We start from the raw sequence: 72089 nt of genomic DNA, 5'->3' as shown, positions 1-72089 counted from the left end.
AATCTTTTTAATTTAATGTTATTTATAATGTTTAATCTTAATTTAATTGATTTAACGCTATAATAATTAAGTCACAACCATTTTAAAGTTTAGTGTAATTTAGTTAAAAATTAATTTTAAAATTTTAATTTAATATCGATATGATCAATGAAAAAGACTGTATGTAATTTGCAGTATATTTTTTATGAGATCACATACAAGTATATTTTTCTCCTGCTTTCATGCATGCTGGTTCAACTTTATGGGTTCATTATTTCTTTGCTCTGCTACATGCAAACAAAACACTACATTTTCCTGCTTTCATGCATGCTGCCACAAGTTCTGTATTTATATTATTTGCATATAATTCATGTAATGTAATATTATGCATAGCCATTATTTCTTACATTTGTATTTATCTTTTTTGTTTTTGCTTTGTTTTATTGCAGAAACAAGCTATTGAGGCAGAAAAACAGCAGGCCCAGACAGGTTGCTATCACTTAGAGGTTGTTATCACACCCTTTCCTTTGAAACAATCAACCTTAGTGACTTTTTGTAAATGATGTGTGTTTTTTTAGTATTACTTAAAGACATGTGACAAGTTTGATCTTGCATCTAGCATAGTTAAATAACTAGTTTATTATATCGTGCAATATAACTAGTTTATTATCTTGTATCTAGTATAGTTAAAATATAATATATTTATTTTCTCAAAACTGTTATAAAATTTATAACTTTTTGAAAAAGTAAAATAATATAAATCCAAATAATATAAAATAATATATTTATTGTCATGTGCTGCAATTTTAGATCCTCGTTACAAGTTAAATTATGTGCAGTATTGCTTTAATACAATCTATGGTGTTCATGCTTCAGATTTTGTTGAGACCATTCTTAGCAATCTTAGACTCTTGTTTGATGAGTATGTTAAGAAATCCAAATCCATGTCTTCCTCTTTGGCTGGGAGTTCTAATGTTTCGGATAAAAATCTTGTTGATTCTGGTTTGGATGAACACAATGATAATAGTGCTGATTTTGGGGGATATTTTGATGAGAGTGATGATTATAAACGGTATTTAAATGAATCTAGCACTAGGAGTGAGAAGTCACAGTTGGACATTTATTTGGAAGAACCGGAGCTTGAGTTGAATAGTCAAATAGATGTTTTAGATTATTGGAGCAAAAGTTCAGTTCGATACAATGAGCTTTCGTTATTGGCTCGAGATCTTTTGGCAATTCCAATATAGACTGTAGCTTCCGAATCGGCTTTTAGCATGGGTAAGAAAGTTATCACACCTTTGAGGAGTTCACTTAAGCCAAAAACGGTTCAAGCCGTTGTTTGCTTGGATGATTGGATGCGAGCTAAGGGATTTTCAGCAGGTAATTGTTATTCTCATTTTATTGTTCGAATTTTATATTATTTTTTCATCAATTTGATTATATAATTATTTATTCTTATTTAATGTTAGAAATTGGTTGCAAAAAGGACGATGAGGACGATGACGGCGATGAGGACGATGATGTTTCTTCAGTAGCTTTTTAAGATACTTTCTTTCTAAATGTTTAAAATTTAATTTAGCTTACAATTTATATTTTGTTATGAAATTAAATATGTCGATGGATTAATGTATGAATATTATGGTTTGTTGCTTAATTTTCCGAAGTCATTTTGGACTTTGAAGGTATGTGTACTTGTGGGGTTTAACTTATGTTCTTATCTCAAAGATGGTTTGAAGCAAAATTAGAGATTGGGATTTATATAATGACTAGAATTAGTGAATGATAAAGTTCAAATTGATTTAATATGATTTAATATGCTTATGGATGTGCTATCTATATGTATATGTGATTTGAAGGGAAAGTTTTGAGTTCGCTATCTAATTCAAAGAGAAAAAAGTTTGTTGAGCAAATATTTGTATGCTTTGCTTCTCCATTCAATTCTGAACTTTTTACAGCATAAAAGCAATAACAATATTTAATTAATTTAATTATGTTATTATGCATAGATAATATGCTACTTATTGCCCAATGATAATATGTTGCTAGTCCTAATTACTTGTATAATCATTTTTGTTTTATTCTCTTTTTTAAGAATTGATTGTTACCTAAATGTCACAAATGTGTAATTATATACAATTAAATAACATTTAAATTCAATTAGTTGGTAATTTTTAAACAACTTTAGTGGACATGAGGTTCATTATTTATTAAGAATCAAAACTTAAAATATAATACTACATCAATTCTAACATAAAATTTATAGATAACATGAAAGCTATGCATTTTGTTCTTTAAATAAGTAATTTTATTTTAATTTTTTTTCATTATATACAAAAAAAATATTATTTGATATTTGATATAATTTTAATAACAATTAATTTTAATATTAGTTTTAAGCAAAAAAAAGGGCCGGACCGGGCCCGGGCTTCATATTCTTTCCACGGGCCGGGCTTGGGAAACATATTAAGCCCATATTTCGGGCTGGGTCGGGCCCGGGCCTAGTAAGCGGGCCGAAAATTTTTTTGGGCCCAGCCCGGCCCATGCACACCTCTAGAACACATACACTTGTAAACGTATTTAACCGAGTTATAAAATTTCATCTAAATTAAAACTTTCAAAATTATTAACATGCTTTTATAGCTCTTCACAATATATCCTCAAAATATTATAATTTTAATAAATAGGGCCTACGACACCCGATACATACTTATGCAATTCAATGCTTCATTTCCATTTTATTCAATTCGCAATTTCTCATGTTCACAATTTAGATCATATCACTAGCAATTTCCATTAAGTTCACATACAATTCAATCTCATTAAGTTTAACACTAATACGTATTTACCATTTAACTCAACGTTTATCTATTATACCATTCATTAACACATTTATGAAATTCTCAATTTTGCAATGAAAATATCACTTTAGCTTAAATAACAACATCATCCTGATATAAATGCACTACCACTTATCCATTTACTTTAATTCTTTTGGGCCCATTTGTCACTTACCATCCTTAATCAAATTAGGGAACGGTTAGGGAAAATTGAGTACTTCACTTCCACTTTGCCATAGTATAACTATGGTCTTACGTATGATCACTTATCACTTATCCCTGATTAGATAAGTGTAGCTAAGCTACCACTTATCACTTGTCACTTGCCACTGATCAGATAAGTGTAGCTAAAGCTACCACTTATCACTTGTCACTGATCAGATAAGTGTAGCTAAACTACCACTTATCACTTATCACTGATCAGATAAGTGTAGCTGAAGCTATCACTTATCACTTATCACTTGTCACTGATCAAATAAGTGTAGCCAAGCTACCGCTTATCACTTATCACTTGTCACTGATCAGATAAGTGTAGCTAAAGCTACCACTTATCACTTATCGCTGATCAGAAGTACTCAAATCCGACGTTCCGCTCAATTTGATCATTTATTCTATTTTTTCAATTTTATTTTATTCTCATTTCAAAAATAAATATATTTCATCATACATTATATAATTCATAAAATTATCATTTAATCATTAAATTTCAGCCATATGAACTTACTATTTCAATGCATAACTTATAAAGTTAACGTGGCATAATCTAGCCACTACTTGGCCAAAGCCTAAGCATGTACACCAAATATGTTAGCCAAATACACATATAGCATAAGCATTATAAGCATGGATGAGCACAACATTTATTCATGTATCACGCTTACCAACATGTGTTAATCCATAAACCATTCATGACATTATTTCATGCCAAATCATATACCGAATATACCATACACACATGCTATGAAACTTTATTTTCACACATGAGCTTAAACCATGACCAATAATGCACAAATACAAACATCATTTCTATTTCATCGTTTATCAATTATAATCAAGCTTATGACCAATTATACACAAATCATTCATATATTTCCCAATTTTCCTCCTCCTCCTTTCCTTAAGGTATATAACACACTTAAACAACATTAGCTATAATTTCACTATTCACTCACATGTATATTCAAAGTTGTTTATCCGAGTCTGAGTCACTAAATTATTTTTATCTTGAGCTACAGAGCTCCAAATTAAGATCCGTTAATTTTCCCTGAAACTAGACTCACATATCTTCTTATCATAAAATTTTTAGAATTTTTGGTTCAGCCAAATAGTACAGTTTATTCTTTAAAGTTTCCTCTATTTCGCTGTCTGATAGTTCCGCTCACTCTTTACTAAAAATGAATCATCTAATTGTAAAGAATTCGGATGATGTTTCTGTTTATTTCCTTTGAAAATAGACTCATTGAGGATTCTAAGCATATAAATTATAACTCATAATTATTTTTCTTCAATTTTTGATGATTTTCCAAATTCAGAACAGGGGAACCCGAAATCATTCTAACATTGCCTCACAAAATTTATTATAACTCATAATTTATAATTCCATTATTTACACCGTTTCTTCTATAAGAAACTAGACTCAATAAGCTTTCATATTTTATTCACCCTCTAATTCAATTCCCACAATTTTTGGTGATTTTTAAAATTTAAACCACTGCTGCTGTCCAAAGCTGTTTTAGTGTAAAATGTTGATTTTCATTTTGCCCCAAATTTCACAGTTCATACAATTCAGTCCTTGCTCAATTAACCCCTCAATTAATCTAAATTTTCTCAATTAGCACTTTACCTAGACATTATAAACTATTTCACAACTATTGAAATTCAGAATTTCCACTAACTTCAAACTCTTTTACTATTAGGTCCCAAACATTCACTTTCTATTCAATTCTTTCAATAAAATCAGCATATGAACAATTTAAAGCTCTAATTCCATGTTAAATCATCATATACTTCGAGCATGTATTCATAGCAACTTTCAACTTCTTTCATAGAATCAAAAACTAATGAATACAATAAGTGGCCCTAGTTGTAAAAGTCACAAAAACAAAAAATTTTCAAGAAATAATCAAGAATTTAACTTACCTGCAGTAAAAATATGAAGAACCAGCTTAAGGAAACCCTTATATGGTGTTTTTTCTGATGAGAATGCAAAAAAATAAAGAGAAATTTAGATAATTCCACTTTTGTCCTAACTTTATTAAGTAAATTTTGCAATATTTCAATTTTGCCCTTAATTCTCCTTACTTTGTTGCTGATTTCATGCCTTTACCGTCCAGCCCAAATAGACCTTGGGTCTATTTACCTTTTAAGTCATCTTCCTTTTATCATTTAAGCTATTTAATCATTTCCCATAATTTTGCATTTGTTACAATTTAGTCATTTTTGTTCAATTAATTATCGGAACTTTAAAATTTCTTAACGAAACTTTAATACTAACTTTTTAACACTCCATAAATATTTACAAAAATATTTATGGCTCGGTTTAAAATCCCCGAGGTCTCGATACCTCATTTTCGATTCTAATTATTTTAATATTTATTTCTAGTGCACTATTCACTATTTCAAAAATTTTCCTAACTTCACATTTAATTTATACTCACTAAATTAATAATATTTTCTACCCATTTTTTGAATTTAGTGATCTCGAATCACCGTTCCGACACCTCTGAAAATTCAAGCCATTACATTTTTCCTCGTCGGATTTGTGGTCCCAAAACCACTGTTCCGACTAGACCCAAAATCGGGCTGTTACAGTGCCGTTTTAGATTAGGGACCCAGTCGCCAAAATGACGTCGTTTAGGGCTACCCGTGCGCGACCCGACCAGCTCCAGGGAGGATTCGCATGTTTTCTAGCCCATGGGGTATTTACGCAATTAGCCCTTCCTCTTTTGCGATGCGCTTCAATTTAGTCCTTTGTTACCTTTTTAAATTCCACCACTGATTTTTTTTTTGCTTCAATCTAATCCCCGATTCATTGATCTACAGAGGAAAGGATACGTGTCCTGGGGATGGGGCTATTTTCTTATTTAGTACCTGCTTGTTTTTGCGCTTTTAGTTTTAGTCCCTTACTTTATTTCATTACTTAATCCATTTATTTTATTATGATTTTCACTTTAAATTTTGCTTAAATTCTGATTTAGTCTCTTACTCTCAATCTTTTGTTTTTCTTTGTATTCATTTATTTATGTTTATACATTTTATTTTCATTTTTTTACGTTTTTATTCTCTGTTTTTTTCTTCAACTATTTTTATTATTATTGTATCTATTATTACTATTATCATTATTTACCTATTTACTTTTTAAATTTTAAACTTTGTTACGTAGATATGTACATACGCATGCTTAGTTTCTTTATACATATTTTATAATTACGTATATATCTATGTATATTTACATGCATATTTTATTTTCATAAATAAACATAGATATCTACATACTCATATACTCTGTATATTTTAAAGTACCTTTTTTATATATTTTATAATTCATGTATACATATATATGTATGCATACCTTTTATACTTTTATATTTCGTAACTTTAAATACATACATATGTATACATATACATATTTACATATATTTTACATTTAATAATTTTAAGATATGTATACGTGCATAGATTTCCCATAATTTCACAATTTTATATATACACATACATATATTTTACAACTTATTTATATATATATATATATACACTTGTATTTTTATGTATATTTTTATTTACATGCATATCTATGTACATATCTTTTAATTTTCATAAATAAATGTATACATGCTTCTTTATATTTTTATTTATGTCATATAATTTATGTATATACATATGAACATCCATTCATTTTACATTTTTTATAATTGTATAATTTTATTTATTTATTTATTCATTTTCATTTTCATTATTATTAAGAAAATGTTTTAATTTTATTTGCTTACATACTTGTTATTTTGTGTGTTATCGATTTGTCATTTTATTTATCTATTTTTGTACTCATCGCTCATATTATTTTTTATATATAACCATATTCAATATTGTTTCATACGCATATTAACACGAGTTTCATTTCTATCACTTGAGTTAGATTAATTTATTCGATGCATAAATCATGATTTAAAATAAGTAAAACCTTATATTTTGATTCGATAAGATCGTGTCCTAACTTACGGGGTTTCAATTTTCTCAATAAATCCAAATACACAAATCTTTCCAAACAAAAATTTTAAACGATTTCGAGAATTAGCAAAGGATCATGTTCTAACTTACGAGACATGATCCCTTTTCTAAAACTCGGGATAATCTAATATCGTTTTAAAATAATATTTTCGGCATTCATTCTCGTATCGAAAATTTTAGACATTGCGTCCTAACTTACGAGACATAATTCTATTTCTCGATTAACGTGAAAATATGCCTCTATCTCAGAAATTTTCAATGTTTTAGTACAAGGATCGTGTTTCTTTAATACTCTTCAAAGTTTTCAATCTTCGACATTAAGATATTAAATAATCAACTAGGTACCAATTTTGGGCGTTACGAGGGTGTTAATCCTTCCTCGTACGTAACCGACTCCCGAACCCTTTTTTAACTTCATGGACCAAAATCGTTGTTTTAATAAAATTAAATCGTTTATTAAAAACGACCTCTTTTCAAGGTAATCCGATCATACCTCATCAAAAAGGATTGGTGGTGACTCATGTTTTTGTTTTCGTTTTCAAAATCCAAGTCGACCCCGTTTTCTCCAAAAAAATAGTGTCAATAGTGTGTTTTTTCATAACACTAAAACAATCTAAGCTTGTCTTTCTGTATCGCAAAATATCAAAACAGTATGAAAGCTGCTGGTGGCCCATCGGGTCACCCAGATCAAGACACCCACAACTGGAGCGCCTCAAATTTCACCTTTGCAATTTCATGGTTAGGAATTCATGTTCTTTGCTGGTTCTCATCTATGCCTTGCTTGATTTATCTCGATTAAATGTTGTTTAAAATTATAGCAGATTTCATTTTGAACTTTGTCCTTTACTAGTTTCCATCATCGCTGTTGCTCTGATCCATTTTTCTTCATATACCCTATGTGTATTCGGACATTATAATGGAATGTCATCCCTCTAAATAAATGAATTTTTTTTAGAAAAATGAGTATACATGTATTACTATTTAACGATAAATTAAGTTTAAATAGAAAGAAAGAAGAAAAGGAATTTTGTTTTTAGAGAATCGGAGTTGGAGGTAACTATGGTAGTCGTGGTGGAGGGAGATAAATTTTGAGAATAAAAATTATAATTAAATCGATATAATATGTAAAATTTTAGGGCTAAATTTATTATTATATCGATTTTTTAATTGTCTAATCTCCCTCCCATAAGAGATTTAAAATAGAAAAGTGGCAATAATTAGGTGACCTGTGGTGTAATTTACCCTTTCAACTTTTATATTGTGAAGTTAAAATTGTGCATCGGAGACATTAGGTGCTTTCTTTTTGAGTGAGCAGCATCGAATAAAGTTAGCGTAACTATCTCGACCTACAACTTGTGAGAGCAAACCTAAATGATACAGACTAGATACTGGTTAGGGATTTAGTTATTGATGGTTGAGATCTGGCAGTTATTGCGGATTCTGGATGACTTGAGTGAGCAGCATTGAATAACACTTATGTTTGATGAATTGGTAAGCCATTTTAATTATGTTTCTTGTAATTTTTATGTTTTTTAGGTCCCGAGAGCTTAATTTAGCTAACCTGTTGGATCAATTTGTAAAATTGTTAAAATTTATAAAAGTTTCCATTGATGAATGCTTGATGAAATTGATGTTAACTTGTTAAAATTTGAGCTTAGATTTGAAAGGGGACTAGTTTGTAAAGTTAATTGTTAGTTTTGTCAAAAAGGACTAAACTATAAAAATTGAAAATAGTGGTACAAACTTTCTATGATAATAGGTAGTGGAGTGCCATGGAAGGATTTAATTGGAATTGGATTGTAAAACGATGCTTAAATTTGAAATATATGACTATTACAATTTTAGGGACTAAATTGAATAAAATGTAAAACTTTAGGAGAAATTTGAAAAATAAAATCGAATTGATATATGTTTATAATAGGTTGTTAAAATATGTTTGGAATTGATAATTTAATTGAATTATGATATGGATCGGGATTTAAACTAATTAGAGGATAATCGCAAAAGAGAAAAAAATTATGAATTAGTCCCTGACACCTTATCGATTACTGTTTTTGCCAGGTAAGTTCATATGGTGTTATTATGCTTTGATCCTTATGTATTTTATATTGTGAATATTTATATGTAAATTCTAGTGAATCTTGAATTGTTTGCAATTTATGTAACAACCTGATTTCGACCCTAATCGGACAGAGTGGTTTTGGGACCACAAATTCGAGTCAAAAAATATTTTAATATTATTTTGTGTATTTGTTATGTGTAAATTTGATTGTGTGAAATTTTCGTGTTTAAATTTTATCATTTAAATGACCTATTAAAGAAAATGACTTAATCGCGTAAAATGAAAATTTAGGGGTCAAATCTAAAAGCACTCAATTGTTGTTGTCTTTTAAAAATGGGGGTTTTAAATGGAAATTAAGCCATTTAGATGATAGTGGGTGGCAATGGTCAACATTGCCCTTATATTATATGTTTTATAATTTATTTATTTAATGTTAAATTAGTAAACTAAAATTTATGATAATATATGTTATATTAAAACATAAAAAAATGGTCATTTTTCATCTTTCTTGGCCGAATATGGCAAATAAAGAAATCATCCATGCTTGTTAAGGTTTTGGTACAAAAATAGCTTGATTAAAGATCGAGAAACGAAGAAAACGGAATTAGATCGGGGGAAGTCGAAAGTAGTCGAGTAGTCAACTGTGTCCGTCGATATCCGAGGTAAGTCAATAAGCATTTGAATTTTGTGTAATTCATGAATATATAATAGATAGATGATAAATTGTGTTATTGAAAATATTAATATCCTTAGCCGAATTTGAATATTGAAATAGGGAGGTATTTGAGTTTGATTCAATTTATAAATAATGTCTGTAAACCCGTACGAACCTTGGGAATTTCATAGGATTTGCTGATACGTTCGTGTAAGACCACGTCTGGGACGTTGGCATCGACTTGTATTTTCATGTAAGACCACGTCTGGGGCGTTGGCGTCGACTTGTATTTTTGTGTAAGACCCTGTTTAGGACAATGGCATTGATTTGTGATTACATGTAAGACCACGTCTGGGACATTGGCGTTGTACGAGCTTTCCGATTATATGCGTATCCTATTTAATTCCAAACGGTTCGACGGGCAATTTTAAAAGCAGACGGATGTAGAAATGAGTTTTATTTGCAGGTACGTATTTGTTAAATGAATATATAGAAATAAGGTAAGTTGGTTATTTGAGATTATATATTATAAGTGATTATAAGTTTGAAAATTTTCATGTTTATTATTAGATTTAATTCGGTTTTAGTTGATAACTAAGTTGCCAAGGTGAAGGTTTTATACACATATATGTTAAGATATTTTCGGGTTAATAAAAGATATATGTGTTCAAAGTGTAATTATGTAATGTCTATTACGTTTATAAAATAAGTTAATTGCCTTTTATTTTATTAGTTAAATTATTTCTATGTTGTTGACTTACTAAGCTTCGAATAGCTTACTGTTTGTTATTATTTGTTTACCCTGTTTTATAGATTCTTGAAGTTGTTACGAGCTCGGGGATTCGTCAGTAAAGCTCATCACACTATCAAATAACTACGGTATTTTATAAGTTGAAATTTATTATGGGATTATGGCATGTATAGACTAGCTTTGAAGCTTACTTAATTTGAAAGTATATATGTATTTAAGCCATGCGAATATGGCTTATTTAGCTTGTTTTGTTCGGTTTTGGTTTGAATCATAGGTTATGCTTATTTTGATTATGGTTTAGTATTTTATGAATAATATTATATGAATGAATGTTAGGTGTGGCTTGTTTGAATTAGTTATAAGGTGAATATATAACATACTTTATAAATGGAAGTGTACTTGTGGATGTTGGAGATGGTTTACTTTTTGTATTATAGATAGAATAAATGAATGTTTAAATGTTTAAGTGTGCATTATTTTGGATTTGTGTTTGGACATGAATATGCAGATGGTATGTTTAATTAGTGGGGTTTGATGGAAATAAAATGCTTAGTTTATATAGTAATGAAATAAAGACCTTTGGAAGTGATTTAAGTATGAGCAATTATATGTATGCAAATTCAATTTAGTATGGATTTAAGATAGGTAAGTACATGTGATATTTAAAACTTATATACACATAGTTGAACATATGAACTTGGTTGAATGATTAGTATGTATTTTTTTATGCATTCGGGTGATGGATTGATTTGGTTACAAGATGGATTAATTACGAAAACTTATTTATATATTTTTGGTTGATGCTAAATGAAATATATGTGTGAATCGGCATTAGTAATTATAATGTACTCATATTATGTAATTTGGTGCTGGCAAATTATAGATTCGGTTATGGTATAAAAGTATTAAGTTATGTTAGTCTCTTAAATCTTTATTCAGTTGTATGTGTTTGGTTAATTTGTGCATAAATGTTATTCAAGGTTTTGATATGAGTTAATTTGGTATTTGGAAATATGGTATTTATTAATGGAGTAAATTTGAACATATTTGTTTCGAAGATGCATGTGATTTTGAGTTTTAGATTGATGTTTATATTTTATTAGAGAGCTGTAGTGTTTTGTTATAAAAAGAAAAGAATGGTCTATAATAAGAGACATGATTTCTATGTACTAGCATAATGCAATTATATCATAGAATGAATGGGGTATATACATTTATTTATAATCGAAAATGTCAAGTCCAATTAGTTATGGTATTGAAATGTGGTAATTTAGAAATGGATGATATGCAAGTTTAAATGTATATTATTTATAATATTGATTGTTAGGTCCCATAGTAGATTTCGTTTAAGTTGAAATAAAGGATAAATTTATTTAGGTATAATATTAAGCATAAGGATTCATGGAAAATATATTTATTCTTTGATTATCTTAGTAGTTTATTATATTACTATGATAACATATGTGATTTAATATGGTATAAATTGTATTCGGATTTTATATATTATTGTTAATGCCGATATATATATATATATAAAAGAACAAATAAAATTTAGTTAATGTAATATGGTTAATGTGTGTGATATTGTGCATATTTAGAAATTAAAAAAAAAAGACTTGAAAATAGACGTTATGTCTGGTAATGTCTCGTAACCCAAATCCAGCGATGGCTATGGGTTAAGGGTGTTACAATTTAGTACTAAAAGGTGAGATTGAGATTAAATTGAAAAGGAATAAACATGAACTTACATGATGGAAACCACACTGATAAAGCCTCGTAAGTGTTATCATACACATGGTTCCAGGTTGATTTTTGATGATTCTGAGATCCGAAAATTGTTGTGGATTCGAAGGTACATGTGACGTAGGTTTAACTCAAACGAGTAATCTTATGTCCTTTAATAGGTTTTGCCTGAACGAGTAACCTTACATGTATATACAACCCATACCAAGCTATTTGATGTGTTGATATAAAGGTTTAGCCCAGATGGGTAACCTGACACGAATATATGTTCAGCTTGGACGAGAAACAGATGTGGTTAATTACCGATGATTATTGAGATCCAATATTTGTTGCAGACTCGAAGATACATGTGACATAGGTTTAGCTCGGACGGGTAACCTGAAATGTATATTTATAGCTTTGGCCAGGCTATTTGATGTGTCTATAAAAGGTTTAACCCAGACGGGTAACTTGATACAAACGAATATATTTAGCTCGGACGAGCATCAGATGTGATTAGTATCAGTGTATTAGAGTTCTTTTACGGTGTTTCATTGGGTAACTTACAAGATGTGAAATGTGGAATTGAATAGCCTATTTATAGGCTAAAAATCGACTACTTCTCCTCGTAGTTTTGATAAAATAGAACTCTTAATTATAATATTGATTCATCTCTTGAATTATCTCATAATAAATTCTTATTAGCCAAGATAAATAAACAACTTAATCACCAAATAAATAACTTAGAGAGTAAGGATAAACCTTACTTGATATAAGGCATGTAGATCTCTAGGTTTCTTCAATTGGTTTAGCATGAGGTCAAATATATTTTGAGAATCATTTCATGGATGTCAAAATAATATCCAAAGATTTATTGTACAGCTTACTATTCAAAGATGTATCTAAATATTTGTTTGAACATGAATTGAAACATTAACAATGAAACTGTTGAAATTCTAATACTTGTTTTGCATTTTACATAAACTTCAATCTTGTCCATCTCCTCCCCAATATTATTATAAGTGATATCAAGATTATATGGAGGGATACAGACACAGTAGTCCATCATCATCACCAGAAATAGATTTTACGGTGAAAGAAACCATTAAATATAGGGGGAAACCATTGGTTCTGCTAACCCTATTTGTTCTTGCCGTGGTTTTAATCATATGCGTCTGCAGGTGTATCAGACGTCGTATGCATGGTAGTAACGTCGATGGCCATGGCAATGGAAACGCTCCGGGTATCGAGCTGTCTGTTCCTGTCTAACTTCTCCGTAAGGTTTTTTTTTTCTCTCTCAAGTTAAAAACATGTAGTTTAATTATTTAAAAGCACTGTTAACCTTTGACATGGTGAAGGGGTGGTAAGACTGATAATAAGGAGGAGGAGGTGATGAAGGTGATGGTGAAAGTGGAGACATGTAGTCTGCGTAAAATGGGGTGAAGGTGGTGAGGATACTAGGGTGGGCATGAGGAGGGTGGTGTGAAGTCACATGTTGCCCGAAGGACGGTGAAAGTGAATGAGATGGAAGAGATGGTGAGGGAGAGCGCGAGGGCTGGTGTGAGAAGGGTTGAGACCGGGTGAGCGAATTAGGACTATATCTACACCCATACGGCTGTACTGGATACTTGTTTAACATGGTGAAAGGGTGGTAATTACTGACAATAAGGAGGAGGAGGTGATGAGGGAAATGGTGAAAGTAGAGACTTGTAGTAGGGGTAAAATGGGGTGGAGGTGGTGAGAGAGAGCGTAAGGGTGTTAACGGTATTTATCAGATAATATATATATTACTCACTATGATGTCTGCTCTCATTTGTTAAACAGGTTGTCATTCAGGAAGCGTTATATTCTGGGCTATGAATTGTTGAATTATATCAACTAGACTCGTATAATAATAAAGATTTGAAGTGAATTACAATGTATTATTTATGTCACCGCCTTTGTATTTGGGGTTTTTTTTATAAAATAAATTGAATTGATGGGATGTTACTCAAATTAGCATTAATAGTTCCATTGTTGTGTGTTTAAAAGCAAACCCAGATCTTTTGAATTTTTGGTTAGCAAAGAAGAATAAATAAATAACCTTTTTAATGGGTGTCGTCGCCGGTATACAACGACACCGGCCAAAATTTGTAGTTGTACGGCCTCTCATACAGTTACAGATATGTTTCACTTGTAGTGGCTGGAAACTGGACACCAAAGAATGAATTCTAAAATATATTTTAAAATTTCAACTTAGATTTGTTGAATATATTGATATGTACATAAATTTATTATTGTTTTATATGTAATATGTATTGTTATATTATATGTTTATCAATTTTATTTTTTGAATTATTATCTCCAATATAAATATAAAAATACTTTTACATTATAGCAAAAATATAATTTTAACATTTTAATAGTCTATATATTTATAATTTTAAAGAATTAAATCAAATTTTATTATTTTTAAGAGGTTAAAGTGTAATTTTAGCTTTATTAATTTATAATTTAAAAATTTAGAAGATATAAATAAAATATTTTCCATTTTAATGGGACACCACCCCACAGTTACATTTTGACACAACTTACAAGTTGAAAATTTACAAGTTAAAAATATTTTGCTGGAACTTTTAGACGTATAAATCTGTATCATACATTTTGACCATAACATTTTGCTCAAAAATATGGAATGTTTTGAAAACTATATATATATGATATATAACAATTATAGAGCTTAATTATTATTAGAAATACAAAGAATAATTTCCACTTTAATGTTCCCATTTTAAAATTAATTTAATTTTGTTCAACTTTTAATCATTTTTAGAATATATTTAATTGACATGATTTTTCTTTTCAAATTAAAATTATTTTTAAAAATAGATAAAACAATTTATTTAATGTTATCATATAAATTTAATTTTTAGAATTGAACTAAAATGACAAATTTTGTAAATATTGAAGATTAATTTTGTTGAATATTTTATATTTAGGATCAAATTGATATAATGTGTAAATACTAAAAGGCTAAATTTGTTATTAGACCAATAAAAAGTAAAAATCAGCTTTGACTAAATAAAATATTTGATTTCGAAAAGTTTGAGGACTAAATCAAATTAATTAATAGTTCAATGACCAAAACAGATCAAATGCAATAGTGTAGTGACCATTTGTCCACCTTTTAATAATTTTTAAAAAGAGCTAAAACAATTTACTTACCGTATAAATATTGAAGGGGATTACAAACAAGAAACAAGTACGTGAGCGGCAGGATTCGAACCTGCGCGGGCAGAGCCCACATGATTTCTAGTCATGCCCGATAACCACTCCGGCACGCCCACATTGACGATTATAATGGAATGTCATCCCTCTAAATGTTTGGAAAAATGAGTATACATGTTAACAATAAATTAAGTTTAAATAGAAAGAAAGAAGAAAAGGAATTTTGTTTTTGGGCAAAATACCAAAAAAAGCCCTATTTTTTTAAAATTTACCGAAATGAGCCCAGTATTTTATTATTTACCGGAATGGGCCATTTTCATGAAATCAGCGTCCGCGTCGTAGCGATGTCGAGTGCAGCGCCGAAATCGCGTCCACATCGGTAGCGAGTTCGACGTGGAACCAATCGCTCCCTCTAGGACGTGATTTGTTGACGTGGCATGAACAATTTATGTTTTTTAGCTTGGAAAACTTTGAAAGGCCATAACTTTTGGCTCGATTGTCCGATTGAGACGATTTTTTTTATTTCGAATAACTTTTTGAGATCTACGGGCTGACAAACTGCCTGCCTTTGGCAGTTTGCCCCAGTTTTCATCGAAAAAGATTCTTTTTTGCCCCTAAATTTTGATTTTTTCGGTTTAAAATTGAATTTTGAAACATTCAAATCATTATTTTCCTTATTTATTTGAAGTAAACACGGTTTTTTTCGAAATTGTTGTATTATTTTTTACGATTTGACACGTGTATGGAATAGGTCCGATAAATCGTTAGAACGTAAGTAATATAATTAAGATAATAACAGTATTTTTATAATATGTCAATTAATTAGTTTGACTTAGTTGGTTAAGATGCTTGTTCTTTTCCTTTAGTACCTTGGTTCAAATTTTGTTGGCAACAATTTTGAATCAAACTAATTAATTAACATATTATAAAAATACTGTTATTATCTTAATTATATTACTTACGTTCTAACGATTTATCGGACATATTCCATACACGTGTCAAATCAAAAAAATAATACAACAATTCTGTAAAAAAATCCGGTGTTTACTTCAAATAAATAAGGAAAATAATGATTTGAATGTTTTAAAATTCAATTTTAAACCGAAAAAATCAAAATTTAGGGGCAAAAAAGGATCTTTTTCGACGAAACGCGTAGATCTCGAAAAGTTAGTCGAAATAAAAAAAATCATCTCAATCGGACAACCGAGCCAAAAGTTATGGCCTTTCAAAGTTTTCCAAGTTAAAAAACATAAACTGTTCATGCCACGTCAGCAAATCGCGTCCTAGAGGGAGCGATTTGCTTCCACGTCAGCAACTCGCGCTGATGTGGACGCGATTTCCTGGCGTGTTCCCTGACATCGCGCTGACGTGGATGCGATTTCGCGGAAAATGGCCCATTTCGGTAAATAATAAAATACTGGGCCCATTTCGGTAAATTTTAAAAAAATAGGGTTTTTTTTGGTATTTTGTCCTTTTGTTTTTAGAGTTGGAGGTAACTATGGTAGTCGCGGTGGAGGAAGATAAATTTTGAAAATAAAAATTATAATTAAATCGATATAATATGTAAAATTTGAGGGCTAAATTTATTATTATATCGATTTTTTAATTGTCTAATCTCCCCCATAAAAGATTTAAAATAGAAAAGTGGCAATAATTAGATGACCTGTGGTGTAATTTACCCTTTCAACTTTTATATTGTGAAGTTAAAATTGTGCATCGGATATATTAGGTGTTTTCTTTTTGGGTAACCTGCACTGGAGGTCACCCAATTATGGTCAAATATTTTTTAGTCACGAAACTATAAAAATTTTAAATTGGTCACCCAACTTATCAAATTTATTTATTTTGTTCTTTTCCGTTTATTGCTGTTAAGACCTGGAAGGAAAGATGATGTGGTAGTTTTAAAATTGGTAAATAACATATTTAGTTCTCAATAATTACACATTTTATCAACTTGATCATGATTATAAAGAAATTAACCCTCAACATTTCTAAATGATCTCAATTTGCTCCTAACTCTAATAAAATTATATATTATATCGATTTAGTCATAATCGGATATTAATGTATTTAAAAAATATTTTATATTAATATTAAATAAAAATAATTATATTAATATTGAAAACGCCTCTCCTTTTAACGATTGACAAAATATGAAGTTTTATATTAATATTAGTTTTGCTATTTTACTTTTTACCAATTTATTTTCATTAAATGTATATGATTGAATCGTAATTAAAGTTTCAGATATACATTTGAATCACAATCAATGTTTCATGTGTATAATTGCACAAAATCAAAGTTCATGTATCAAACAACAAATTGAATCAATATGTTAGTGCACATTTGTTGGGTTATTCCTTTTAGCATTTAACATACACTCTTTATCATCATATGTTGGTCATTGACCGAGTTTATCATCTAAATTTGAATATGCATTATTAAAACTATTAAAATCTCCATCTTCCGTATACTCTCTAAGTATAAATTATCTCAAGTCTACCAATGATAGAAGTTATAAAATATGCAAAATGTTAGTACGATCCGACATTTTTTATACTATACTAATGTGATGTTGTTAATATGAGAAATACATTTTAGAGTAATAAATGTCTTCTCAACCATATTTCAAGCTTTGAATATCTTAAATCAAAGAGTTTGCTAGTTGTCTATGGTGCTTGTGTTTAACACAATATGGTGCAAGAAAATTTTTCTATTTGTATAATTAGTATATTGACCTTATAATATTTTGGTTCACAATCCAAATAGTTTGTAGTTTTAATTATAAAAACTTATATAAAATTAATTTGGAGAAAGACATATGCTTAGTTATATCTCTTTTATAATACATAAATTAAGTCAAAATAATATAAATTTTACGATATATAACATTTATAAAAAAGTTCTATAAATTATCTAAATTTTTATAAATAATATAATATTTTGGCATAACACTTACTTAAATTTTTAATATTAATTTTACTTAATTAATCAACACTAATTAAGGTTAAAATATTATTAAGGAGAATTGATCTAGGAAGTATATGATATTAATTAAAATTTAAAAATGAAGTGTCATTTTATTAGATGCCTAAAAGATAAAATCTATTATTTTATTTAAATTTAATCATAATATATTGTTTTTTAAATAAAATAAATTATGAAATTCCTATGGACTAGACTTAATTCAAATTAAAAAAAGTTTTAAAATTTATACAATCAAATGATATGCAGTATTTAATATTTAACATTATATGCAATTTTATCTACTTTTTAGTGTATATTTGTTGGATTATCCCTATTTAGCATTTAACATGCACTCATTATCATCATATTTGGTCATTGACTGAGTTTATCATTTGAATTTGATTGTAAATTTCTATTTTTCAATTCAATCTTCTTTTCCATCATAAAATGCAAAGTGCGATGCATGGTCTTTTTTTTTTTTTTATGATGAAAGAAGGCAATCGACTACCTATAAATCAAATACTTCTTACATGTGATTTACCAAAATTATCTTTTAACAAAAATTTTCTAACAGGAAAGCTAGGGAACTCAAGAAGAGTGAGTTCAACCTCATTATTTGAGTTTGATTTAACTGATCAAGCTGCCACCTTATTACTCTCCCTGAAATAAACTGGAATTTAACTTCTTGTAACTGCTTCTTAGCATCCATAATCTATCGTATAAGTGTCATCAGTAGAGTATTCACAGAATTTCCCAATATAATCTCAATAACATCCATTTAAATTTATTTTTTTATTTTAGGTTGAAAAACTCTAAATTTTAAATATATTGCACAAATACTGTACAACCGAAATTTGCGCAGCAATTAAAGAGAGGAACTTCATTGTGATTCATTCAATTGATTGTATAAACATTTATTTGATATATTAATCTATTTTAATGTATCTTTTAAAAATATTTGATATATAAATATTTATAAATAATGAATTCTTTCTAGTGGGCAGCTTGAGGCATGCTATGTGCACCTAAAAAGTTTAGGGGTATGAGATTCCGTCATCCCTATTGTTTTAATTTGATGATTGGGTAAATAAGCATCTCGATTTATGAATATGCATCATTAAAACTATTAAAATCTCCTTCTTCCATATATTCTACGAAGAATGAATCATCTCAATTTCATCATCAACTGAAGTTATAAAGTATGCAACATACTAGTACGATCCGATATTTTTTTATACTATACTAAGGTGATGTTAATATGAGAAATTTTTTTCGGCAATAAATGTCTTTTCAACTAAATTAAAGAGGTTGCTAGTTGTCTATGGTACATATGTCTAGCACAATTCTCTCAAATTGTATCATACTCCCATGATATGGTGCAAGAAAATCTTTTCTATTTGTATAATTAGCATCGACCTTATAATATTTTAGTTCACAGTCCAACTAGTTTGTAGTTTTAATTATAAAACTTAATTTAGAGAAAGACTTATGCTTTTGGTTATATCCTTTTATAATACGTAAATTAAGTAAAAATAATATAAAATTTACAATATATAAGATTTATAAAAGTGTTTTATAAATTGTCCAAAACTTTCATAACACTTTTATAGATAATATAATTTTTTGGCATAACTTTATAAATTTACTTTTTATAAATAAGTTATGATAAAAAAACTATAACATTTCTTATAAATAAATATATTATAATACTTTTATAACATATTGTAAGTTGTTTTTTATAATAAAAATTTTGACCATATCTTTAGTCATTTTTAAGATTTAAATAATATTATTTTTGTTGTAACTTTATAAAATACATAAATTATTTTTATAATATAATTTTAAGACTTTATAAATTACGAAATAAAAGTAATTATGAAATTCCTATGGACTCGACCTAATTCAAACTTGTTTACGTCCCAAACATATCATTTTTTTAAATAAAAGTAATTATGAATATTTTTAGGAATATTTTAAACTCAAGGCAAGTGTTGTTGGAATCAGTGTAACGCCCCAAAATTTTAATTTTGGGTATTGTGAATGTGTGATATAAACATCTGTCAACTTTAGTGGTTATGTGTTCTGGAAGTGTTTGGGAGGTTCCAAGTTCAAGTCAGGACTTGGGCAAATTTTGGTATTTTTATGAATAAGCTTTGGTCAGTAGGCTTTTAAGTAAAAGTTGGCAAATAATTAACAAAATGGGCCTGTTGGTCTAGTGGATAAGTGAAGTGTTGGTGTGAGCGAGACCATGGGTTTGAATCTTTGGGATGGCAAAAATTGCATTTTTGCTCCTAATTTCGGCAAGAGTTGTGTTGAACTGGGTTTCTGAGTGGTGGATGTGTAATGGGAAGTGAGGGAGCGATTTTAGGAGTGAATTAGGGGATTATAGGGGAGAATATCCAAAATCTGATCACTTTTTCCTTTTTCGAAAAAAAGAGAGAGCCGTTTTTCTCTCCATCTTTCTGACGTTTTCTCTCCCCCATCTCTACAGAATTTTTTTTCTTCTTTGCTTCTTACTCAATTATCTTTTCTTTTCTTTTCTTTCCTCTACTGCCGAAATTCCGTTGTTCCCCCTAAACCATTCTTTCCTCTTAATTTCGTAGCGTTAAGCAACACTTGTGCAAATTCAGTAAGATGTTGGATATCATTTTAAGAGATTATTTTGTGTTCAATAGTCTAATTCCGGGATGTTGGCACAGCATTTCACGAGGATTAAGGCTCTCATCGTGATTTTCGTAAACGTACCGATTTGAATTTTTTGCAGTAAGTGTTCATCATTTTATGAGAATGTATTTTGGTTTCAGGATTTTGATTAATCGCAAGGTAAGACTGATTATGGTGTTATTTGTTCAATTATAGGTTTTGGAGTACTCGGGGACTGTTTTAGTATCAAACAAAACTAGGTGCGTACCTGAAACACAAAAATAAGAGATTCGGCGAAAAGCTGAAATTGATTGCTATTTGGACAGTAGCAGTAGGCTAATTTTGAAAAATCACCATAAATTGTGAAAATCGAATTAGAGGATGAAAAATATATGGGATTAAATATATTTGAGTCTAGTTTCTCATAGAAGAAACGAAGTAAGCAAAAGAATTTCATATTATGAGATATTTGAATTTTAGTGAGACAGGGTCAGAATGATTTTGGAATCCCCTGTCTTGACTTTGGAAAATTATTAAAAATTGTATAAAAATAATTATGGGTTAGAATTTATATGTTTAAAATCCTGAATGAGTATACTTTCAAGAAAAACAAACGAGAACATCATCTGAATTCTATATGAGAAGATAATTAATTTTTAGTGCAGAAAGGTCGAAACTATCAAATAGCAAAAAAGGGGAAACTTTAAAGAATAAATTGTACTTATTGGCTAAACCAATAATTCTGAAAATTTTATGGTAAGAAGATATGTGAGTTTGGTTTCAATGAAAATTTGCGGATCTTAATTCAGAATTTTGTAGCTTAAGATAAAAATAATTTAGTAACAGTGACTCAAGTAGATAGCTTTGAAGGATTATATGAGTAAATAGTGGAAACACATATAATGAATTAACTAGCACGGGTTACATTAAAATGGATCATGAGGCCAAGTGGGCTACACGGGTGTGTGGGCCCACACGAGCGAACATTATGGGCTTGTAGGCCCATTTTCACTGTTTGACTGATAAGGTTGCACGGGTTGCCCAAGTCAACTGTGAACCTACTGTAGGGTCGGTAAGTTTACCTAGACCCCTAATTGACTGAAATGATTGTATGATTGATATAATTAAACCTGATGATGTCCCACTGATTTGGTACTGTATGCCCTGTTTACATGCATGATATTATGTTATAGCATGTCATATCTGCATATTGCATTGCACTGGGTTGAGGGAGTATAATGTTCGGAGGACATGTACTGAAAGGCCTCGAGCCTAATTTACTGGCAGTTCAGGTGCAAACTACTGTCTAGTGCCGCATTCGATACTACTTGGAGTGTAGGGATGGGTGGGTTGATTATATCCCCACATGGAGTGTAGGGTTGGATGGAGATGGTGTGTAGAGGCTGGATGGGTAGGGTTTTTGTGACTCTATATCTATTACTGCTACTGATATTGTGATGGGCTAAAGCCCTACTGCATGATTGTTTTTGTATTGAGATGGGCTAAGGCCCAAACTGGACTGATACTGATACTGAAAAAGGGCTTAAGCCCAAACTGTGATTATTTGTTTACTGTCTGTTCATTTGTATGGGGATTACACACTGAGTTTATGTAAACTCACCCCTTTTGTTTAATCTGTACAGGTAATCCCCAGATTTAGGCGGATCGATGCGGTGGAGGACTCAGTGGTGGCGACATGACTTCTTTTACACTGTTTATTACCTTTATTTGAGAGTATTTTGCTGTAATTATGACCTTTACGAATTTTGGTTTAAATTTGGTTTTTATACGATTTTATGATTTAAATCTGCTAGTGTTAGGTAAAACTCGGGTTTTCAAATGAAATTAATGTTTTATAAAAAAATACCACGAATACGCAAATTGTTTAAAAGCTTCCGCAATAAGAAAACGTTTTGAAATTGAATAACGATTTGTAAATGAATAATGTTTTGGAAACGAACGACACGATTTGAAATTAATATAAGATAATGAAAAAATGGTTAAATAGAAAAGGGGATTTAGCGACGACATATTTTTCGAAAAGCACTACCTTGTGACATCGTCAGATTCGGCCACAACGTCTAGGCTGGGTCTGGGGTGTTACAATCAGACCATATCATTCGATCAAATTGGTTGGATCAAAAATTGATTGATGTATATATCCGAATAAAGGGATTGAAATAGCCTTTAAATGAACCACTTGAAACTTATTATATATAATTGTTGATATAGTATACAATAAGGGTGGAGAAAGGATAAAGGCAAGGAGGAGTATACCATGGTTTTAAGAAGATCGGTTTACCTAAAGAGGCGGAGAGGCGAAAATGGGCAAAAGGATAGGGTGGAAAGAGGATGATTGCTCAAAGTAGAGGGTGAGGCTTAAAAAGTCAGTTCTTTCTTTATCATTGAAGGAGTATTTATAGGAGGGATCCTCTTATCTTGAAGTAGATGTAGCAGGTCGTTACTATGGATATTGGATGTACTGGCGTAGTGTACGTGAGTTGCGAACGTAATGGTCCCAAATAGTACGAGGTTGTTGTTATTCTATAGTGGGGCTCATTTGACGTTTGAGGTGTGTTCACACTTAGAGAAATGTTTGTACTTGAAAAGCGGGTGCTTGATGAAAGTAACTTGTGAAGTGGGTGGCCTTGTTAAGGAAGCGAATGGTCAACAGGGGTTAGAAAGGCTGATTTCAATGGCTTATTACGTTGGCCTGTGTCTAAGTACTGGGGGATATAATAATAATATATAGATAAAGGGATTGAATTAGCCTCTACGCGATCTACTTGAAACTTGTTGTATAATATAAATAGAGAGAGAGAGATAAAGTATTTTCAAATAAAATATATATTATTAAAATTTGGTTTGTAGATTAAAAAATCCTTAAGAAAAAATAATTAATTGAACCATTGTGCTAAATTTGTACCCAATTAAGCCCTTATTGTTAACTTAAAAAATCAATTAAGCCCTCTCCATTAATAATTTTGTCTTTAAACACGTTGACCATTAAAATAAATTGGTGAGCCAATCAAATGATGACATGTGGCAACTTTTGGTTTAATCTTATATTTTCTTATAAAAATCATAAAAATTATAAAATTATTTAAATTTAACAAATATTAACATTAATATAAACTTATAAAAATAATAAAAAGTTATAAATATTATAAAAAATCTAATAAGTTATAATATATTATAAAAGATTTTATAAATTTAATAAAAACATACTTAAAATATATAAAAACTTATAAAAAGTCATAAAAGCTTATAAAAATATAAAAATATCAAAACTATTAAAAATTATAAAAACTATAAATTATAAAAAAATCATTTAAACTCCTAAAATCATAATCAACACATAATGTCGTACCAACCGTTGGATAATGGAATAGTTGTCAAATCGAAATTATTTTTATGTTGAATAAAATATTCTTGATATTTTACAAATAAAATGATAATTGTGAGACCCTCTATTTGTTATTGATAAATTATTATTTTTAAAATTTTATTTCCAATTTTTAAGTACAATAGTTTAGACTTTAAAAGGTTGAAAATTATTTGCTAAGTATTGTATAATATAAAGTATTTTTGATACGCTTAGATACTATCAAACCAAAAATTCGTTATCCAGCTATTCGTATATTTCAGAATGAAATATTCTGACCAAGACTTTCTAAATCGGATTGATGGTCAAACTAGTTAAGCCATTGCTTTGCCTATTCGCTTTGCCTATTCGACCAGTTCGATTGGTCTGTCTGATTCAATTAAATAAATCATTAAAAAATAAAAAAAATCCAGTTCAACTGCCCAGTGCCCGAGTCAACCAGTCTATTGGCTTTTCCAGACCAATACCCTTGTTGGTTCCTATCCAATCTATCCAATCGACCGATTCGGTCTCATTCAAACAAATATTGATTTTGGTGATTATTCTCATTATCTAACAGTTGGTCTAATCCATGTGTTCATTTTAATTTTAGGGGTTTAAATTCCAATAAATGAGTATTTATATATTTTAATATTTTATAATTTTATTAAAAGATATACTTTTTATAATTTATTAGAACTTATTAGATTTTTTTATAATTTTTATCATGTTTATAAGTTTTATGTTTTTTTATAATTTATTAACTTTTTATAATATTTATTAATTTTAATAATTTTATATATTTTAATGAGTTTTATGAGAATATATAAGATTAAACTAGAAGCTACTATGGGTGACCATTTGATTAGTTCGTTAATTAATTTTAACGATCACCATAATCAAAGATAAAACCGTTAATGACAAAACTTAATTGAGTGCGAATTTAATGTAGAAACTCAATTGAATTTTTTAAAGGCTTTTTAAGACATAAAAGATAAAATATTACTTTATAAAATAATAAAAGCCTTACACATTATTCACAGAAAAGAAAAAAGAAATATTAGGTTTCCCAAAAGAGATTTATCATCTAGTCACTGACATTGGAAAAGAAGGAACACTCAATGGAAAGAGAAGAAATATAGAAAAGGAAAGGGCAGAGACACCCTTGTCAACATCATTATTTTAACTTATTTAATATAAAATTTAGGTATAATTATTAATATTATTAAATTTTTTGAGTTAAATTTATTGCTGTGACATTTTAAAATAAAAATTTACTCACTTAATAATCATGTAATTAAAAAATATGTTGTAATTAACCTAAATTTAACAAAATTTTAAAAGTATTAACAATTGCACTTGAATTTTAAATTCTGAAAATACAAGGACTAAATTCCTAATTTTAAAAATATAGGACTGTAGTCATATTTTAACCTAAGAACAAATAACTTCATTGATGATTTTAGGTTAACCCTATACTCTTTATAAAATTTAGAATTTAGTTTTTGTACTTTTATTTTTCGATTTCAAAATTCAAATCTAGTTGTTAACATTTATTAAATTTGTTGGTGTGACATTTTGGTAGCTATATAACTAAAAAATGACGTTGTAATGAACCTAGATTTAACAAAATAATTTCAACAATGTTAATAGTTGGACTGAATTCTAAAATTTGGAAAGTAAATGGACTAAATTCTTAAAAATAAAATAAAAATAAAAGACAAAGTTTCAAATTTATGAAGAATACATGGACTTATGACATAGTTTAACATAACTTTTATTATATTTGACAAAGATATTCTTGTATAAATTAAAATATGTTCCAAATCTCTATACTTTTTGCACATTTAAATTTAGTTATTCTATTTTTAGTTTCAGAAATTTAATCATTTACTTTTAAATTTTCATAATTCGAGTCAGTTCTTAATACTATTAAATTTTTGTTAGTGCGATATTTTGATTAAAAAATTCAATTGGTAACCATATAACAAAAAATAACGTTGCAACATAAGAATTTTAATGATTTTAATGAATGTGATTATATTTTTAAATACAAATAAAATAGCTGAATTTCAAATATACGAAAAAACCCTTAAATGCATATTTAGAACACTAGTTAACAATTTTAAATTTATTAAATTAATTATAAAAGCTATCCTCAATCAAAAAGTATTCAATTGAGGGCCCATTTTTGTTATTTTGAATATAGCAACCAATTTTGAATGAATACTACATTTTAGAAAGAAAAAAGGAATTTTCAAATTTGAGTGGACTCCACCTTAACTTATAATTAATGATAAAATATATTATATTATTTAAATTTAATTATAATATATTATTTTTAAAACAATATAATAAATATCAAATTATGTGTACTCAGCTTAAAAGCTTTAAACAGAAAAAGTTTTAAAATTATCGTAATTATACTAATAAGTGGTTGGGTACAATGGTAAGACATATTGCACGTTTATGAGGAAGACTTAAGTTTAAATTTTGAAAACGATATTATTAAGAGAAGAAATTACGAACCCCAATATAAATTGTAAAACTGACCTGAAGTATAATAAAAATATTCTCCTTTTCATTGGCGAAAGCCTTCAAATTACAGTAACATCACGTGGGAAGAAGAGTAAGGAATAGTTTTTAGGAATATTTTATACTAAGGCTATTTTTATTTTTTCGATATCTAATAAGTGATGTCAAAAAATTACATTAAAGGGTTAAAAATTAATAATAAATTTTTGAAAAGGTTAAAGTGAAAATTCTTTTGTCATATTAATTTGTAATTTCATTAATTTGGAAGAATTGTATAGTAAATTTATCATTTTTGGTGGGTCAAAATCACTGTATACCCTTTTCTATCTTCACTCCTGCCAATTATGATTCCATTTTAGACCTTTTACACAAGGGGCAAAGGAAAATCAAACTCGAAACCCTTGAAGGAAAATCAAACTTCTCATCACTTGATCCAATATCGAAACTAGATAGGCTCAATCCTGGGGGTCGTCTGAATGTGCAGCTACCTAGGGCCTAAGGCTAAAAGGGGTTTAACATATTATTTTTTAATTTTTAAGTTTTTATCAACTTTTAAGGGGTCCCAAAATTTTTTTTACCAAGTTTTAAGTAGGGGTGTGCAAAATTCGGGTAAAACCGAAAAAATTCGATTAACCGATCGAATTCAATTAATGGGTCGATTAATCGAATTTTTTCAGTCGGGGGTCGGTTAATTATTTTTTAATTTTTCGGTTAACGGTTAATTCAGTTCAGAACCGGTCGGTTAACCGAATCTTTTTAGTTAAACCGAAAAAATTAATAAATAAAATTATAATATATAAATAGGCCCAGTATTCACCTAAACCTAATCCAAACTAAAGTACCCAACCCAACCCAATTACCCAACCCAACCCAATCATAAAAATTACAAATAATTTGATAAATAAAAATAATTTAGTTTCAAGACTTATGTAATGTTAGTGATTCAAAGACTTATGTAATGTTTTTAATTATGTAGTGATTTAATTCGGGTAATCCGGTTAATTTTTAACCAAAAATAAAAAACATATAATTTTCGGTTAATTCAGTTAACCGACCGAATTAACCAAAAAAATTTCGGTTCGGTTAACGGTTAAAAGTTTTGAAAGGTCGGTTAATTCGGTTAATGTTATTTCGGGTCAGTTAACTAGTCGATTAACCAACTGAGCACCCCTAGTTTTAAGGGACCTAAAAGAAATTTTCTCTAACTTTTAAGGAATCTAAAATCTCATTTTATTATTTTGCCTATAACGACAAAAATATCAAGCTAGAGGAAGGAAATTACTTTAAATTTTTTAAAAAATTATAAAAATAATATAGTGAAAAATTATAGTCCTACCATTCACATCATCCCAAAGTTACTCCTTTTCTTCATATCAACCACTCAATGAAAAATTAAAAAGTTTTTGTTGTTTTTTGTGTTTAGGCAAATTGTGAACTCTTTTATCATCCATTCAATGAAATTTCTTAGATTGAATAAAACCAAAAAAAGGGTGACCTTTGTAGATAAAAGCCACAAAAGGTTCACTCTCAAGTGTTTAGTATTCTACTTGTGGAATTTGAAGTGTGAATGCTATTTTATTTTTCCTTTTATTAGCTAAGCCCACTTCCATGTGACAAAAATGTTAATTAGTTTTACTTTTTCTTCACTTGGGGATTTGTTTAAAATTTCTATAATATAATAAAAAATAAAAGGAATATATATATATATATATGTATATATATATATTGGGTCAACGAAAGACTTCCAACCCTTAAAACAAAAACAAAAACCATTGATGACATTGATGTGCACTAAAGCCACTTACTTGTCTGCTTTTGCTTTAGTTGCAAGCCTCAACTTTTGACCACCAAGCCTTAAATGCAACCATTTACCATTCAATTTCCCATTAATTAAAGAAAATAATATTGGTTATCAGATTAATTCGAGCTCGAATAGTTTGATTTTGAATATTAAAAAATTAACTAAATTTGAACTATTTTTAAAAGTTAAGTTTGCAATATGTTTCGATTATATTGATGAGGACAAATAGAAAAATCGACCTATTTGAGTCAATTTCAAATTCAACTTCAAGGCTTCTTAGTAGATACATAGTAAGAGAGAGTATTATGCAAAAATAATAAACTAACATGGTTCTACCGCATCATAATATGTTTTTCATATAAAATTCTAAAGATGATATAAGTTAATTTAACGAAAGAATTAAAATTTTAAAATTAGAAAAAAATAAAAATAAAAATATATAATTTAATAAATTTATAGCAATTCATTATTTATACATGTATGACAATCTAAACCCATGTCTCATATACATATCTTAGCTGTCTCATTTGAAAACAAAAATCCTCGACTTTATGCCCAAACTAAATTGTGTTCCAGTTGTTTGTCTCTCTGCGAATGTGAAACAGCAACTAGCTTCACTATGAATTGATAGGATAACGAGTGGTCTTCAATGTATTCACTAATATATATTTTTGTATCATAATTTTATTTAAAAGTTAAATAAAAATTTGTTTTTTAGGGTTTTTGGGTTTTGTAAGATGTAAATTAGGAAATAAATGAAATTAATTAGCCCTAATTATGAAGGGATTGCTCAGTTTTCTCATCCATAGATTTCCAATCCAATTTTTTTCCCATGTGATAAGAAAAAATAAAGAAAAGAACCAAACAAATAAAATGTCATTGAAAAAGGGTCCACTTGCTCCAAGATTCTAGGTCAATGTTATCACAATTAACAAGATTGCTTAGGTTTGAATGCGATAAATATTGTATCAAATATAATAATAATTTATAATAAAATTAATATAAGATAAGTTCAAAAATAAATTTTTTTTATCACATGAATCCTATGGAAATTCAGTGAAATCACATTTTTTTTCCACTGAAGATAAAAAAGTGTTTTGGAAAGTAAAAACAAAAAGAAGAGTGGATTCAACAAGGTTCTTCACCACCAAAGCTAACATCAATATTCTAATTAAGAACAAGTCCCATTTTTCAAGCTTACATAGAAAAATAACATGAAACTCACCCACCCACCTACCCAGTAAGATTAATTATCTCACACAAATCTCAAGGAATTCATATACATATATAAAAATATAATCTACCCAATATGATAAAATATTCTTAACAAGTTTGGATTTGATAAAAAAAACAAAATTTAGACTGAAGGAGGAGTTGGGAAGCTTTCAATTTTCCTCATTTGGATGCCATTTTTTTGGGATTCATCTTCATCATGATAAACATAAGCAAGTCCACCATGCCTGGTTAAGTCCATGCCAGCCATTTCATCTTCGACTGAGATTCTTAAAAGCCCGAATTTGTGAAGGAAATAGAACAGGGTTCCCATTGTGGCACTCACCCACCCGACGATAACCAGAATCTGGATGATCTGCGCCGCGAACAGCTTCCCTCCGCCGCCCATGAACAGCCCGTACTTGGCTGGCCTGCTGGGGTAAACTTGTTTCACGAGCTTTTCAGACGCGAACAAACCTGTGAAAATGACACCCCAAGCGCCGCATCCACCGTGCAATTGGGCAGCCTCCAAGGGGTCGTCATACTTGACTTTCTCGGCTAGTTTGTTGCATCCTATTAAGACTAGAGCGGCGACGAAGCCGCAGATGATAGCGGCCCATGGTTCAACCACCGAGCAGCCTGATGTGATGGCGGCGAAGCCACCGAGTAAGCCGTTGCAAACATCGGTGACGTTCCAATGGCCAGTCAAAATCCTTTTACCAAAAAGGGTAGTCAACGCCGCTGTACATCCGGCTAAAGTGGTGGTCACCGCCGTTCTTCCCACCGCACTCCACTGACCATAATAGTTACCGGAAGTGTAAAAACTCGAGATTTTGTTAAACGAACCGGGGTTGAATCCATACCAACCGAACCAAAGCATGAAAGTACCAAGAACAACAAGCGTCGCACTATGACCACGCAAAGCCACCGATCTACCCGAATGATCAAACCTTCCGATTCTTGGTCCTTCAATAAGCGCACCCCATAAACCGGCGACACCACCGACGATATGAACAACACCAGAGCCGGCGAAATCAATAACACCGGAGCCAAAAAGGAAATCATCTGTTCTTAAAGCACTAGCCCAACCATCAGCCGCCCAAAACCAATGCGAAACAACGGGGTAAACAAATCCAGTCAAGAAAGACGAGTAAATAAGATAAGCAACGAATTGGGTTCTTTCAGCAATGGAGCCACTGGTAATACCAGCAGCTGCAATAGCAAAAGCCCATTGATATAGGAAATTGCTATAATCAAACAAAGAAGAAGGGATGGATTCTAAAGCAAAGTTATGGCGGCCGATGAAGCCATTGGAAGGGGACCCAAAGGCAAAGGCGAACCCAAAAAGGTAATAAAAAAGACCACCGGTGGCAGCGTCGAGGACGTTGGTTAACATGATGTTCATGGTGTTTTTGGCTCGGACTGAGCCAGCACAGAGCATAGCAAAGCCGAGTTGCATGGAGAAGACGAGGTAGGCTGAGAAGAGAAGGTAAGTGTTGTCGACGGCATAAGAAGCATCACTGAACTTGCCGCATATGTAGTCGGCGGCGCCGGTGCCGTTGACGCCGAGGAGCGGAGCTAAGTCCTGTGAACAAGTAGACATTGGCCTAGGTTGAAAGAAGGAAGATGAGCGGAAATGAGAGGGAAAGAGAGTTATAGGCAGAGCATGGAATAGTGGTTGATGTTTATATAGAAAGACTTTGTGCAAAAGTAAGACTTTTCCATTCACATTTTGTGTGCTTTTATATAAATAATATGTATACATATGGAATATTCTTCCTTTTCCTCTTTTATTGAAAATTTTGTTTGCATTTGTGTAAAATTGGTAAATTTTATTATAATACATGATTGAATAAATCTTCATAAATATATTTCGAGATGGAATAAAAAAATTATTTCATTGTTGGTGGAAATTTTAATAATTTTGAAATAAAATGTAATTAACATTTAATTATTTATGTTAATTAAAACTTTGTATAATAGTATTTTAGGAAAAATTCTAGACATAGTGTCCTTAAATTGTGAAATTGCTACCTAGCTACTAATTTTGTTTATTCGTTAATTTTGATTTTGGGTTTTCATTTTAAGGTTTAGTATGTAATCTGATAATTAAGTTCGATTAATATTTTTTTGTCTAATGTGATATTTATATTTAACAAAATTATATGTTTTATTAGGGTAACATTGTTGTTAGAGTTGATTTAATGAAAATTTATAGATTAAAAACTAAAATATATACTTTTAAAAATATTTATGTGCATTTAAATATGCTGTTTAAAATATTTTATTAATTATGTTTAAATATATATATTTTAATTTTTGCGTTAATTATGCTTAAAGATATTATATTATATCATTACTTTATTAAATAATTCTTTATTGAATTTTTCTATTTTTGAAATTTCATTGGCAAAATTGGGAGTTTTATTATTACATGTATTATATTCATTGATTAATGGTGACTTGTATGAATTTATAAAGAGGTTGAGAATAAATTAAATATACTTTATTATCAATAATATTAGACCATGTTATATCCCAGGGCTAAAGTAAAAAAATAGCATTTTACCTATATGAAAAAAAATCAATGTTAAGAGACCAAAGTCATGTACCCATCCTCCATCAATGCATAGGATAGGATGTAAATGAAAGAAAAACATAATATTAGAAATATATCTATAAATTATTATCTATTTTGGTTGGATCCTTAACCATTTCATTTTTAGTTGTTTTGTTTAAACATATAAAATTAGTAAAAGAACAAATACGTCATTATATCAATATTCATCAACTCATTCAAGCAATACCAAATCAAAATACCTAACAAAGTTACCACAACCACAACAAATCAAATATATGTAAGCTAGACATACTAGCATAACAACTATACCTCATTCTCATACCCTTTGCAAATTGGTTCTTTGCACAAAATATCAATCATAACATTTACATAAGCCAAACATTAACCGAAACAGCACAAGAGCCTATATATGCCATATAATCCGAATTTAACGTTTCAAAAACTACCGAGATAAATTGGATAGTGTGACTTGAGTGCCGATCTGATCGTCCAACCTTCCAAAAATCTACAATGACATTAAACAACACAAGTAAGCTTAATGGAGCTTAGTAAGTTCAACGAGATAAACAAAAATCTTACTGAACTAACTATAATAAATCAAATAAAAAAAATCATCCATGACAACTCCCTGTCATTCACAACTTCAATCAATAAATACATCCGTATTCAAATCAATACAAAAATAAATAACATGTCTTTCAAATTTATTAAATAAATCACCTTACCAATATTTTTCCATTCGAAGAACAACTTACGGATAAGAGTACATCGTCAACAGAAGCTCATAAGAGCTGGTCCTCCTGAATACGCCAACAGAAGCTCGAAATCTGAAAAGCTCATAAGAGCTGAACAGGAGCTCGTAAGAGTTGATCCACCCAATTACGCCAAATAGAAAGTAAAACACGAGAGTTCGCAACAAATGCTGAACCCCAGTTTACTTGAGTAAAATGCTGATATCTCCCTCCAATACCAGCTCCACTCCAAAGCCCCATCATACACCAAATCACGAATGTACTCAAATCTCGCGTTCAATTCAAACCGAATATCCAATTCAATATTATAATTCAAACAATAATTCATTTCCAAAAATAGAATATATACATAATACCAATCATAAATTTATACAAATGTTAAATTTTAACCATACGAACTTACCTGGACTGAATTGTAGTAATTGCAGAAGTTCAGGGACTATTTCGCTATTTTTCTTTTTCCACAAGTATCTACGGGATCTTAATCTAAAATATAAAATTACTCATTTATTAGCATATATTTCATTTCCAATTCATTTTACAATCAATACCCTTTTATTTTTCAAATTTACATAATTACCCTAAACTTTTACAATTTTACAATTTAATCCCTTAATTAGTTAATCTATCAAATTAACTAATTTTCTCAAATCAATAATCTATCCAAATATTATAGGCCCTTATACAGCCCTAATAAACTTAAAATTCACTATCAAACCCTAATATTTTGACATTTTCACAATTTAATCCTAAAGTCAATATTTAACAAAAATCACTTTATAAAATCATCACACAACCCAATCAAAGTTCCAAATTCATGTTATTCATAAAAAAAATCTAATATTTATCAATGACAACTTCCAAAATTTTTAACAGAATTAGAAACGAAGGTACAGGTTAGCTGGATCTAGTTGCAACGATCTCAAAACATAAAAATTATTAAAAACAGACAAAATTTGCTTACCAAATCACCAAACCAAAGTTGGCCGAGTATTTTTTCTTCTTTAGGGTTTCAGTGGTGGCTTTTAAAATGAAGAAGATGATAATGAGTTTTTATCATGTTTTTGTTATATTATACCTATTTAATAATTTACTATTTTACCCTTATAAATATAATCAAACTTTAACAATTTAAAAGACCACTAACGCCCACCAACCCTTGAATGGTCTAATTACCATTTAAGTCCCTTTTTCTTATTCAATAAACCATTTAACCACTCAAATTAAATAGTGACTAAATTTTACATCTTTTACGATTTAGTCCTTTTTAATTAATTAACTATCGACACGTTAAAATTTTTTAACGAAACTTTAATACCACCTTAATGACACACCGTAAATATTTATAAAAATATTTATGGCTCGGTTTATAGAAACGAGGTCTTGATATCTCATTTTCTAAAACCACTTGACATTAAGGTCTTACCACTTGGATCTAATAAATCGTTATAAAACATAAATTACCAAATCAAAAACCTTTTTAAAACCATATTTGGCTCATAAATATTAAATAACATTTACGAACTTACTCGCCGGATTTGTGGTCTCGAAACCACTGTTTTCGACACCACTGAAAAATCAGACTGTTACAAAAACAATATAAAATATAAAAATATACTAATTTTTTAAAAGAGATTAGATATTTTAATATTTTTAAAATTTTATAAATTATATTGATTAGAGCTTGAATATTGGATTATTGTCTCTTGGAAGGATACTACCTACGTAATTGTTTTATAACTCTATCAATTCAAATTTATAATTGATAGATCCGTTTAGGTGATAAATTTGAATAATTTTTTTCAAATGATTTAAATAGTTAAAAATAATGTTATTTCAATTAAATAATAATTTAAATAATATTTCTAACTATTTCAAAAAATTACACGAAGACAAGTTATTTATCTCTAGACCAATATATTAAGAACTATTGTCAAGTGTTTGACCATTTGAAAGAACTTTAGTACAAAATAAAAAGAGCATGTGCATGATGATAGATAAAGGAAGCTTACTTCAAACATTAAGTAGGGAGTGGATTTAAATAAACATGCTATCAGTAACACTAGCAATGTACTAAAAATTAATGTAATTTAAAATATTAAAAATTTTGATAAAATTTTCTTCAATTTTTATTAAAATATATTTTAAAATACAATTCATATAAAAAATTGATTGTATTATGTAACACCCCATGCCCGACCCGTCCGTTGAATTCGGGTATGAAGCGTTACAAATGGTCCGGGTTCACCTATTCTTAGTTTTGCTAACTCAACTGCTAATAAACAGTCTAAAAATAAAACAATCTAATAATAAAATAAAAAATAATAACTTTTAAAACTAAAGCCTTAAGCCACTAAATGCTTAATTTCTTAAATTTTTATATCTAATCTGACTGTTTATTTATAAGGAAACTCTTACATCTCTTATCATGGCTAACTATCCCATTACCTAGATTCTAAGGCACTATCAGGATACAACATAACAATTCCTGGGTTGAAGCCTCCAATGGTTACTTCTTCATATGTGCATGACTCTAAACATCCAACGATTCTTGATCTCAATACTGTCCAGCTGGGTCTCTCCTCTGAGTCCTCAATCAACCCCGCAAATCCTACAAACATTAGCCACACTACTGTAAGTTCAAATGAACTTAGTGAGTTTTTTCACTAGGTCACACATAGACAATTGAACCCTATCTCACGAGGGAAAAAAATGTAAACTAATCTATAAAGAATTTAACTCTCTACTTGCTCAAGGTGAGCGTTCCTTATCAGGGTGGCGAAATCCACCCGATCCTATGAGCTACCCGGCTCCTTATAGGACCTTCTATTTGTCGAAGCCTCCACTTGACCGTAATCCAAATACCTCGCAATTTCAACAAATCCTATCTATACTTCGCGTCTTTCCTTCATTTGACACACACCGCATACAAGGTGTTCGTTGACCTCTAACCTATTTAGAGGTATACCTATTTTCCCATTCTATTCCTCTATATTAGCTTTCCCGACTTTCCTTCCAAGGGTTCTTAGGACATACCTTCCTTGGCAGACCTTTCCAGTCGAACCAGTCCTTAGTGAACTCCCCTTTTTTCTATACCATAGAAATATACATGTTTATTTAGGGTAGATTTGTTAATATTAATATTACATATTTAAATTTTAGAAATATCACCGAGCATTGTACTCAACATACAATTTGTTCTCTTTGTGTGCAGGTTATATTAACTTGAGATTTTCGAGCATCGACCAAAGCATCCAAACATAATCCCTGTCTCAGTTATGTTCGTTTATTTCCAAATTTATTTATTTTTGACATGTACCTAATAGGCTAAGTTTTGTGGTAATTTGATGATGCTTTAATTTAATATTATATTTTATAGTAATATAATTATATATGTATAAATTTATATATAGGATGAATTTGTTATATGGTTGTTAAATGCATCTATATTTGAAAGATAAATTTACTTTAGTATGATTAATGAATGTATATAATTTTGATAAATATCACATAAATTGTATAAGATAACTGTGAATTGATCGTAGTTGCTTCAACAATGAATGTGACATGCTATAGCTCGAACCCAACGATCGGGTCAAGTTTAAGGTGTTACAGTTTTACTCATCATACTTGGCTGCCATAACATCTTTCGTCTATGGTTTTACATCATATACCTTATACTTTGTACCATGTCGCCATGGCGTCTTTCATCTATGGTCTTACGCCATATACATTTTACCTTGTACCATGCTGTCATGGCGGCTTTCATCCATGGTCTTAAGCTACGTATCTCAAACCAGACTGCCATAATGTCTTTCATATATGATATTACGTCATATACCATCGTCACGGTGTCGTCCTAAAGGACTAGTCGATACCGTCCTCGTGGTAAATACCTTTTCATAATACAAATTTCCCCAATCCTCCTCCCATTACCTCTTTTACACCACCTAACATTGATACTTGAACACCACAATGTTCACTCCGCAAGGCTCGGAGCTTTGCCTAAGGCAATACCTAATAGGATCACTTCGCATTTCCTATATTAACTTCATCTATCCCGTTGAGGTTTTCCCACATTCATGCTATGCATGCACAAATCATCATACTTCATGTTTATGCAACCATGGCATACTCAGACAACATAAAATCATAACGTCCATGGAGTTTTAGGAACTCACTTGAAGCTTCATTATTTGAAGCTTCATTATTTCAATAGTTTAGCCTTCTCGAATGCTAAATCTTCCACTCTCCTGGTAGTTAAGCATTACAACCAAAACCTACTATTTAAACTTGTACTTTACCTTAAAAGCCTAAACTTTCATAACATGCAGAACCCTTAAGACAATTATGAAGATCCATAACTTTATTTCTTAACTTTTATGTACATAGAAAGGGTAAGAACCTTACCAGTTTGTTGGTAAGAACCTTACCAGTTTGTTGGTTTCCCTACTCTTTCAGCTGAACCCTCAGGAAGTCTACTCCATGCAAAACTTTTTGTGGTTATTCATTCTTCGAGCTATCGAAGAAGATGGAGTACAGGAGAAAATAAAATAGATTCGGGAAGGAAATCATCCCTCGAAGCCATTTCCTAACTATTTGTAGCCCTTTCTGCTCTAAAACCAACCTTAGGAGAACTATCTATCACTAATTATTATGTCTCTCACTAAGGAACCTGTTGGTTCCATTCTAACCAAACCAGTTTTGGTTATTAACCACGTTCAATTCAGTTTCCTGCTTTCCTATTTCTTCCAATAGAGGCCACCAACTTGTGGTTTCTTTCAATTTAGTATCTTAATTGTTTAAAATTTTGGGTTTATTGGAAATAGAGTGTTACATATCTACTTGCATTTCCTTATTTATAGTTTTCTGGTCTCCTTTCAATATACATTTACTGGAATTTCTACTACCATATTTTTTTAATTATACTTTCTACGTATATTCCCCATATTCAATTATTGGTACTTACCTCTCTGTTAGCCAATCTAGGTACATGTATTAACGTACCGTATGTAATATCTTAACAATAATGAGGACTCAAGGGACTTAGCCAGATCGATCGCCATGCACATAAGGGTACTTCTTTCCAATCTTCTAGGTTAAAGGACCGACTAAACCTATGCTTTGATACCGTTAAACTTGTAACACCCTACGCCTTACCTGTCTGCCGGATCTGGGTATGAAATTTCACAAATGGTCTGGGTTTACCTACTTTTAATTTTGCTAACTCAGCTGCTAATAAACAGTTTAAAAATAAAACTATCTAATAAGAAAATTAAAAATAATAATTCTTACAACTAAAGCCTTAAGCCACTGAATGTTTAGTCTCTTAAATTTCTATTTCTAATCCGATTGTTTATTTACAAGGAAACTCTTACATCTCTTACCATGGCTAGCTATCTCATTACCTAGATTCTAGGGCGCTATCAGGATACAACATAACAATTCCTGGGGCAAAGCCTCCAATGGTTACTCCTTTCTATGTGCATGACTCTAAACATCCAGCGATTCCTGTTTTCAACACTGTCTGGCTGGGTCCCTCCTCTGAGTCCTCAATTAACCCCCTAAATCCTGCAAACATCAGCCACACTACTGTAAGTTCAAATGAACTAAGTGAGTTCTTACTACTGTAAGTTCAAATGAAATTAGTGAGTTCTTTAACTAGGTCACATATAAATAATCGAACCCTATCTCACGAAGGCAACAAATGTAAACAAATCTAAACAGAATTTAACTCCCTGCTTGCTCAAGGTGAGTGTTCTTTATCAGGGTGGCGGACTCCACCTGATCCTATGAGTTACTCAGCTCATTATAGAACCTTCTATTTGTCAAACCCTACACTTGACCATAATCTAGATACCTCACCATATCAATGAATCCTATCCTTATTTCGTAGCTTTCATTCCTTTCATACACACCGCATAAAAAGGTGTTTGTTGACCTTTAACCAACTTAGCTGTATGCTTGTTTTCCCATACTATTCCTCTATATTAGCTTTCTCACATTTCTTCTTAAGGGTTCTTAGGACATGCCTTCCATGGAGGACCTTCCCGGTCGAACTAGTCCTTAGTGGACTCCCCATTTTCTATACCATAGTCCTGAATGACATCATTAATATTTTCGTATTGTGCTGTCACACAGCGGTGGTGGGATTACTTCCAGTAATCCACCTTATGCACAATACTAACCTAGGACCTCACCTGTCCCATGTGATGAGCAATTGACTTATCGTCCTGGCAGGTCATCATTCATAAGGCTATACGAGTTTGCTTCCCCTCTTACATTTTCATAATTAGGCCAGCTCTTGCATGACCTATCTTCTTCTAGTTCTTGTTGGGTCTTTGCCCATGCCTTGTCGACTTTCATATCTATCATTACCACTTTCCTTATTATTGGCTGATTTTTTGATGATCTCTTTGTCATACTTACGTTTTCTTTTAGCTCTTCTTCCACCTGCGTTGTTTTTCATGCTTGACGCACAGGCTTATTCCCCGCACTTGAGGTTATGGTGGACTTTTTATGTCTGTTTGCTAGTGGACTCTATGGGTTGTCGTAGCTGAGCTATGGTCTTACACCTCTCTCACCCCATTTCTCGCCTCCTAACAAATTTACCTCGTGTTTACTGTCCCAACAAACTTTATCTGTGTTTACTGTCCCAGCGTACTACTTGTTTTGTGTTTATTGTCCCAACGGACTATCTCTATGGATGTCATAGAGTCTTTCATTCATATTCTTACATAGATCCGCCATTCTAGCATACTATCATATGATGCCATGGAGTCTTTCATCCATGGTCTTACTTATAATACATGACTGTCATAACATCTTTCATCTATGGTCTTACACTGTATAATTTAACCTTGTACCATGCTGTCATGACTTCTCTCACCCATGGTATTACAGTATGTACCTCATACTAGACTGCCATAGTGTCTTTCATATATGGTCTTATGCCATATACCATCGTCATGGTGTCGTATCGAAGTACTAGTCGATACCGCCATCGCAATAAACGTTTTTTCATAATATAGATTTCCCGAATCCTCTTGCTATTATCTCCTTTACACCACCTAACCTTATATTCGAACACCATTGTGTTCCCTTCACAAGGCCCGGAGCTTTGCCCGTGGCGGTAACTAACATGTTCTCTCCACATTTCCCTTCCTAAATTTCTCTATTCCATAGAGGTTTTTCCCACAATCATGCAATGCATGCACATATCATCATATTTCATGTTTATGCAAACATGACATATTTAGACAACATAGATCATAACAACAAGTTTGGAGTTTGGAACTCATTTGAAGCTTCATCGTTTCCACAGCTTAGCTTTCTCGAAAGCCAGAGCTTTCATTCTCTTGGCAACTAAGCATTACAACAAAAAACCTACTGGTTAAACTTGTATTTCATCTTAAAAGCTTAAACTTTCATAACATGCAAAATCCTTAAGACAGTTCTGAAGATCCATAACTTCATTTTTAACTTTTACGTACACAAGAGGGCTAAGAACCTTACCATCTTACTGGTTTCCCTACTTTTCCATCTCCATCCTCATTAAGTCTACTCCATGCAGAACCTTCAGTGGCCTAATCTTCTTCGAATAATTCGAAGAAGATAAAGAATGGAAGAAAATGAAATAGATTCAGGAAGGAATTCATCCTTAGGAAGTCGTTTCTCAATTATTTATAGCCCTTCTCGTGCTATTACCAACCTTATGAAAACCATCCATTGCTAATTATTATGTCTCCTATTAAGGAACCGACTGGTTCCATTTTAACCGAACTAGGTTTGGTTCTCAACCATGTCAAATTCAGTTTCCAATTTTCTTCTTTCTTTCAATAGAGGTCACCAACTTGTGATCTTTTTCAATTTAGTCCTCTCATTATTTCAAGTTTCGGATACCAATTGGATTTAAGTAGGAATGTTCCTGAAATTAATAAAATATATTACGTTTTAAATATACAAAAAGTGTAGGAACTAAGAGCAGAATTAAACCAAATCATAAAATAATTAAAAACACAAATTTTTTGTGTGTATTTTAGTAAGACATAAAAAAGGTTATACAATCAAATCTATGAGTGTGATGTAAGGAAAAAACAGTGGACGATACTTTAAATCCAAATAACGTAACTAAGATTCTAAGAATAAATGAACAAAAAATAAAAAAATCCATTTAATCTCAACTCATTTACAACCTTATTAATATCTAAATAACATATCAAATGGCACGTTCCATTTGGAACAAATAATGAAGTAATATTATATATAAATTTAAAGGAAAAATGAGCATATCATTTCGTCATGCTTATATTTATTTTTATGAAAGTCAAATGAGAATTAATTTAAGAGTAATATAATTCCAAGTCAACTTCTTGCAAATTCTTCAACATTGAAGTTGGAATCTCCAACTAAATAAATGTAATGTATTGAAAAATGAATATTTGATTCACATTTTTAAGTTTAGAATCTGTATACGCAAAAATGTCAACCATACAGATTCCATTTCATGAATCACATGAGCTAAGCTGGTTTTTTGCCACTTTGGTTTCCATTTCATTTTTATACTTTGATAATAATACTAATAATAGTATAAAGAAAAAAACATACCATGCTGCAAACTATAATGACGCATTTCACTCGGATCATATAATATTAGGACTTTTATCGCACGCATGAGATGTGTGTTTAAAAATAATATATAATAAATAAATATATGTATGATTTGAAATTCATTAATCATTGTGTTTAAAAATAATATATAATAAATAAATATATGTATGGTTTGAAATTCATTAATCATAATAACACATGAGTTATGTACGATATTAAAATGAAAACTTAGATTAAATTGTGAGTAAAATAAAATTAAACCTACAAATACATTAGGTTAAGAATATTAAATACATTACAATTATTTATCATGGTGTTGTTATTAATCGTGAGTTAGTGTCGAGTTGATTTATGAGACAAACTCAATTAACAACATTATCAATATATACAATTGATGGGATAATAAAATATGCATAATACAATTAAAATATAAATATTGTATTATATGGTCATGCTTATCAGTTTTATTTTTATGAAAGTCAAAATGATTTATGTGACAATATTAAAAGATAGTTAACTATTTTAAGATTTCTTCAAGAATAATATAATTCTAAGTCAACTTCTCCCAAAATATACAACAAAATGTATATTCATCTTTTGATTCACATTTCTAAGTTTAAAATATTGAAAATTGTATACGCAAATAATGCCAACCACAGATTCCAGTTATCATCCTAATAATTGTAAACTTAACATATACATGAAATCCGATAATGTTTGGTATGACAGAAAATGCTAAATTTTTGAGAATTTAATTTGTTGGAAAGTGATTTTAGTATTTGGCATGTTAATTTTCCCATAAAAATAACAATATAATTAGCCCGATAAAAAAAGAGTGAAGGTTACTTCCCATGTAGGTTGGTAAGTTAAAGAGATATAAAAGACAAAATTAACCTTATTTTATTTTGGTTTAGGGTATTAATATATTAAACGTAAAAAAGAAGAAGAAATTGTTACCTCTTTTCTACTATCAACTCTCTTGTTAGTTGATCAAAAAAAAACTCTCTTGTTATTTCAACCAATTTTGAAAAGAGATTTTTATTCTAATTTTATTTTCGATATGCATATTTAATCATCTACATAGTACATTGTTAACATATTATAATTATTATTTTATTGTTTTCCTCTCTTTTCCCTTTCAGTATAATGATTCAAAATTTCAATTTCATTATAGTATTTATTACAAAAACAAGTTTTATATATATACATGGTTTTATATATGCACTGTCATATTTATAAAAAATACATGCAAGACAAATTTGGAATAATTTTTAATTAAAATTATAAATTAAAATAATAATTTTAAAATTATCAATTAAAATATTATTAAATATTTAATCCAAAGATTTCTTACTAATAAAGTTTCTTGTAAAGTATTAAATACATGGATATTATTTTTATTTAATAAGGGTAAATTTATAAATTACCACTACATCCCCAATAAAGTATTTTGTTAACTAGTAAGGTGATCAAGGGAGGAGGACAGTGATTACATGGAGGAAGGTTGGGTGGAGGTTGAGAAGAGATCTTTTGTGGAAGATTCTGAGAGTTTTTGAAGGAGTGAGTGCGTGAGTGTGTGTGAGCTGTTTGCATGGCTCTTTATAATGGGTGACAAATCTAGACACATGTCCTAAGGTCACTAACATGAAAGTTTGATTTAGCACTCTTGGTAGTGATGGTGATGTAACGTCCTATGATAAGACATCTTAGAGTGACTAGTAATCAATTACTCTAGCTCTCCACGTGGTTCCTACATGGTCTTAGTGGAGACATCTTGTTTTGAAGTTTGCCAAGTTGAGGTTCACAAACTAGCTTTGGATTTCGCAAAATAATTATGGGTCCACAGTGTCGTTGGATCCATTGGGAGACACGTGTCAAGCTCCTCTATGGGTATGCTGTGAGGTCCGTAAGGTTTGCTATTCGGGGTATAACAATTGCACCCTAGGCGAGGGAATGTTATAAAGCGATTTTTGCGATCTTGCTGGACATATTCATAGTAATATGTTGGAGATTTACATATTGGATAAAAAATTATTTTGTGAAGGGATATTCTTGAACTTTTGAAATTTGAAATTTAAAACTTGAATTTTGAATTTTGAGTGATTGAAATTTGCAAGTGTGATGAACTTATGGCAGGAAAAATTTTGTATGTATATTTAATGATGACGTTTAAAGAAATGCGCGATATGTTGCGGTGTATTTATTGGGTTCCTAATGAAACTGTCGTCACTATTACTGTTTACATACACCTGTTGGGATCTGATTGAGGCGCCTTTTTGTGTATAAGTAACAGTGTGCGCGTGATAACATACTTAATAAGTTTTGAAATAGTTGAAAGGTCTTGTTTTAACTTATAAGTAGGCATAAGAGTTTGGGATTTTATCATCATATATTTATACTTTTCTAATTTCTATAGTTTGCCTCTTCTATCATTGTTCCTATAGCTGATATAACTTCCTTTCTCGTCTATTTATCTAGTACAATTGTTATTTATAGGTCTCCATCGTCTCTATTTTCTCTATACTATTCTTAATTTTATTTTACCCTAATTCAAACATGGCTCCAAGATCGATTAATGTTTCAATTGAGAGTGAAGAGTTTGTGTATTCTACATCATTAGAGGAGATACGAAAATTGTTATCATGTAGGGGGATTACTTGTTTCAATAATTTCAAGTACAAATTTGAGATTAAGGAGGGGAAACACCGACTGAGTGAGATGGAAAACCATAAGAAAGAGAATAGTTGGTTTCTACTACCTCTATATGTATTTGAAATAGGTTTTCACTTATCTCTACATCTATTTTTTGTCGAAATGTTGGATTCCTATGGATTGGCCCTTGGGCAGTTGATGGGTTCTTCTTGGTGGATCTTGATAGTGTATTTTTGTATTGTCACTTACATGGAGATGAAGCCTTTGTAAACATTTTCAGCGGATATATAGAGTAACCTCTGTTAGTGAGACAAATCAAAAGGGATTCATGATGTTTACTACTCAAAGGGAAAAGAAAGCCATCATTGATGATATTGCTAGTAATTTGTGTTTGATGAGGGACAAATACATCAAGATTGAACAAATTTGTGGCGAAACTTTCCTTTCCCTTTAGCTTGGGTGAGACTTTCGACTAAAAGGAGTACTTGGGATCCTCGTTCATTGAGCGAAGTAGAGGAAGCTCAGTTGAAATGGTTGCAAACAAGTTTGCCTATAAGATACGAGCAAGTTCATAACTTGAGAAATGTGCGACAATTTTGTTTGATGGAAAATAGCACTAAAATGTTTGATGATGCAGACTTCAATACTCTTAACGAAAATCAACTTGCTGGGGTGAAGCCATGCATTGAAGCTTGGCCATATGAGGATGAAAATGTAATGACAAAGATTCTTTTGGGGTTATTCGAAGAGCCTAAGGATTGACTGTTTTCATATGCTCTTTGTCTCGAGCGAAAATGGGACAATAGAAGTAATAAAGGAGAAAGTAGTGGTACTTCTACGAAAGTTTATAAGGCTCCAATGGCTGCAAAAGTTACAGAATGAGTCAAAAGTTGTGAAGGTTTCTGAGAACGTTGAAGAAGTTAGAATTATTGACATTACTAAAGATCTTTTTGAAGAAAGTGAGGGACCTAGTTTCCTTGGAAAAAATTCTAAAATGTATCATCTTGTATTAGCACTATTTTCGACTCAAGGGGTTTAAAGGATATTACATTTCTCCCTCCCTTAAAAGAAATCTTGTCCTCGAAATTTATATAACTCGAATAACTGTAGATATTTATCTCTCCCACATTATGATATCTCCAGAACACTTTTACTAAAGAAATTTCCTTATTTCTCAATTCATTTACTTTTTAAGTTAGGATTCGAACTAGTTCTTCCTCAATAGCCAATCTGATAAAATTTCAAAAACTTCTAGTGAAATCACATGTAATGAATCATATCAGTATATTCTCAACATTGACACATGAAAGTTATTACAGGTATTATAAAGCTTAATCTCGTTTTCCTTTCTTTCCAAATGGACGATTCTCTTTTTCCTCAGGGTGTTTTCAAAAGTATTTTCTCTTTCAAAGTTGCTTATCCTTCTATTCCTGATCATTTAAATCTTTTCAAATTTTCATTTAATAGTTCTCTCTTGCTTTATCAAAATTTTCCAATGCTTGTACGACTTTAAACTTCATTAATCGCGATATTTTTCTTTTTTACTCTTTTTTTATGTAGCCATGTTAGAACTAATTTAATTTTTTAATTATAAACTCTCTTTCTCTTATTTATTCTTTTCCTCGACAACATATTATCATTATTTCACTTTCAAATTCTTTATCTTCACTTGTAACTAAATTACTTACATTATTTTTAGTTATTCCTTTGAACAAATTTTTTTGTCTTTTCTTCTATAAAAGAAAACATCGATTGACCAAAGATACCTAAGCTCATAATAGATTAGAGAACCTTTGGGTCGCTACAGTTATCCTCTAGAATCCATTGGCCCAGTCGCTGCCAATAGACTCGTTTAGGTAACTTATCATAGTTTGCCTCTTTCACATTATAGTTTTTTTTAGCTTCCAACTTTCACTTCAAATGTTTCCTTTACCACTTAAGAATTCACTAACTTCAAACATTTCCAATCTTCTAGATTTATTATGTTCTCGATTTCTTCATTTAAGAACTTTTCTTTTCTCTTATTTTCTTATTAATGTTGAATATTAACTTGACTAATATATTTATTTCTTTCTATACCTCTCTCTTCAAAACTCATTCTCTAATTTTTATAATTGAATCAACATACTATTCTATTATGTTTCTTATACTTCTACTATTGCAAAATATTCGAATGATGTGCAAGTGTATACAATCGTCAACAAGTAATAAAGTAGTAAGTAAAAATATTGTCTCCACAAGGACTGCATAGGCGAAAATTGTGAAATTTATTACTTGACAAGTTGGTGATTAAAAATAATTAAAAGTGATTTTAGTTGACTAATTAACCTAAATAAATTACCGAGTATGATAAAAATAAATGAAAATGTAAACACAAAATAATAAGCAACAATTTACAAGTTTTAATTACTATGATATGAATAAGTTAGATTAATTGCATTCTTTAACTTAGAACTATTAAAACAATGTTAATGAAGTTACGGAAGAAAACCATGGCAATTAAGCTATTTATTAACCCAATATGAATAAGTTATGAAGTTATCCCATTTAATTATTAAATTTCTCTAGCATTTTCTATATTCAATCAACTTTACAATTTCATAAGCAAACATCATAAAAGGTTATGCAAGGTAACAATATTATTTAATATTATTACTAATTCAATCATTAAATGATCAAACATGCACCATTCAAATATTGTGTCAATTAATTACAATCTTGTTTGGATTAAATAAATAATTCAATTGCTTCCCTACATTTACAATGCATGTGTAGCATGTCCATGTTTTTATTTGAATGAATAAGCAACCAATGCACATAACATCATTAACAGAATAATAACAATCTAAGATAAGAGAATGAAATCAATCTAACATCAACAAATTTAAGCCAGTTTAATTAAATTGAAAGCATGAAAATATTTAGCAATCATGTTCACCAATTTAGAACAAAATAAAAAGATTAAAGGGAAAGAAACTAGAAGATAAATCCGGTGTTTCTCCGTAGCACAATTTGTGTTTCCTTTCCTCCTTCCTTTTATTTTGCTCGTTTCCACAATTGCTCCTTAAGGTGCCGAATTTTTCTACTCAAAAGTACTTCTGAAATGGTCCTCTCAAACTCTTGTGTTACTCTCTCAAATGGGAAGTGAAAGAATGGGAAATGGGAGAAGAGATGATGAGTGATGGATAAGTGAAATGAGTGAATAGCTAAACCCTATTTTTACTTGTTGAGGCAATATATTTTTAGCAAATGGAAGTCTTGAATTTCTCTGACCATGTGGCCAACCCTTGCTTTAAGGAAAATAAGTGGACTGCTTTGAAATAAGCTGAATGAGTTGTTTACTTCATGCTTAATTTAAGGGATAGAAAGCTTGAATTGTGGAGGGAAGGTGGATGGTTACTTGAGGGATTTTATTTGCTGATTTTTCATGTTTACCAAGTCTTTTGATGATGGTTTGGGCACCTTTATAGATGGTTGGGCCTTTTCCACCCTAGTGGACGATTTGAGCTTCTTCCTCCTTAGCAGGCTATCCATTTTTGCTAACCCAATTCTTGAGTTGGGTAAAAAATGTTGTCAAAGTCCAATAAGCCTATTTGGGGAGTCCAAAGGTGACAATACATCAGCCTATTTCTGTATGGCTTATGCCATAGAAATGCTACAACATTGAACATCAATAAGTGAGCTTCAAGACTGCCTTTCCTTCCAGTGTACCAACCATCTTCGAAACTGCAAAAGTTATGTGTTTCAACATATAAAATGATCAAAATAACAAATTTATCTTAGTATCATCCAAAAAGACAAAACTATAACAAAAACTCCAAAATTTGTTATCAACCACTTAAAATTTGCATGAATTATTAGTCTAGAAGAGTGAAGATAACTCTATATTCTAGAGTTATCATCTACCATCTCTTCTATTTTCAAAATACTAACATTACAATATGTCAAAATTTTCATTCATAGGCTCAAATTTTCTAAATTTTCATTCATATATGTATGACTCTATGTACTCATTCTCTTTTACATTCTCTGGTCTCTAACTTGTACCTTGTTTTAACTTTTACTCACTTGAATCTATTTCGCATTTTCTTCTATTTCAAATTCTATATCTTCATCGGAAAATTCTCTATATTCAATTTCAAATTCTCTTCAAATTCATATCCTGCAATCCAATTCAAAAATTCTTCAGGGTCTTCTTCATTTTCCACCTTTATAATGGGTATAGAATCTATAAATTTCCTCAATAATTTCCTAATAAGTAATTTATCCATCCATGGCGTGTCAAAAGTATTTTGCTTCCTAAATAGTTTTTGCGAACCTACACTTAGTCTTGCCATTTTCTTTGCTCCATAAAAGATCATGTACTTCACATAACGTATAACTAAATTCCAATAGGCTTGCGGTATCAATGTCTTCCAAAGTTGATCCAAAATCATTTGTTGTTCATGTTCTACTAATGTCCCTTTGAAGGTCAAGTATTGTACTGTATTCTTTCTAATAAGTTCTGTAACATCCCAAAAATCGGGTTAGAAGAAATTGAGTTTTGAAACCAAGAGTGACCATCCCTTGATTTGAGTTTAGACTTTGGAAATTTTTTATAAGTAAATTGGTTTGGTTTAGTGGTTAAGTGTTCTAGTTATGCGTGTGAGGTTCTAGGTTCAAATCTTATTTCTTGAAATTTTGCTAATCTTTGAACATGTGGATTATAAGTTAAATTTAGTCAATTGATGACAAGAATGAGCCTGCTAGTTAATGGTTAAGCTTTTATGTACCTTGTGTTCAAGACCTTATGAAAGCAATAAGGAATGTTTTATTTTTGAATTCCTTAACCTCCTGAGGGGGATGACATTTGTTTTGTTTTTCTTTTTTACTTTCCATTTTTGTTGCTACCATTCATCCGTTCTTTCTTTTCTTCATTTTGATTATTCTCTTCAAACTACCTTCCTTTTTGCTATGTTATGCCAAATTGATCCTGTACGGGGTCGAACTTCTCCTTTCTGGTTCAATTCGTTTCCGGTAAGTTCGATTTAAAGTTTGTGTCGGAAGTTCTTCAACATAACTTCAGCCTCGGACGCTAATCTTAATATTTTGAGTGCGAATACGTTGTCTAATTTGTCTTTGTAATGTCGTTATAGAGACACGAATTCATCCTTATTGCTTCTGCGTCGAATCTGTATCAAGCTCATTTCTTAAATTTATTTTTAAAAATTTGATTTAATCCATGTTATTTTTAAAGTCAGTGGCCTCAAAAGAGTAGCTTTCAGAATTAATTGACTACAAGTCCAATTTAATAGATAATAGGAGAACTAAACCTAATAAAGTTGGCATTTAATTGAGGTGTTATGCCGAATGCAGAGAGAGAGAGAGAGAGAGTATAAATTAAAAAAAATAGATGCTTTTGTCTTTGCCTTATTACTCAGTTTTAACAAAATACAAAGAAGGACAATTATAGTAACTATTATTTATCTGATATTTAATTTTGCATTAACCATTTCAAAAACCCACTTTAAAAAAGTTGAAGTTTTATCTTAATTTTGGGCTTTGCTTAAACCATCGGGAGCCATACACTTTTATTATTCTAAGATCCAACTTCCCCTTGCTTTTTTCTATTTTATTATAGGCTTTTACCTTATTTTCATAAATAAAAACATATTTTAAATGAAAGGTATATTCGCGAAGGAACCTAATCATATATATGGCGTGAGATATATGACCCCAACAGAAATGAAGAGAAAATCCAAAAGCAAAACAGTAGTCACAACAATCTTTTTATTTATGGTGTTCGTCGTAATCTATCCGTTATTCGGTTGAGACTAATCCAATTCATTTTATTTTAGTAAATCGTATAGTTTGTCTGTATGGGTACACACCTAATGGGTTTGCACCACCATGCAAGCGAACTCATATTGAGGAAACACGTATTGACCCTAGAATAAGATACGTGTTAGTGTGCATGAGAACTTATCTAATTCTAGTACATCCAATTAAGAGATTGAGCTTTATAAATAGAGAAATTGACCTCCGTGAGAGGGGAACTCAAAAAAACACTCAACATTTCAAAATAATTTATAACTACAAATATAATCATAAATATAGTACAAGTAATAAATAATTCATGTATGATCAATTAAAATTAGAATAAATTTAATACTATACACAATAAATTAAAAATTACAATATATTAATTTAAATCAAAATAGATTTGAAATTAAACTCAAAACAATTTAAGATAGAACCCACATATTACATTTATATATAATAAGGCTCGAATTTATATACTCTAAATAATCAAAACTTCAGCCTATGAAGATTGCCAAAACTTGATTAACATAGTAACTAATAAATTTATATCTATTTTGTATTGGTTCACTATAAATCTAAATTAATAAAACATATATTTTAGTTAACATCAATTTGAGTTTGATTTTTATAATAGATATTTTTTTTACATTCGCTTATGTATCATGTGCATTTTTGTACGATCAAAGTATTTTTATGTTAGTTTTACTATTTATGAAAATTAATCTTTTAAAGTTTATAGTTATCCCTTTCAACAATTTCATATTGCATAATATAAAACTAAAACGGGTTAATTGCACCAACTTCACAAACTATAATTTATATTTTAAATTGATTTTCAAATTTTAAAATATTTTAATTGAGTCTTCAAAATATTAATATCGTTTCATTCAATTTATTTTATCATGAAGCTATTATGCTAGCTTGAATCGGCATGAAAGCTAATAAAAACGTGAATCACATTTTAAACATATGTATACTTACTACAAGAATAATTTAGATTTGACATGTAATACATAAACTTTAATGACATTATCATTTTTCTAATTCCGCAAACTTAACTATCCATGTAACATGTGCACACTTATAAAGATTGATTAACATATTCTAAATATGCTTTATGCCATACTTTGAGGATCTAATAAAAATATTTTAAAATTTGAGAACAATTGAAACCAACGGTTCATAGGAATCTCCAAACAAAAATGGTAGATGTGTTGACATACCATTGATTGATTAGGTCAGCATTTTCATAAGGATTTTGATTTGACCCCATGAATCCAAGATTGATGATCCTATAAAAGGCAAAATCCCATTGGGACCCCTCCAAAAATCCCTCCTGGAAACCAACAAACAAGAAATCAAGTTAAACAAAATGCTGGAAACCTCTCCATTTCTCTCCTTGATTCTCTCAAGTATTCCACCAAGTAATGTTTAATGTATATATAATATTATATATTATAAACCCTTGTCTAGAACTTTCTTTCTCTTCAAACACTCTAGGATTTATATCCTTTTCTTCTTCGCAGAGCAACATATCTTCAACTTGTTGGAATGTGGGATTTATAGTGTACTTTTTTTTTCCTGTTGAGGCTCCATTTGTTTGCAATCTTTGGGCAAAGCCGTACCAAAAACCCAAAAACTATGATTTACCCAGTGATTTCCACTAAAAACCCAATATTTTTAACCGGTTCAAAGATCCCAAGAAACCAGGAGAGATGCTCAAAGTTATCAAGCTTTCAGTCAAGATCAATATTCAGGTCTTTCCACCATCAAAATCCTGGTATAAAACCCAAGACCCAATTTTTAAACCCTGTTATAGGAACCAACCTTGGTGAGGTTTCTGTCAGGAAGGGCAAAAAAAAGAAGGAAAGTTTATGGCAACAAGGCTTTCAAGAAATGTTGGGTTTGTGTGGGTTGGGATATTGGGTTCAGGGTTTTAGGTGTTTCCCATGGTTGGCTTTGAATTTCCACATGGCTTATAACCTTAACTTAAACCCTTCAACATTGCAGCTTGTGCAGAACTCTGGCAACCTACCCATGGTAGCGAAGCCTCTGTTTGGAATTCTCTCAGATGCTCTCTATATTGGGGGTGCTCATAGGATACCTTATATTTGCATTGGAGGTCAGTTAATATGCTCTTCTCTTTCTTTTTGACTCAATTTGAAATGTTTATGCTTGTTGTGATATTGTGTTTCCTTTAATGCAAACTTTGGTGCTTGTCATGGTCTTGAATGGATTTGCAGATTAACTGTTGGTATTTTGTTCTTTTATTCCTTCCTTTGTCTTGTTTCAAGTTCTTACCACTTTTTCTTCATATTTTTCCATTACTATGCATTTGATTCTGTTTTTTTGTTCTATTTCCTTATATTCCAAACATTCATTTCCATATTCCATTGCAGTAGGCAATAAAACTCAAAAAAGTAGTATTACCATTTCATATACCTAGGTCAGATTCTATCCATTACATTTCAATGCACTATTCATCATCGTTTACATATTCGGGATTCATCCATGAAATGCAGAAGTCATACTTGAAAGCAATGATTATACATTAGATAACTAACTGCTTGAGCATTCTAACATCTTAAAAATTCGAGAAGTTTTCAGTTAGTTGATTGAAAAACCGATCAAACCTTACTAAGAATCCAACTTTCAGTACTTCTGCAGGTCCTGTCTTGGGGTCAATTGGCTTTGTTTCCAGTTGCAGGTCAAGCGCTTCCTGCTCTCATGGCATGTGTTCTTCTCAGTAATACAGGAGCAGCTGTTACAGAAGTCGCAAAGGATGCTCTTATTACAGAGTATGGCCAGAAACACCGAATTACTGGACTCCAGTCTTATGCCTTCATGGCTTTAGCTGCTGGTGGGATCCTGGGGAACTTACTAGGTGGATATTTCTTAGTCAAATTACCACCCAGGATGATGTTCCTCGTTTTTTCGGTTCTATTATCTATTCAGCTTCTAGTTTCTTTATCTGCCAGTGAAGAATGTCTTGGCTTAGCTCGATCTTTGGGTCCCGTTCCAACTGGACAGTCAGTTTCAGAAAATATCAGAAAGCAGCTATCTGATCTTATGATTGCCATCAGTGAAGACAGCATATTCCGACCTTTAACTTGGATTGTAGCTTCCATTGCTATGGTTCCTATTCTGTCAGGCTCAATCTTTTGTTATCAAACTCAATGTCTGCATCTTAATCCTTCAGTTATTGGAATGTCGAGAGTGATTGGCCAGTTGATACTTCTTTCTTTGACTGTGCTTTATAACCATTATTGGAAACAAATTCCCATGAGGAAGTTGATCGGTGTTGTACAGATTTTGTACGCATCTTCCCTTCTTCTTGACCTTGCTTTGGTAAGAGAGATCAATCTTAGTATTGGAATTCCTAATGAAGTGTTTGCCCTTTGTTTTTCGGGTTTAGCAGAAACTCTTGCACAATTTAAGATCCTTCCTTTCTCGGTGCTACTTGCAACTTTGTGTCCTCGGGGTTGCGAAGGATCCCTTACTTCTTTCTTGGCATCAGCATTGTGCCTATCATCGATTTTTAGTGGATTTTGGGGAGTTGGGTTGGCTGCTATGCTTGGAATAAGATCCAATGATTACTCCAACTTGCCTGTGGGAATTTTGATACAGTTCCTTGCAGCACTACTGCCTTTAGGATGGATTCATCATGTTCCTATGTCTCAACCTGTTGAGAAGAAAAGAAAGAAAGGTATGAGTAAAAGAAACCGAAAAACCAGAAGGATTGGAAGAGTTGTGGTTGGTTCAGTTTTTGCTTACCGCCGAGAAAGAGAATCTGATGCACAGAAGTAGAGAAGCTATTCAACTTGGCTGTGACTTGTGAGAACTTCTTATGAACATAATGAAAAATGCTAGATAGTTGAAGTCCCATATTTTATTGAATTGATGCCACCTTCTGTGAATCAGTTCTATCTCAAGTTCCCTTTCAGTGTCAGGCTGCCATCATTGAGCGGGGGTCATCAGCACTATGAACCCAGCAGTTTTTTGACATACAATTAGCTCTTTTGCTTTTGACCATTGCATTTACTTATTCTCTCCAAGCTTTACTACTCCATAATCAGTTATGCATTACCAAGTTCAGATATCTGGAAACCCCGTATCAAAGAGAGGTGATGAAAGTGGTGTGAGTGCAATCAGATTATATGTATTGTCTTGGAGGTTAAGGTGTACACATCGGATTAGGTTCACCACAGATTTGGCATGAACTTGTAAAAGCAACTGCATCCTGTGCAGACGAAATGAATTTGTAACAGAGTTTTGAATGGTTTATGTTGTTTGCACTGTAAGAAAGAGCCTAGTTTGAGAAAAATGAGTATAAGCTTCTCTTACTTTTGATTGTTTTAAGGACATCGTCTACCATCCTATAAGATTACCCTCCAGTGGGAATGAAACTTATGCAGAGTAGCAATAGAAAATGGATGATAAATATCAACACTATAGAACAATATGCCATATAACCAACCTGAAACAGTTAGTTTTCTTATAACTCATTTGTGATGGCTCCACCGGCCAGTGTTCTCTTCGATTATTAACTAGTGATCGGTATCAACTCTTCAGAATCAATAGGGTAACCAGCTCCCTTCATTATAAGGATGAGGCCATCAAGTATCTCATAAATCAAAGTGGAATGAGGATGTGCCTTATCAGCCACATAAAAGCAATGAGTCTTGCCATTGATGTTAATCCAGCTACACCCAGGTGCCTTCTTCAAACCCTTTTCCTTCATCATTTTCCTCAATCCTGCCACAGCATCCCATCTTTTAGAAGAAGCATGTAAATTCGAAAGTGAGACATAATTCGAAGGGTTTTTGGGTTCTAAATGAATGAGAAACCTATGAGCAAGTTCTTGCATCTCAATATTCCCATGCATTACAGAAGCATTAACAAGAGCACCCCAAACACTAGGCCCAGGTTCAACAGGCATGGTTCGGATAAAATCTAATGCTTGATCAAGCTGTCCGGATCGACCGAGCATGTCGACAACACAAGCACATATCTCAACCGTTGGTTTAATCCCATATTCATTTTTTATTGTGTTATAAAGACTAAGACCTTCATTTACCAACCCCGACCTACAGCAAGCAGAAAGCACCCCTACCACCGTTATCATATCTGGTTTATTCCCAAGCAAAAGCATCTGGTTATAAAGACTTATGGCTTCTTCACCCTTTCCATGTAATCCATATCCACAGATCATTGAACTCCAAGATATAGCATCTTTACCGAACGAACCTTCATCGAAAACTTGTCTAGCACTATTCAAGCTCCCACATTTAGAATACATATCAATCAATGCATTACGCAAAGCTACATCACAGGTCAGTTCTTTTCTAGTTGCATAACCATGAATCTGTTTCCCAGCCCTTAAACCAGCATAAGAGCCACAAGCAGGGAGAACACTCACTAGAGACACTTTATTGGGTTCTATTCCATCTTTCAACTGCATTTCCTGAAAAAGAACCAATGCTTCCTCAAAATCTCCATTTTCAATGTAACCATTGATCATTGCAGTCCAAGCATAAACATTTCTAGACCCCATTCTATCAAAAACATTTCTACCCGTTGAAACTTTACCGCTTTTTGAATACATATCGATCAGACAACAACCTAAATGAACATCTGAACCAAAACACGAATCCAATTCATTCTTCAGAGTATAACAATGGAGTTCCCTCCCATAACTACATCCCCACGTACACCCACCGCTACTCAAAGGCAAAAGACTCGAAACTGTGAATCCATCGAGGTGCATGCCATGAAATTGCATGCTTTTAACAACTTCCCACAAATCCTTCACCGATCTCCAATCCCCTGAATTTGAATACCCCGAAATCAACGCATTCCAAGACCCCACATTCCTTTCACGCATTTCGTCGAACACTTTCTTCATCGCCTCAAACTCTCCACATTTCCCGTACATTGAAATCAAAGAATTGGAAACAACGATATCCACCACAAACCCAGTTTTTACACTTTGACAATGAACCAATTTCCCCACTACCAAGTCCCTGATTTCGCCAGCAACTTTCGAAATCGTTGCCAACGTAAAATCATCAGGCTTTACATTAAAACAATCCATTTTACAGAACAAATCAAAAGCTTCAGCATACGAGTAACTTTTTAGATACCCATTGATCATTGAGTTCCAAAGATAAACATTCTTGTCTTGAACCGAATCAAAAACGGCTTTTGACTGAGTTAGGTGCCCAAAAAGGGCGTATAAAGAGAGGAGCTTTGAGGCTAAAAACGGGTTCTGATTGAACCCAAGTAAGAAGACTCGAGCGTGGGCTTGCTTGGTGAATTGGAGACATTGATGGGTAGAGGAGAGATTAAGGAAATGGAGGAGATTGAAAGGCGAGTCGAGGACAGAGGCAGATGTGTGATAACGGCTGGCTTTCAAAGCGAATAGTAGGTAGCGGGTAAGGGGGAAGAAGAAGGTCATTCGGATTTGAAATTTGGCGGTGATAATAATGATGAACGATGTTTCATCGGATTGAAAACCAGCTATTCAAATTTGAAGATATTTAATATGTTCATGAGGGGTATACATACATTCATGGTAAACTCGTGTTGCCTGCAGAAATTATAAAATTCATAAACTTGGTTAAACTAGTTAAATGTTTACTAAATCACCAGTAAATTTTACTTTTTAGTAATTTAATTTGAAAAAAAAAATTAAAAAAAATAGTTACTAAATTATTTGAAAATTTTTATTCAAGTTTTTATTTTATTGGTATAATAACAAATTTAGCCTTAAATGCTTACACATTTTATCAATTCGGTTTTGATTAAATTTGATCATGAATCGAGTCACCCACCTAGGCCCGAAAGCCCGTCCGAAAAGTGGGAGGGCTTATGCAAAAAATAAGGCCCATTTTCTAAACAAGCCGGCCTCGAGTAGATTTTTTTGGCTTAGGTCCGACCCAAATCACATAGCTTAGACAAAAAATATTTCCAATTTTTAGAAAAAAATTATTTTAATATTTTTAATATATTTGATGCATTATATTTTTTAAAATTTGTTTTTATATAAAGTAAATTTTAAAAATTTATTATGGTCAAACCGGGTCAAACTCAGGTTTAACATTTTTAATATGAATCGAGCTTGAGTAAAATTTTAGACCTATTTTTAGGTCGGACTCGAGCCTAGAAAGCAGACCTAAAATTCTACATCGGTCCTACCCATGATCAGGTCTAATCTTAATTTAACAAATTTAACCTGTAACATTTACACATATATATATTTAAAATTTAGCCTACATTATTTATATATGATCTATCAATATATGATTGAATTTATTAGTATATCTCTAAAAATATGTATTATTTACAGAAAACATAAGCATTACCACTATAATTAAATTTGACATGAGTTGGAGTCTTTTGGTTTGATCTTACTCAAAAGTGCATTAAAGCCAATGCGTCTCCCCAAAGCGTAATGATCACTGTCTTCATGCTCTTATCCATTAGTTCATGAATCCCATCTATATTCTCAATGATAACATCACCCTCCTTAAGAACTAAGTCATCATCCTCAACAACTCTTCCAGCCTGCTCACCCGTCAACATATCCTTAAACAGAAACCCTTTGCTCCTCAGTATCCTCCATCAGTGGATCATCCTCCCGCCTTCTCACCTTCTTAGAGGCCACCGGCAAAAGGAAATCAATGTTGGACGCCGTGTGTTTTATAATCCAGTGTATTCAAATAATCAAAACTTATTAAAATTATATTTATGTCAAACTATGATTTTATTAATAATAATTAAAATATTTTGTTAATTAATTAATATTAATTTTATAATGATACTACACAAATATTACTTTAAAACATTTTCACAATCTTTGGTCTTGTGTATATATTTAATAATTTTTGTCTCCCTACTTTTTGTCTCATAACCAGGGTTAAAATTTGGAGCTGCAATGAGTTTGGAGTCTCCAAATGAGCTTTACTGTTGGTGTTCTAAACACTAAAATAACTCCTGTGTAGAAAGTATTATTCCTCAATTGAAGTTCATAGATTGTGTTTGTTGATGGTGTGTTGTGATACTCGTACCAGGTGAGATTGTTGGTTCTGTGCACTCAAAATTGGATTTGGAAATCATCATCAAAAGAAGATATCCAATTCCTTTACCACATCACTTCTACATTAATTTATTCAATCATTTTAATGCTTAACTTTTTCTTAAAATGCATCAGAGCATACCTTACTTACAATCGATTCTTTTGTTTATATTATTTGATTTTTTAAATGCATATATAATTATTATATGCTATTTTTCACACATATTTAGTAGGTATGATGCAAATGGAGAATATTAAAGACTATCGCATTTAATTTAATTATGTTTTACTTTCAAAACTTATGTTGTGTTTCAAGACTTCAAATTTCGTTTTATTCCGTTAATTCGGTTAACTTTCAAGACAAATGAACATTATCAATGTATTTTTTGATATATTTTATACTTGTTTTAACAAAAAAACATATAAATTTCGATTAACGGTTAAAGAATTATACAATTTAATTAATTTAATTAATACTAATTCGATTTGATTAACCGTTCGCACACTCCGAACTGGTGGTATCGATGGAGTTACATTCATGATAGTCAATTCTACTCTAATATTGGCCAAAATGCTCCGTTCCGGTGATCAAATTATCAATAGGTGACGGAGTTGATTTAGACTTAATCTTCAACTTTATAAACTTAACTTTACATTAGACCTTAACCCTAAAAAGAATATTGTAACATGACAAACATTATGATGTTTGCAATGCAAGTTAAAGAGAGAGAGAGAGAGAGAGAATCAAACTTCAAATCTTGGCATGGGAGTATTGATTGAAATAAAATGATAAAATAAGAAAGGGGCACTTGTTAATATACTTTATACTTCCAACTTTAAGATAGAAAAAGAAAGGAGGGGGAAATGGAGGGGAGACAATGCTAACCACTAAAGCAAAGCACGGATTGTACTGCTTGCTAAAGGTTTCCGTATTCATATGCTTTTGCTTTCCATTTTCTTTTTCTTTTGGTTTTGAGATTGACAACTTTGGTTGTTCCATAATAGTACTAGCTTTGATTACATTTAAAATTGAGTTAAAAGGTAAGATTTCTAAATAGGATAAGCTTGTTTTAACATTATCTTTTATATCTATAAAATTTGAATCGAGATATTATTTAAGAAATATTGAATTTCTTATCACTTAATTTAACAAGCGTGTTGATATATGCTTTTGTTTTTTTTTTTAAAGAGAAGTTTATTAATTCATTTAATGAATGAGATCATACAATTCAGGAGGAAAAATAACAATCACCCGTTGTAGGCGGTGAATGACAAGCTCCATCAACACAACAAATGCTTCAGCCTCAGTATCAATAGAACATTATGGCACGTTGACAATTGGCTCTGTCACAACTCAAGTACAACATATCTCGGGTGATTGCAAGCATTATAATAAGGAAATCAACCCATGATGGTCCAAAGCGGCGGGCATAAATTGACAAAAAAATCGAGCATCCACCAAACTAAAGAAGACGACGATAGAACTAACCTTAAAATCACTTGCAAAAGCAATACTACATGCATAAGCAAGATTAAAAAGTGTACTATAAGAGTAGACAAAAACTTTTAAAAGTAAAGACTTGTTAAACAATGAAAAAACAAACAAAAAAACATATAAAACTTAAGACAACACGGGTCCAAACCGACTCATGAAATCATTTATTATTTTGAAATACTCTCAAAGCAGAAACATATTAAGAAGTCAACAAAGAGTCACCCACTTTCTAAAAGAAATTATTGATGGTCGGTGGTGTTTTAGCGATAATAGGCATCATCATTTGTCCATCACAACTTGTAAAGACAACAAAGATACCCACAAAATAGATCTGCAAATTGAAAAGAGAAAATACACATGGAGTGAATGAGAAAAAGAAAGAAAAAGAGGGTTGATGAGCAAGAGAAAAAGGCGGGCAGTAGCTAGCCCGGAGGCTAGCACCGCCGCTGGGCCCAAGAAAATATAAGAAGCAAACAACTTGAAAAAAAAAAGAATTTTTTTTAAGGTTTTTATATGCTTCTGTTTTTAATCTTTTATTTTTTAATGATTGGTAATGAAATTTTTGTGTTCTAATTTAAACACTCCTCTCTTTTTTCGCTCAAAAAGGCACTTAAAGACAGATTTTGGTTTGTTGGTTAAGGTAGAGGTCTTAAGTTATTAAGTATTTAGGTTAAAGTTCTACTGTGTGTAATTATGATGTGTGGATATTCATCTCACCACTTGTGTATGCCATGTGTAGATTCAGTCTAATTCTCTGTTTGTTGTGCTTTGTACTGATTTAATTCTATATTATATAATTGATCAGACTTAAATTTGTATTTATTTTGTACTTGTAAATATATTGTATTTGTAATAATAGAACTCTAAAAGAATTTGCTTAATTATTCCATACTTATTAATCTTTCTAATAAGGATTTTTTATTTTATTTTTATAAGAAGTGAATTTAATTGCAATACTCTTTGATTATACACTTTATGCCTTGTTTTGATTCCCATTCATAATTCAATTACCCTGTAATTTCAAATTAGTAAGACTGAGATAAGAATGAAGTCAAGAAATTGTAATAAAATTTTAAAAAAATTGGGATCAAAGTTGAAACTTTGTGTTAAAATTACACTTAGAATTAATTATCTGTAATAATTGAAAATGAATTTTTTTTTTTGTTTAACTAAGAGATTAGAAGAGATTTGTTATACACCAATGATCACCAACTCAAAACTCGGATAAGATCTGGGTTGCCTACCCGCAACTCGACCAGGCCTCACCAGATGGATATGTGCGAGACATACAACAAAATGACAGCCAAGGGAACTCGCGATATTAGCTCGCACGAGCCAATGGGAGTTTGCGATCCCAACTCGCATATACCTCAGGAGTTTGCATGTAGGGGGTTGCGAGGTCTAGCAGGCGACCCAAAATTGTATATGTGTTCAACATGCTCGAGGTCTACTCAGAATGTCAGTCTTATGAATAGCGAGGTCAAATCGTGAACAGTAATAATATGTATAAATACTTGGATGTTTCCTTTAACGAAACATAAAGAAAATTACTCAACAACACTAAATTAAATTATTAAATTTTAAAAAGATTAAAATTAGGACTAAATTAAATTATTAAATTAAAATAAATTAAAAATAGAATTGAAGACCCAAATCGCCTACCCGCGTGTGGCTTCACCTCTAAATAATGTTATTTATGTATTAGAAGTGGAATTTATAAATGTGAATTGCAATTGAAAATGAATTCTTTTATTCGGATATATGTTAGATTAAAACTCATGTCTCATTTTTTAAAATATATTTAAAATTGATTTATGAAGCTTAAAATTTCAGTTATAATTTAGTGAAATTATTTTTTACAAAATAAAAATTTAATTGCAACAGATATACAATGGATATGCATAACCGGCGGTATATGCGTCAAATGAGAAATAATATGCAATGACAATGTATAATAAATCTTTTGCTATTTGATCAATGGGGCATGTAGATCATGGTTTTAGCTCACAAGTTTATATAGTTCAACCATATCACCAAGTAATTCATCAAAAAGAAAAAGAAAAAGAAAAACATTCCACCTGGTCAATTGGGGCATTGATACATGTATAATGTCTACAAACCAGCCCATTTGAACGCTTGAAATTAAAGATAACCCAACGATTCTTTATCTAGAGGAAGTGATTAGAAACTTATCGACTGCAGTTGTTCGTTTAACAGATTCGAACTTAGTAGACATTGTTTGAGGGAAGGACATGAAGCACCCCTTTCAAGACCCATAAACATCAGAACTACTAACTCTCTTCTCCCTTTATCATATTCCCAATATCTTTCTTCTTCCCTTCAAACTCCAATTTCTTGATAAAATTCAGACTCCAATCATTTTCACCCAAAGTTCGCCACCCACCAAATGAACCGTCAGTAATCACTACATCCTAACTTTATATCAACAAAACCCTAACTTAAATTTTTTTTTAAAAAAAATCTTTATTTTTAACAAAAGAAAATGAAAAATGATATTCAATTTTACATATCTATAAAAAGAGTTAGTGTAATGGTTTTGTCCCATTCAATTAATCCTTTTAAGTCAATTATGAAGTCTTAAATTAAGTGCATTTTATCTTGAATTAGGTGGATTAAGATTAACCTATCTATTTACTAGCTATAAGTATATAATAGACACACTACTATAGCATGGATCCAAGGAAAATGACAAATCTATATATTATATATAAGAACTACATATTTTTTTCTAACATATGACAAAAGGAAATCACAAAAGATAACATAGGAGATTAATGCAATCAAGAGAGAATCAAGTTCTAATCTTTATCATTTTATTTACTAATAATAAATAAATATATTTTAAGACACCCACTTTGTTTCCAAGTTACTTCCCAACCTTTTGTTTTCATTGTGACATAAGATTCAACCATACACCTCAACATATTTAATAAATTCACACGATTTGTGGTTAAAGATTCCACTATTTGTTTCATTTATTCATAATATTATTTTCAAGAAATAATTAATATTTCTAATCTCATCTTTTATTCTCCAAATTTTAAATTTTATTTCTATGTTAAGAAATAATTTTTTGGCACTAATTCTATGCTTGCCTTAAAAGAAAAATGAATTTTTTTTTAAAAAGGAGAGAATAATTAAAAAGAAATTATTTAATGTTGAAGAATTTGTCGAATTTCGACAACGAAGACAAAACATAAGTGTGGTAAAAGGATTTTAGAAGTGATGTGTTGTGCTCATCGTGACTTGAGTTTTAACTTTTAGATTCTTTTTAAGTTTATAATAATTTTTTGTCTTAAAATAATTAAAAGATTTGTATTTTGATGTGCCAAATGATTTTTAAGTTTAAGATTATAAAATCTATTAACTTAATCTCCTCTCTCTGTCTCAAAATAATAATAAAAAAAGTGTCATAATGTCATCTCAATCTTCTTTTGTTTACATATAAGTCCTCTCAGAGTTATTTATTTTTTAAAATCCTTAATATTTTGTAATTATATTAAGTCCCGAGTAAATCCAGAATCTAACCAAGTAAAATTAGATTATTTTATTGATAGATTATATTACAATTATTCTTTCTTAACAAGACATTTTCACACCTTGATCATCAATCTAAGGCTCACTACCTTTAATGGCCTTCTCATTTGATGATTACTTGAAAAGACTAACACTAGTAGGAATTAGTTTAGAGGGCGGCGTTCTAATTTTGACAAATACTACCAACTTTTTCCCGACGAATTTTTCGTCGCTAAAAAGTTTTGTTTTTAACTAAAAGAAAATTTAACTGAAAGGGGTAGCTAGATTGTGAAAGCTAACTTTGCTTGTTGCACCAAAATTCCCATTGATATCATCCAAATTCCATAACCCATCCCACAGAACATCGACCTCGTTGGAAGTATCGCTGCCGGAACCCGAAACGTTACCGTCAAATTCCATCATAGGATAGAACAAGCCTGCTTGTTGTTGTTCTACGGTTGTGTTGGGGTATGGAACAGCAGTCGCCATTTCTTGTCTTAACTGTGGCACATATGGAAGTACTGATGATTTATGTTCAGTTTCATCAAGCAAAGACATGATCCTTTTCATGTCCAACTGATTCAACTGTAACTGTTGTTCATGTTGCTCTTGTTGTTGTTGAAGTTGCAGTTGCTGTTGTTGTTGTTGGAGGAGTTGTTGCTGTTGGAATTGTTGTCTTTTCAGCAAACGAGCTTTGGATTTATGATCAGAAGTGTTATTATCTGATGGAAGCTTGTTTTTTTTCTTGAAATGGGTCCTCCAATAATTCTTGATCTCATTATCAGTTCTTCCCGGCAAGCTTCTCGCAATCGTCGACCACCTACAAATCAAGATCATGAGCATCGAATACGAATATATTCCCGATTTTCAGACCAAAAAGTTCCATGTTTGAGATCATATTTTTACCTGTTTCCCCACCTTGCATGTAACTCGATAATAATACTCTCTTCATGTGGGGTTATTTGTCCCCTTTTAAGGTCTGGCCTTAAATAATTCACCCACCTCAACCTACAACTCTTCCCATTCCTTTTCAACCCTGAAAAAACACAACAACAACAACATACTTTAAATGTTAAGACTCGAACATTAAACTTACGAAATGTCGCATTTCCAAGTGTTCGCTTACCAGCAAGCCTAGCAACAGAGTTCCATCTGCCTTCACCATGTAACTTAACATATTCAATAAGGAGTTTATCTTCTTCAGCAGTCCAAGGACCTTTTCTCCAACCTTCTTCAATGAAACCCCAACCTAAGTGACCAGCCATCATTGCCCAAGACATGACCAACAACAAAAAAGGCTTTAAACACACTTTGATATTTAATGCTTTTTGAAACTTTAAAGTGCTTTTTTAGAGCAAATTGTTTGTGGCATTTGAGGTTTAGTGTGTCATGTATTTATATGTGAAGTAAAGGAGAGACCTATCAGTCACTTTCTAAACCATCCCTTGTATCTTTTCTCTTTGTTTTTAGATTAAGATACTGTCATATCATTTGTTAAATTACCAATGTAACCTTAAAATTAGGGATAAATTAATATTTAGTCCTTGAATTTGGTAACTTTTTTCACTTCGGTCTTTGAACTTTTTTTCACACACTCGTCTTGAAACTTAACAGTTCCTCTTGATTTGATCATTAAATTTGAATTCCGTTGAAGTATTATGATATCGTTACCAAATAATTTTTTTATAATTTCTTTATGATTTTGTTTTCTCAGGTTATGTATTTATAATAGAAGTTGAGATGTTATATATATATATATATAAACTTGATTACAATGAAATTATCCAAAGGACATTAAAGTCAATATCAATGAATTGTAAGAAAAATTGGGAATGTCAAGACATTGGGTGACATTATCCAATTAGCATACATTTGTTTGATGCCAAAAGAGACAAAAGAAAATTTAAGGAAAAGGAGAAAAAAAAAGAATCTCATACCTTTCTGCCAAGTATAATCTTGGGTTTATACAAAATCATTATAAATTTTATATATTATTAACCATATTATTACCAAGTATAAATTTTATACCTTAATATTATTTATGTAATAGTATTTTTTTATGAAAATGTGTGTATTTTATTTTCTAATAGCTTTTAAAAGGCATAATTGAAATAAAAAATATATTATAAAAAGTGGGTGGATGATTATTTTAATTTTGATGTGTAATGAAAATTGAACAGGTGTTGGATTTGCTTACATGTTAAAGTGATTGTTGGTCCAAATAATCTTTCATTAAATCATGATTTTTTTAATTAATAAATATTGTTGGATTCCATATTGGGTATTGGGGACATTAAAATATTCAAACAGTTTTTGGTGATGGTTTTGTTTTAGATCGTCACCATTGACAGGTGGTCTTGTTCTAGATATATGTCTTCAAAGACAAAGTTTGATTACGCCCCTTGAGTGCATGCAAATTCCATCTTCCTCATATATGTTTTCTTTTAAAATAATATCTGAAACTACTCGTAATCTTTTCTTAATCGTAAATAAAAGAATAATACATTTTAACACATTTAAACTAAAAGAATTAAATTCTAAATCCAAAATTAATAATAAAAAATAAAAATCAAACTAAATTATCGTAAACACTTCGAAAAACAAAAAAAAATTCAATCAAATCAAACAAAATTCAATCTCGAATTCAAACCCCGACAACCTATCCCTCCAATCCGATTTCATAACATCTTTTGACTCAAAAGGCAACAATAAAAATAAATGAGAGAATTTTGTTGTAATCCAATTCTCATATTTGCAAATTTAATATTTGGTTGCCATGTGCGGGATTTTCTCGGTAGACAAACAAGGTGTAGTGATATAGAAAATCTGTACACCCACTTGTCACTCTAATCTGTGTTTTGTATTTAATTAATCCAAAATTAAACACTAATAATCCGTGTCTTGTACGGATTTTCGCACTAAAGAAAAAGGAAAGAATAGTAGGGTTTAAAAGCTGAAAGACTTGACTGACTACTTGTACTGCTTAAACTTTTGTTTAACAGCTAAGCATGTGAGCTTTATTATTATTTTAATTACTAACTAAATAATTTGTGTTTAGTAAAGGGCATAGAAGTGTAACATTATTATATACTTCATTTGCATTGCTAATTTTTTGAGTTTGTTTTTCCTAAATAACACCACTTGTCACCATTAAAAGATACGAGTTTAAGGGTGTTTAAACACATTTAAAAGTTATTATTTGAAATTAAAATTATATATTTAAATTTTATTAATCAAAGTTAAAAATTGGGTTTTCTTTTTTAGATACTAATGAAGATTTTGCGAAATTAAAGATTTTTTAATATTTTAAAAGTAATGTGTTGTCTAACTCTTTTGGTGATAATTATTTCATGTCTTTTCAGAGAAGATAAATAAGATTAGGATTAGAGGTTTAGAGATGTTGTGGGGCTTCTTAACCAAACATTAATTAAATTATTCCTCCTTTGGTTCCTTTTCTTAATTGGAAGGGGAAATTTTTAGCACGCTTTTTTCTAGAAACGTTAGGGAAATTAATTCAATCACACTTCGTATTGGGTTGATTATTTGTTTATGTTAAAGTATGGAGTAAAAATTTGAAGGTTAAAATATAATTTAAGTCCCTATACATTTTATACATTTGAAATTTAGTCTCCTTGTTTTATTTTTCAAGAATTTCGTTCTTCTTCTTTTCAAATTTTTAAATTCGTGTTCGATTGCTATCACCGTTAAAACTCGATGTGACATTTTAAAATTTTAAAAGAAATTACTTAGTAGTGATGTAATAAAAATTTATGTTGAAAATGCTTATGAGATTTTGTTTCTTAAAACACACATTTGAGCTCATCATGATAGAATAAAATTTTTTGTTGGAATAGTGTTCTTAAAAATGGCTATAGCATTGTAATTGAATGTTAATTATTTAGGCTAATTAATGACATTATAAAAGTAGAAGGAGCTAGTAAATTAAGTAAAAAATAAAGCATATGGATTTAATCCAAGTTTTAGCATGGTATAAGGGACAAAATTGAAATTTGATCATTGTCTTGTAATGTTAAAAAGTAATAACAGTTAAATTATACATAACCACGTAACATTTTAATCGAAAATTGAACTATATTAACTATGTAGACTAACTAATAACATTGTGAAGATCTATGATCAAATTATATTAGAAATTAAAGTCAAATGATTAAATTTCAAATTTACGTATAATAGAAAAATTAAAACTAAAACTAAACCATTTTTATAAAATGAAAAGAGAAGAAGAAAAGGAGCATGGATGGTGTCCACGAGTCAATATATATAGGTTTAAGTATAATAGAAAGACTAAACCTGAAATTAAACCATTTTTGTAAAATGCAAAAAAACAAAGGTGGGTGTCCATGTGTTAATAGGAGGAAGGTATTTTAAATTTATTAATAAGGTATTGGTTTAATAGTAAAATTGAGGTTGTGAGAATTTTGACATCTTCAAATTCAAGTTTTGCTTTATGTAAATCATATGTGAAATTTGTCTTTAGATTTTAGTGTGGATTAGATTGAATTAGATTTGAATATTAAAACGATTAGTTGTCTAAAGTTAAACTTGATGTTGGATTAAAATATTCCCTTTAATTATTTAAAATATTTTTATATCTAAACTTAAATTCAGATTTTAACATCGAGCTATTAGTGTTCGACACAATTGCTAGGTCAGACCAAACGAATGATCCCCGATTCAAGCCAACAAGAATGGCATGAGAATGGGCTTTGGAGTCCATTCTCCAACCTAGAGAATCACTTTCAGTTAAATGATAGCCTATCGTTGGGCTCAAAGACCCATTTAGCAAGGCATGCAAGCCCACTTCTTGGGTATAGAAGCCCACCTTTGAGGACTAGGCCTAAAAGGCCTATTGACGAGTGTATACGAATGACACACCCCAAAATTTTTTAATCCGCGTTTTAAATGGTTGACCAAGTGAGATTAGTAATGACTTGTGTGTGAGCTAGTCGAATTCGTGAAGACTTGACTTGTTTCATTTTGGCGTATTTCACTTGCGGATTGTTTCGCCAGGTTCTTCCATCTTGCGGATTCCTATTCCACATTTGGCGAGTTTTTACGTTTGCAAACCCGCCAATGGAGGGTTTAATCGTTGCAAAGATATTTGTTTGTTTTAGTATCCACAATAAGTGGGACACATACAATATACGTGTCAAGTTTTATATAGGAAACATGTCATTTTCCATGATACTTAGAGAGCCTCGATGATTGTGTATGATTAATGGAATCGTGTGTGCATGCAATATGATTAGGAAAATGACATTTCAGAAGAAACCTAGAGTGCTCTTCATTACTTGAAGAAGGATCCAGTTATTCAATTTGATTAGCAACTAACCTTTCCAAGCCAATTTCCGGTAGTCCTGTTTTAGTTTAATATTAGGGGATGTGAGAGTAGTTGGAATCGTTTATATAGATTTTTATTGGAAGTTTTGTAGTGAAGGAAACTTTCTTTTGGTTAATTGGTTGTATGTTACCGATTCTTATTTTTACGATTAAGTTACGATTATTTTTGTATTTAATAGAATGTTTATTTTATTTAGCTAAAAAAACAAGAGAAAGCCCTAGTGTAGAAGGGAAAGAACCAGTAGAGTAGACAAAGCTTTTCTTGGTAATCTCTGGTGAGTTCCTCTCACTTGTGCTTCTAATAAATTCCAACTAGCTCAATAAAAATGTTGTCTTTCAAGTATGTTAATATTTTTTTTTAAAATTAGTTTTGCATGGGTGTATTAATAAATTAGAAGAAATGATAATTGATTGAATGTGCATGAATGATTAAAAATGGACACTGTTGGAGCACAAGCTCCGTATCTGAAATGGTGGAATGGGGGAAATAGAGGAAACTAATGAGATGTGAATATGATGGGAGAGATGTATGAAGAATATGAAATGATATGTGATTTGCCTTCGATAGGGCATGTAAATACAAACCGTGGTTGGTGAATTCTTTGACCTTGTGGGGAAACACAAGTGTTCGAATTAATGAGAAGGATTTCCGTAGGTTTGGTTGGATAAATGAATACTGGCTCTATGGAGTAATACCATGAATATGAAACCGTAGCTCTTCCGAGCATGGAATAGGTCAGAAGCTAACTCAAGGAAGGGGTCCATGAATTGTTCTATGCAAAGCATATATGTAGTCTATAAAGTTCTTGCACGTGAATAGTACTTAATTAGAATGGGTATCCACATGACATATACTTAACTGTGATAAGTATTCCATATGTGAACTAACTCTGGTTATGCTTTGAAATTTTCCTGTGATTTGTAAATAGGTATAGCTAACATTCACATGTAAACTGAAGTTAATGGTGACTTATACTTAGAAGCGGACAATATTTGCCAATGAATAGTGACTGACTTGTGATATTTATCTGCCAATAGGTTGTACGCAATTATAATGATGCATCCGTGTGTAAGTTGTTTGGTAATATCAAATGTTTTAATTATTTAGCTTGATTTTCGTTTCCTTGAAACCTTAATAAAAAGGTTATTAATTTTCCTTTGAACTCACTAAGTTTATTTTGAACTTACCTAGTTTCCTCTACCATTTCAGGTTTTGTAAAGCACCACGGACTCTTGTAAGGAACTCAGCCAGACTGCATACTTGTCTATGAGCCATTCATTGCTTAGTTTATAACATGTATATCAATTAGGTGGCTTGTAGTCTCAGTCTCTTTTGTTTGAATGATGTATAAAGTGAACCTGAGATTTCCTTCATATAACAGTTTGTATAAATTGAAATATGGCACTTTGTCAAAATTTTAATTTTTTTTTATAAACATTTCTCAGCATACTCTTATCTTACCATGGAAATGTGTTATATAATCTATAATACGCCAATCAACATTGTAAAATTGGTTTACTAATTCTTATTGAATGGCTAAGTACAGAAAACTTTATTTTTAATTTTACATAACTATTTCTATTTTTCAGTAATATCTTCATTTGCCGATTGATCCGCTGAATTGGGGTGTTACAACGAACATCGCCTACACCTCTTTCAAATGATTAAATGAGATACATGCATCAAATGTACACCTTTCCCTTATCCATTTACGAAGAGGCATGAAGCCAACAACTTGCACAAATTGGCAGGTTGCTTGGCAACAGATGATAACATGTATAGAGAACCCCCGAACAACCATGACATCTATAACACCCTCAACTTGACTCGATTTCACTAGATCTGGATATTAGGTTTTACTTCGCATAACATAAAAAAAATGTCACTATTAAAGGAACAAATAGAAGTATTTAAAAATTAAAATAAAATATTACATCAAATTGGTCACAACTTAATACAACACAAGGTTTATAAAAATAGAGTCTTTAAGGCATAATCCTACTAAATGTTAGTTTTCCTAAAATGTCGACTATATGCATAATATCCTAGATCGTCGTTTCTTCAGTATACCCCTAGCTTGTCCCTCCTGGAGAACTCACTTATACAACAATACCTGAAACATAAACATAACATTTGTAAGTTCAGAGGAACTTAGTGAGATGAGAATGAAATTTACCTTTATACTTTTCATGTTGAACTCTTCCTCCTGATTATTTAAATTTACTAAATTTGTCTTTAGCTGATACCCTTACATCGTTGAACAGACACATATATATCTATGCGCCACTTACCATACTCAATAAATCATCCTTAACCTAACTCATTGGTTAAATTCAAACCTTACCAGACAATACTACCTCTTCTTCTCTATTTAGACAACTTAGATAATTTATATCAAAATAATTGTTCACAACACTATTCATTGGAGGATACTTACACCTTTAGTGGATGCCCACGCTATGTTGAATACCAACAGTATACCAACCAGATCATTTTTTTTATTTCAATACCCAACCCAACTCATACGGTTAATTAACTAATAGATCATTCAAAAGTATTCTTCCCACTCTTGTTACAAAGCATAACAATACTCAAGTTAACAGATAATGTAAATACCATATAATTCTAGAATTGAAGCTTTGTACTAAACATATATGGTGAATACCAACAACTTAGATTTCCCAATCCCATATAACACAAACGAGTTCAGACTGATGGACACTTGTATATCTCTTATAACTAAGAGCACATCAATATTCTAATTTGACAGATGACCACGGTGGATAACCTCTCTGAACACACAAATTCATTCGACTACTTCACAAAACTATTCAAACTAAAATAACTTCAAATGTATCATATCCTTATCCGAGACTTATCTATTAGAGAACTTCTCCAAATTTATCTAGAACCTACCACAAGGGAGATACAAAATTCACCACATAAACTTAGCAGAGTACGCCACAAGGGCCCAACAGAATATGCCACAAAGACGACATATAGGGTACATCACAGAGGCTAAACAAATTACGCCACAAAGGCCAAACATATGTACGCCACAAAGGCCAAACAAAATACACCACACAGGCCAAATAGAATGCGCCATAAAGGCATTACTAAAAATGCCACAAAGGCTCTATTTGGATGCCACCAAGGCACACCAAGTGAACTGCCGTGTTTACAATATGGATTTGCATAAACTCACAATCGCATGAGGTTTGCCCATCATCGCTTCGAAACACGCAAAAACCCTAGTCGA

General features: G+C 31.0%; 4 protein-coding genes and 1 non-coding gene across 6 annotated transcripts; 1 reads left to right on the top strand and 4 right to left on the bottom strand.

Annotated features, from left to right (window-relative positions):
* Positions 1 to 15477: 15477 nt before the first annotated feature.
* TRNAS-AGA (transfer RNA serine (anticodon AGA)) lies at positions 15478 to 15559 on the bottom strand. Its single transcript has one exon. It is a non-coding gene; the product is annotated as a tRNA-Ser (tRNA).
* Positions 15560 to 29873: 14314 nt separating this feature from the next.
* LOC105796789 (ammonium transporter 1 member 1) lies at positions 29874 to 31661 on the bottom strand. The gene has a single exon (XM_012626591.2). The coding sequence runs from the start codon at positions 31563 to 31565 to the stop codon at positions 30108 to 30110; it is 1458 nt and encodes a 485-aa protein (XP_012482045.1). The 5' UTR covers positions 31566 to 31661; the 3' UTR covers positions 29874 to 30107.
* A 20028-nt stretch (positions 31662 to 51689) lies between these two features.
* On the top strand, positions 51690 to 54643 carry LOC105796788 (probable folate-biopterin transporter 9, chloroplastic). Of its 2 annotated transcripts, none has more exons than XM_012626590.2 (2): positions 51690 to 52481; positions 53016 to 54643. In XM_012626590.2, the coding sequence occupies exons 1-2, from the start codon at positions 52001 to 52003 to the stop codon at positions 54164 to 54166; spliced, it is 1632 nt and encodes a 543-aa protein (XP_012482044.1). In that variant the 5' UTR covers positions 51690 to 52000; the 3' UTR covers positions 54167 to 54643. The 2 variants fall into 2 exon arrangements, with proteins under 2 accessions (XP_012482044.1, XP_052483998.1); XM_052628038.1 differs by having other exon boundaries at positions 52285 to 52481; positions 53027 to 54643.
* Positions 54644 to 54759: 116 nt separating this feature from the next.
* Positions 54760 to 56908, bottom strand: LOC105796787 (pentatricopeptide repeat-containing protein At3g12770). The gene has a single exon (XM_012626589.2). It carries the CDS (start codon positions 56814 to 56816, stop codon positions 54903 to 54905), a length of 1914 nt encoding a protein of 637 aa, XP_012482043.1. The 5' UTR covers positions 56817 to 56908; the 3' UTR covers positions 54760 to 54902.
* A 6606-nt stretch (positions 56909 to 63514) lies between these two features.
* Positions 63515 to 64807, bottom strand: LOC105796080 (transcription factor MYB24). The gene is made up of 3 exons (XM_012625717.2): positions 64595 to 64807; positions 64375 to 64504; positions 63515 to 64288 (listed from the first exon to the last, which is right to left on the bottom strand). Exons 1-3 carry the CDS (start codon positions 64746 to 64748, stop codon positions 63733 to 63735), a joined length of 840 nt encoding a protein of 279 aa, XP_012481171.1. The 5' UTR covers positions 64749 to 64807; the 3' UTR covers positions 63515 to 63732.
* Positions 64808 to 72089: the final 7282 nt, after the last annotated feature.

Source organism: Gossypium raimondii, chromosome 3 (assembly GCF_025698545.1).
Source record: "Gossypium raimondii isolate GPD5lz chromosome 3, ASM2569854v1, whole genome shotgun sequence".
In the NCBI taxonomy this organism is placed as follows: Eukaryota; Viridiplantae; Streptophyta; class Magnoliopsida; order Malvales; family Malvaceae; genus Gossypium; species Gossypium raimondii.
This window is presented reverse-complemented; position numbering and strand designations above follow the sequence as displayed.

Coding starts and splice junctions, on each gene's coding strand:
- LOC105796080 (XM_012625717.2), bottom strand. CDS start 64,748: ATGTCTTGGGCAATGATGGCTGGTCACTTAGGTTGGGGTTTCATTGAA. Junction 64,505..64,594: donor CTCTGTTGCTAGGCTTGCTG/GTAAGCGAACAC, acceptor GTGTTTTTTCAG/GGTTGAAAAGGAATGGGAAG. Junction 64,289..64,374: donor CATGCAAGGTGGGGAAACAG/GTAAAAATATGA, acceptor CTTGATTTGTAG/GTGGTCGACGATTGCGAGAA.
- LOC105796788 (XM_012626590.2), top strand. CDS start 52,001: ATGATTTACCCAGTGATTTCCACTAAAAACCCAATATTTTTAACCGGT. Junction 52,482..53,015: donor ACCTTATATTTGCATTGGAG/GTCAGTTAATAT, acceptor TCCAACTTTCAG/TACTTCTGCAGGTCCTGTCT.
- LOC105796789 (XM_012626591.2), bottom strand. CDS start 31,565: ATGTCTACTTGTTCACAGGACTTAGCTCCGCTCCTCGGCGTCAACGGC.
- LOC105796787 (XM_012626589.2), bottom strand. CDS start 56,816: ATGACCTTCTTCTTCCCCCTTACCCGCTACCTACTATTCGCTTTGAAA.